Below are 72089 nucleotides of genomic sequence, written 5' to 3'. Positions count from 1 at the left end.
TTAAAAAATAGCTTGCTATAGCATACGAAAATCGTCGAAATGGGGGGTATGCGCGCTTCGGGGCTCGTTTGACCTTGTATATGGGTCGTATTGGCCATGAGGGACAATCGTCTGCATATACAAGATCTTCATGGATGTCCAAACAAAATTTGGAGTTTTGGACGTCAGAATCTGGATCACCCAAAAAATGGTTCTCTATAGCCTGAAAAAATCGTCGAAATAGTGGGGGTATGCGCGCTTCTAGGCTCGTCTGACCTTGAAAATGGGTCGTATTGGCCGTGAGGGACAACCGGATGCATATACAAGGTCTTAAGAACGTCCACAAACAATTTTGGCATTTTTGACGTTGGAATCTGGATCACCCAAAAAATGGCTTGCTATAGCACACGAAAATCATCGACATGGGGGGTATGCGCGCTTTAGGGCTCGTTTGACCTTAAAAATGTGTCATATTGGCCGTGAGGGCCAACCGGATGCGTAGACAAGGTCTTGAAAGATGTCCACAAAAAATATTGGCATTTTGACGTTGAAATCCTGATAACCAAAAAAATGACTTGCTATAGTACACGAAAATCGTCGAAATGGGAGGTATGCGCTCTTCGGGGCTCGATTGACCTTGAAATATGGTCAGACTGGCCGTGAGAGCCAACCGGCTGCATAGCCAAGGTCTTGACATACGTCCACAAAAACTTTTAGAATTTTTGACGTCGGAATTCGGATCACCCAAAAAATGGTTTGCTATATAGCACACGAAAATTGTCAAAATGGGGTATGCGCGCTTCGGGACTCGTTTGACTTTGAAAATGGGTCGTAGTGGCCATGAAATACAACGTCTGTATAGCTTAGGTCTTGACGGACGTCCACAAAATTTTTTGGCATTTTTGACGTCGGAATCCAGATAACCCAAAAAATGGTTTGCTTTAGCATACAAAAATCATCTAAATGGGGTATGCGCGTTTCGGAGCTCGTTTGACCTTGAAAATGTGTGGGACTGGCCGTGAGGGACAACCGGATGCATATCCAAGAACTTGAAGAACGTCACAAGTTTTTTTTGCTTTTTTGACGTCGAATTCCGAATCACCAAAAAAAAGTTTGCTATAGCACAAGAAAATTGTCTAAATATGGGGTATACGCGCTTCTGGACTCGCTTGACCTTGAAAATGGGTCAGACTGGCCCTGAGGGCCAACCAACTTCATAGAAAAGGTCTTGACGGACGTCAATAAATTTTTTTGACATTTTTGACATCAGAGTCCGAATCACCCGAAAAATGGTTGGCTATAGCACAAGAAAATATGTGCGCTTCAGGGCTCGTTTGACCTTGAAAACGGGTCGAACTGGCCTTGAGGGCAACAGATGCATAGATCTCTTAACATACGTCCACAAATAATTTTGGCCTTTTTTACATCAGAATTCTGATCACACAAAAAATGGTTTGCTATAAAACACAAAAATCGTCGAAATAGGGGGTATACATGCTTCGGGGTTCGTTTGACCATGAATATGGGTCGGACTGGCCGTGAGGGACAACTAGATGCATAACCAAGGTCTTGACCGAAGTCAACAAAAAGTTTTGGCATTTTTGACATCGGAATTCGGATCACCCAAAAAAGGTTTGCTATGCACACGAAAATCGTTGAAATGGAGGTATGCGCGCTTCAGGGCTCATTTGAACTTTAAAATGGGTCGTACCGGACATGAGGGACAATGGGATGCGTAAACAAGGTCTTCACGGATGTCCAAATTTTTTTTTGGGCATTTTTGACGTCGAAATACGGATCACCCAAAAAATGGTTTGCTATAGCAAACGAAAATTGTCGATAATAGAGGTATGCGCGCTTCAGGGCTCGTTTGACCTTGAAATTGGGATGGACTGGCCGTGAGAGAAAATAGGCTACATATCCAAGGTCTTGACAAATGTACACAAAAATTTTTGGAATTTTTGACATCGGAATCTGAATTACCCATAAAATGGTTTGTTATAGCACACGAAAATCGTCTAAATGGGGGTATGCTCACTTTGGGGCTTGTTTGACCTTTAAAATAGGTGGGACTGGCCATGAGGGCCACCCGGATGCATAGCCAAGTTCTTGACGGACGTCCACAAAAGTTTTTGGCATTTTTGACGTCGGAACTTGGATCACCCAAAATATGGTTTGCTATAGCACATGAAAATTGTCGAAAATAGAGGTATGCGTGCTTCAGGGCTCGTTTGACCTTGAAATCGGGTTGGACTGGCTGTGAGAGCCTACCGACTGCATTTCAAAGGTCTTGACGGACGTCCACATAAATTTTTGGAATTTTTGACTTCGGAATTTGGATTACCCAAAAAATGGTTTGCTATAGCCCACGAAGATCGTCTAAATGGGGGTATGCGCGCTTCGGGGCTTGTTTGACCTTTAAAATGGGTTGGACTGGCCGTGAAGGCCAATCGGATGCATAACCAAGATCTTGACGGACGTGCAGAATTTTTGTGGAATTTTTGACGTCAGAATCCGGATCTCCCTAAAAATGATTTGATATAGCACACGAAAATTATCTAAATGGGGGGTATGGGCACTTCGGGGATCGTTTGACCTTGAAAATGGGTCGGACTAGCCGTGAGGGCCAACTCGATGCATAACCAATGTCTTAAAGAACGTCCACAAATAATTTTTGCATTTTTGACATTGGAATACGGATCACCCAAAAAATGGTTTGCTATAGCACACAAAAATCGTCTAAATGGAGGGTATGCGCGATTAAGGGATCATTTGGCCTTGAAAATGGGTAGGACTATCCTTGAAAGACAACCGGCTACATAGACAAGGTCTTGATAAACGTCCACAAAAAATATTGGAATTTTTGACGTCGGAATCTGGATCACCCTTAAAAAGGTTTGCAATAGCACACGAAAATTGTCAAAATGTGGGGTATACTCACTTCGGGGCTCGTTTGACCTTGAAAGTGGGTCGGACTGGACGTAAGGGCCACCCGGATGCATAGCCAAGGTCTTGACACACGTCCACTAAAAACTTTGGCATTTTTGATGTCGTAATTTGGATCACGTAAAAATGGTTTGCTATAGCACATAGAAATTGTCGATAATAGAGGTATGCGCGCTTCAGGGCTCATTTGACCTTGAAATTGGGAGAGACTGGCCGTGAGAGAAAACCAACTGCATATCCAAGGTCTTGACGGATGTCCACAAATTTTTTTGGCATTTTTGACATCGGAATCCGGACTATCCATAAAATGGTGTGCTATAGCACACGAAAATCATTTAAATGGAGGTATGCTCGCTTTGGGGCTCGTTTGACCTTTAAAATGGGTCAGACTGACCGTGAGGGCCACCTGGATGCATAGCCTAGTTCTTGACGGACGTCCACAAAAATTTTTGGCATTTTTTACGTCGGAATCTGGATCACATAAAAAATTGTTTGGTATAGCACACAAAAATTGTCGAAAATAGAGGTATGCACGCTTCAGGACTCGTTTGACCTTGAAATTGGGTTGGACTATCCAAGAGAGCCTACCAGCTGCATTTCCAAGGTCTTGATAGACGTCCACATAAATTTTTGGAATTTTTGACGTCAGAATCCGGATCACCCAAAAAATTGTTTGCTATATAGCACACGAAAATCGTCTAAATGGGGTATGCGCGCTTTGGGGCTCGTTTGACCTTTAAAATGGCTCGGACTAGCTGTGAGGGCCAACTCGATGCATAACCAATGTCTTAAAGAACGTCGACAAATAATTTTTGCATTTTTGACATCGGAATACGGATCACCCAAAAAATAGTTTGCTATAGCAGATAAAAATCGTCTAAATGGGGGGGGGGGGTATGCGCGATTAAGGGATCATTTGGCCTTGAAAATGGGTAGGACTGTCCTTGAAAGACAACCGGCTGCATAGACAAGGTCTTGAAAAACGTCCACAAAAAATATTGGAATTTTTGACGTCGGAATCCGGATCACCCCAAAAAAGGTTTGCAATAGCACACGAAAATTATCAAAATGTGGGGTATACTCACTTCGGGGCTCGTTTGACCTTGAAAGTGAATCGGACTGGACGTGAGGGCCACCCGGATGCATAGCCAAGGTCTTGACACACGTCCACTAAAAATTTTGGCATTTTTTATGTCGTAATTTGGATCACCTAAAAATGGTTTGCTATAGCACACAGAAATTGTCGATAATAGAGGTATGCGCGCTTCAGGGCTCATTTGACCTTGAAATTGGGATAGACTGGCCGTGAGAGAATACCGACTGCATATCCAAGGTCTTGATGGATGTCCACAAATTTATTTGGCATTTTTGACATCCGAATCCGGACTATCCATAAAATGGTGTGCTATTGCACACGAAAATCATTTAAATGGAGGTATGCTCGCTTTGGGGCTCGTTTGACCTTTAAAATGGGTCGGACTGACCGTGAGGGCCACCTGGATGCATAGCCTAGTTCTTGACGGACGTCCACAAAATTTTTTGGCATTTTTTACGTCGGAATCCGGATCACATAAAAAATTGTTTGGTATAGCACACAAAAATTGTCGAAAATAGAGGTATGCACGCTTCAGGGCTCGTTTGACCTTGAAATTGGGTTGGACTAGACAAGAGAGCCTACCAGCTGCATTTCCAAGGTCTTGACAGACGTCCACATAATTTTTTGGAATTTTTGACGTCAGAATCCGGATCACCCAAAAAATTGTTTGCTATAGCACACGAAAATCGTCTAAATGGGGTATGCGCGCTTTGGGGCTCGTTTGACCTTTAAAATGGGTTGGACTGGCCGTGAGGGCCAACCGGATGCATAGCGAAGATCTTGATGGACGTGCAAATTTTTGTTGGCATTTTTGACATTGGAATCCGGATCACCCAAAAAATGGTTTGCTATAGCACACGAAAATCATCTAAATGGGGGGTATGCACGCTTCAGAGCTCGTTTGACCTTTAAATTGGGTTGGACTGGACTTGAGAGTCAACCGGCTAATGATCCAAGGCCTTGCATACGTCCACAAAATGTTTTGGCATTTTTTACGTCGAAATCTGGATCACCTGAAAAATGGTTTAGTATAGCATACGAAGATCATCTAAATAGGGGGTATGCTCTTCGGGGCTTGTTTGACCTTAAAAAAAGTTCGTACAGCCTGTGAGGGCCAACCGGATGCATTGCCAATCTCTTGACGGGCGTCCACAAAAAACATTGGCATTTTTTACATCAAAATCCAGATCACCCAAAAAATGGTTTGCTATAGCTCACGAAAATCGTCTAAATTGGGGGTATGCGCGCTTAAGGGATTATTTGACATTCAAAATTGGTCGAAATGGCCGTGCGAGCCAACCAGATGCATATCCAAGGTCTTGACGGACGTCCACAAAAAATATTGGAACTTTTGACGTCGGAATCCGAATCACCAAAAAAATGGTGTGCTATATCACACGAAAATCATCGAAATGGGAGGTATGCGCTCTTTAGGGCTTGTTTGAGCTTGAAATTGGGTTGGACTGGCCGTGAGAGAAAATCGGATGCATATCCAAGGTCTTGACAGACGTCCACAAATTTTTTTGGAACTTTTGACGTCGGAATCCGGATCACCCAAGCTATAGCACACGAAAATCGTCTAAATGGGGTATGTGCGCTTCAGGGCTCTTTTGACCTTTAAAATGGGTTGGACTGGCCGTGAGGGCCAACTGGATTCATAGAAAAGATCTTGAAGAATATGCAAAAAAATTTTTGGCATTTTTAACGTCGGAATCTGGATAACCCAAAAAATGGTTTGCTTAGTAGGTAAAACCGACCGAAACCCCTGCTTTTGCCAGCATGACAGCAAGCACGGACTGGCAGCAAGGAGTCAATTGAATGATCAAGGCATCGGTTGCTTCCACCTGTGGCCTTCTTCGACCGCCTTGACACCTTAATATCAAGGAACCCCCCCTATTCCACAAGTAGGTGGAGACCTGGAGGGTCGGAAACCTCAACGGGAAACCTTTCACCGCGCCACACGATTTAAAGCACACAAAAATCATCTAAAAGGGGGGTATGCGTGCTTCAGGGCTCATTTGACCTTGAAATTGGGATGGATTGTCCGTGAGAGCAAACTGGCTTCAAATCCAGGGTCTTGATGGACGTCCACAAAATTTTTTGAAATTTTTGGCATTGGAATCCGGATTATCCATAAAATAGTTTGCTATAACACACAAAAATCGTTTAAATGGGGGTATGCTCGCCTTGGGGCTCGTTTGACCTTGAAAATGGGTCGGACTGTCCGTGAGGGCCACCCGGATGCATAACCAAGTTCTTTACGGACGTCCACAAAATTTTTTGACATTTTTAACGTCAGAATCCGGATCACCCAAAAAAATTTATGCTATAACACATGAAAATTGTCTCAAATAGAGGTACGCGCGCTTCATGGCTCGTTTGACCTTGACATTGGGTTGGACTGACCGTGAGAGCCTACCGGCTGCATATACAAGGTCTTGACGGACGTCCACAAATTTTTTGGAATTTTTTACGTCGTAATCCGGATCACCCAAAAAATGGTTTCCTATAAGACACTAAAAAATCGTCGAAATGGGGGGTATGCACGTTTTGGGGTTCATTTGACCTTTAAAATGGGTTGAGCCAACCGGATGCATAGACAAGATCTTGAAGGACGTGCAGATATTTTTTTGGCATTTTTATGTTGAAATTTGAATCACCCAAAAAATGGTTTGCTAAAGCACACGAATATTATCTAAATGGGGGGTATGCTTGCTTCAAGGCTCGTTTGACCTTGAAATTTGGATGGAATGGCCGTGAGAGCAAAGTGGCTTCATATCCAAGGTCTTGACGGACGTACACAAAAATTATTGAAATTTTTGACATCGGAATCCGGATTATCCATAAAATGGTTTCCTATAGTACACGAAAATTGTTTAAATGGGCGGTATGCTCGCCTTGGGGCTCGTTTGACCTTGAAAATGGATCGGACTGGCCATGAGGGCCACCCGGATGCGTAGCCAAGTTCTTGACAGACGTCCAAAATTTTTTTGGCATTTTTGACGTTGTATTCGGATCACCCAAAAAATGGTTTGCTATAGCACATGAAAAATTGTCTCAGATTGAGGTTTGCGCGCTTCAGGGCTCGTTTGAACTTGAAATTGGGTTGGACTGGCCGTGAGATCCTACCGGCTGCATATCCAAGGTCTTCACAGACGTCTAGAAAATTTTTTGGAATTTTCGCCGTCGGAATCCGGATCACCCAAAAAATAGTTTGCTATAGAACACGAAAATCGTCTAAATGGGGGATGCGCGCTTTAGGGCTTGTTTGACCTTGAAAATGGGTCGGACTGGCCGTGTGGTTCTCCCGGATGCATAGCCAAATTCTTGACTGACGTACACTAAAAATTTTGGCATTTTTGATGTCGGAATCTGGATCACCCAAAAAATGGTTAGCTATAGCACATTAAACAATCGTCGAAATGGGGGGTATGCACCCTTCGGGGCTCATTTGACCATGAATATGGTTTGTACTTGCCGTGACGGCCAACCATCTGCATAGACAAGATCATGACAGACTTCCACAAAAATTTTTGGCATTTTTGACGTCAAAATCCGAATCAACCAAAAAATGGTTTGCTATAGCGCAAGAAAATCATCGAAATGGGGGTATGCGCGCTTCAGGGATCGTTTGACCTGAAATTGGGATGGACTAGCCGTAAGAGCAAACCGGCTGCATATCCAAGGTCTTGACGGACATCCACAAAATTTTTTGAAATTTTTGACGTCAGAATACGGATCACCCATAAAATGATTTGCTATATCACACGAAAATCATCTAAATGGGGGGTATGCTTGCTTCGGGGCTCGTTTGACCTTGAAAATGGGTCGGACTGGCCGTGAGGGCCACCCATTTTCATTGCCAAGTTCTTGAAGGACGTCCAAAAAAAAGTTTGGCATTTTTGACGTCATAATCCAGATCACCCAAAAAATGATTTGCTATAGCACACGAAAATCATCGAAATAGGAGGTATGCGCGCTGTAGGGCTCGTTTGACCTTGAAATTGGGTTGGATTGGCCGTGAGAGCAAACCGGATGCATATCCAAGGTCTTGATAGATGTCCACAGAATTTTTTTGAATTTTTGACGTCGGAATCTGGATCACCCATAAAATGATTTGCTATATCACACGAAAATCATCTAAATGGGGGGTACACTTGCTTCGGGGCTAGTTAGACCTTGTTAATGGGTCGGATTGTTGGTGAGGGACACCCGTATACATAGCCAAGTTCTTGACGGATGTCCATAAAAAATGTTGGTATTTTTAACATCGGAATCCGGATAACCCAAAAAATGGTTTGCTATAGCGCACAAAAATCGTCAAAATGGGGGGTATGCACGCTTCGGGGTTCATTTGACCTTGAATATGGGTCGGACTGGCCGTGAGGGACAACCGGATGCATATCCAAGGTCATGAAGTATGTCCACAAAAAGTTTTGGCATTTTTGACATCGATATTTTGATCACCCAAAAAATGGTTTGCTATAGCACACTAAAATTGTCTCAAATTAAGGTATGCGCGCTTCAGGGCTCGTTTGACCTTGAAATTGGGTTGGACTGGCCGTGAGAGCCTACCGGCTGCATATCAAAGGTCTTGACAGACGTCCACAAAAAATACTGGAATTTTTAACGTCGGAATCTTGATCACTCAAAAAAATGGTTTGCTATAGCATACAAAAATCATCTAAATGGGGGGTATGCGCGCTTCGGGGCTCGTTTGACCTTGAAAATGGGTCGCACTGGCCGTGAGGTCCAAACAGATTCATAGCCATGTTCTTGATGGTCTTACACAAAAAAAATTGGCATTTTTGAATTCGTAATCCGGATCATCCAAAAAATTGTTTGCTATAGCACACGAAAACTATCGAAAATGGAGGTATGCACGCATCAGGGCTCGTTTGACCTTGAAATTGGGTCGGACTGGCCGTGAGATCCAACGAGCTGCATATCCAAGGCCTTGATAGATGTCCACAAAAATTTTTGGAATTTTTTACGTCTAAGTCCGGATCACCCAAAAAATGTTCTGCTATAGCACACGAAAATTGTCTAAATAGGGGGTATGCGCGCTTTGGGGCTAGTTTGACCTTGAAAATGGGTCTAAATGGCCATTAGGTCCAAGATCTTGATGGACGTCAACAAAAATTTAGGCATTTTTGACATTGGAATTCGGATCACCCAAAAAATGGTTTGCTATAGCACACGAAAATCATTGAAATGGGGGGTATGCGTGCTTTAGGACTCGTTTAACCTTGAAAATAGGTTGGATTGGCCATGAGGGACAACCGGATGCATAGACAAGGTCTTAAGGGACGTCCACAAAAACTTTGGCATTTTTGACGTCGGAATCTGGATCACCCAAAAATGGCTTGCTATAGGAGACGAAAATCGTTGAAATGGGGGGTATGCGCGCTTCGAGGATCCTTTGACCTTGAAAATGGGTCGTACTGCCCGTGAGGGTCAACCGTCTGTATAGCCAAGGTCTAGTCAGATGTCTAAATATTTTTTTGCATTTTTGACATTGGAATCCGGATCATCAAAAAAATGGTTTGATATAGCACACGAAAATCGTTTAAGTGGGTGGTATGCGCACTTCGAGGTTGTTGACTTTGAAATGAGGTTGGACTGGACGTGGGGGACAACCGGATGCATAGACAAGCTCTTAAATAACTTCCACAATTTTTTTGGCATTTTTAACGTCGGAATGTGGATCACCCAAAAAATGGTTCGCTATAGCATACGAAAATCGTTAAAATGGGGGGTATGAGCACTGTAGGGATTCTTTGACCTTGAAAATGGGTCTGATTAGCCGTGAGGTCCAACCGTATGCGTAGAAAAGGTCTTGAAGGACATCCACAAAAAATATTTGCATTTTTGACGTCGAATCCGGATTATCCAAAAAAAATTTGCTATAGCACATGAAAATCGTCTAAATGGGGGAGATGCGCGCTTCGGGGCTCGTTTGACCTTGAAAATAGGTCAGACTATCCGTGCGGACCAACCGGCTACATAGCCAAGGTCATGACGGACTTCCACAAAAAGTTTTGGTATTTTTGACGTCAAAATCTGGATCACCCAAGAAATGGTTTTCTATAGCACACGAAAATCATCGAAATGGGGGTATGCGCGCTTTAGGGCTTGTTTGACCTCTTAAATGGGTCGGACTGGCTATGAGGATCAATCGGATACATACACAAGGTCTTGACGGACGTCCATAATTTTTTTGGCATTTTTGATGCTGGAATTTGGATAACCCAAATAATGGTTTGCTATAGCACACGAAAATTATTTAAATGTGGGGTATACTCACTTCGGGGCTCATTTGACCTTGAAAATGGGTCGAACTGGCCATGTGGGCCATCCGGATGCATAGCCAAGTTCTTGAATGACGTCCACTAAAAATTTTGGAATTTTTGACGTCGTAATAAAGATCACCCATAAAATGATTTGCTATAGCACACGAAAATCATCGAAATAGGAGGTATGCGCGCTTCAGGGCTCGTTTGACCTTGAAATTGGGATGGACTGGCCGTAAGAGAAAACCGGCTGCATATCCAATGTCTTGATGGAAGTCCACAACAATTTTGGAATTTTTGACGTCAAATCCGGATCACCCATAAAATTATTTGCTATATAACACGAAAATTATCTAAATGGGGGGTATGCTTGCTTTGGGGCTTGTTCGACCTTGTTAATGGGTCGGATTGGCCGTGAGGGATACCCGTATGCATAACGAAGTTCTTGACGGACGTCCATAAAAAATGTTGGTATTTTTAACATCAGAATCCGGATCACCCAAAAAATGGTTTGCTATAGCGCACAAAAATCGTCAAAATGGGGGGTATGCACGCTTCGGGGTTCATTTGACCTTGAATATGGGTCGGACTGGCCGTGAGGGACAACCGGATGCATATCCAAGGTCATGAAGTATGTCCACAAAAAGTTTTGGCATTTTTGACATCGATATTTTGATCACCCAAAAAATGGTTTGCTATAGCACACTAAAATTGTCTCAAATTAAGGTATGCGCGCTTCAGGGCTCGTTTGACCTTGAAATTGGGTTGGACTGGCCGTGAGAGCCTACCGGCTGCATATCAAAGGTCTTGACAGACGTCCACAAAAAATACTGGAATTTTTAACGTCGGAATCTTGATCACTCAAAAAAATGGTTTGCTATAGCATACAAAAATCATCTAAATGGGGGGTATGCGCGCTTCGGGGCTCGTTTGACCTTGAAAATGGGTCGCACTGGCCGTGAGGTCCAAACAGATTCATAGCCATGTTCTTGATGGTCTTACACAAAAAAAATTGGCATTTTTGAATTCGTAATCCGGATCATCCAAAAAATTGTTTGCTATAGCACACGAAAACTATCGAAAATGGAGGTATGCACGCATCAGGGCTCGTTTGACCTTGAAATTGGGTCGGACTGGCCGTGAGAGCCAACCAGCTGCATATCCAAGGTCTTGATAGACGTCCACAAAATTTTCTGTAATTTTCTACCTCGAAGTCTGGATCACCCAAAAAATGTTCTGCTATAGCACACGAAAATTGTCTAAATAGGGGGTATGCGCGCTTCGGGGTAGTTTGACCTTGAAAATGGGTCTAAATGGCCATTAGGGCCAAGATCTTGACGGACGTCAACAAAAATTTAGGCATTTTTGACATTGGAATTTGGATCACCCAAAAAATAGTTTGTTATAGCACACGAAAATCATTGAATTGGGGGGTATGCGTGCTTTAGGGCTCGTTTGACCTTGAAAATAGGTTGGATTGGCCATGAGGGACAACCGAATGCATAGAAAAGGTCTTAAGGAACGTCCACAAAAATTTTTGCATTTTTGACGTCGGAATCCGGATCACCCAAAAATGGCTTGCTATAGGAGACGAAAATCATTGAAATGGGGGGTATGCGCTCTTCGAGGCTCGTTTGACCTTGAAAATGGGTCTTACTGCCCGTGAGGGTCAACCGTCTGTATATCCAAGGTATAGTCGGATGTCTAAATATTTTTTTGTCATTTTTGGCATTGGAATCCAGATCACCAAAAAAATGATTTCATATAGCACATGAAAATCGTTTAAGTGGGTGGTATGCGCGCTTTGAGGTTTTTTTTACTTTGAAAATAGGTAGGACTGGACATGGGGGACAACCGGATGCATAGCCAAGCTCTTAAATAACGTCCACAATGTTTTTTGGCATTTTTAACGTCGGAATGTGGATCACCCAAAAAATGGTTCGCTATAGCACATGAAAATCGTCGAAATGGGGGGTATGCGCACTTTAGCGATTCTTTGACCTTGAAAATGGGTCCGATTGGTCGTGAGGGCCAACCGTATGCGTAGAAAAGGTCTTGAAGGACATCCACAAAAAATATTTGCATTTTTGACGTCGAATTCGGATTATCCAAAAAAAATTTTAATATAGCACATGAAAATCATCTAAATGGGGGAGATGCGCGCTTCGGGGCTCGTTTGACCTTTAAAATAGGTCAGACTGTCCGTGCGGATGAACCGGATTCATAGCCAAGGTCATGACGGACTTCCACAAAAAGTTTTGACATTTTTGACGTCAAAATCTGGATCACCCAAGAAATGGTTTGATATAGCACACGAAAATCATTGAAATGGGGGTATGCGCGCTTCAGGGCTTGTTTGACATTTAAAATGGGTCGGACTAGATATGAGGGCCAATCAGATGCGTACACAAGGTCTTGAGGGACGTCCACAAATTTTTTTGGCATTTTTGATGTTGGAATCTGGATAACCCAAATAATGGTTTGCTATAGCACACGAAAATTGTCTAAATGTTGGGTATACTCACTTCGGGGCTCGTTTGACCTTGAAAATGGGTCGGACTGGCCGTGAGGGACACACGGATACATAGCCATGTTCTTGATGGACTTACACAAAAAAATTTGGCATTTTTGAATTCGAAATCCGGAACATCCAAAAAATTGTTGTTATAGCACACGAAAATTATCGAAATAAGAGGTATGCGCGCTTCAGGCCTCGTTTGACCTTGAAATTGGGATGGACTGGCCGTAAGAGCAAACCGGCTGCATATCCAAGGTCTTGACGGACGTCCACAATAATTTTTTGAATTTTTGAAGTCGGAATCCGGATCACCCATAAAATGATTTGCTATATCACACGAAAATCATCCAAATGGGGGGTATGCTTGCTTCGGGGCTCGTTTGACCTTGAAAATGGGTCGGACTGGCCATGAGGGCCACCCAGATACATAGCCAAGTTGTTGAAGGACGTCCACAAAAAAGTTTGGCATTTTTCTGTCGGAATCTGAATCACCAAAAAAATGGTTTGCTGTATCACACGAAAATTGTCGAAATGGGAGGTATGCGCGCTTTAGGGCTCGTTTGAGCTTGAAATCGGGTTGGACTGGATGTGAGAGCAAACCGGATGCATATCGAACGTGTTGAAGGACGTCCACAAATTTTTTTGGAACTTTTGACGTCGGAATGCGGATCAACCATAAAATGATATGTTATATCACATGAAAATCATCTAAATGGGGGGTATGCTTGCTTTGGGGCTTGTTTGACCTTGAAAATGGATCGGATTAGCCATGAGGGCCACCTGTATGTATAGACAAGTTCTTTAAGGATGTCCAAATTTTTTTTTGGTATTTTTGACATCGGAATCCGGATCACCAAAAAATGGTTTGCTATAGAACAAAAAAATCGTCGAAATGGGTGGTATGCACGCTTCGGGGATCGTTTGACCTTGAATATGGGTCGGACTGACCGTGAGGGACAACCGGATGCATATCCAAGGTCTTGAATTATGTCCACAAAAAGTTTTGGCATTTTTTACATCGATATTTGGATCACCCAAAAAATGATTTGCTATAGCATACTAAAATTGTCTCAAATTGAGGTATGCGCGCTTCAGGGCTCGTTTGACCTTGAAATTGGGTTGGACTGGCCGTGAGAGCCTACCGACTGCATATCCAAGGTCTTGACGGACTTCAACAAAAATTTTTGGAATTTTTGACGTCGGAATCCGGATCACCCAAAAAATTGTTTGCAATAGCACACGAAAATCGTCTAAATGGGGGTATGCGTGCTTCGGGGCTCGTTTGACCTTGAAATTGGGTCGGACTAGCCATGAGGGACAACCGGCTAAATATCCAATGTCTAGAGGGACAATCACAAAAAATATTGGAATATTTTAGTTGGAATCTTGATCACTCAACAAAATGGTTTGCTATAGCATACGAAAATCATCTAAATGGGGGGGTATGCGCGCTTGGGGCTCGTTTGACCTTGAAAATGGGTCGGACTGGCCGTGAGGGACACACGGATACATAGCCATGTTCTTGATGGACTTACACAAAAAAATTTGGCATTTTTGAATTCGAAATCCGGAACATCCAAAAAATTGTTGTTATAGCACACGAAAACTATCGAAAATGGAGGTATGCGCGCTTCAGGGCTTGTTTGACCTTGAAATTGGGTCGGACTGGCCATAAGAGCCAACCAGCTGCATACCCAAGGTCTTTATAGACGTCCACAAAAATTTTTAGAATTTTTTACGTCGAAATCCGGATCACCCAAAAAATGTTCTGCTATAGCACATGAAAATTGTCTAAATGGGGGGGGGGGGATATGCGCGCTTCAGGGCTAGTTTGACCTTGAAAATGGGTCGAAATGGACATTAGGGACAACTGAATGCATAGCCAAGATCTTGACGGACGTCAAAAATTTTTTTGGCATTTTTGACATTGGAATTCGGAGCACCCAAAAAATGGTTTGCTATAGCACACGAAAATCATTGAAATGGGGGGTATGCATGATTTAGGGCTCGCTTGACCTTGAAAAAGGTTGGATTGGCCATGAGGGACAACCGGATGCATAGAAAAGGTCTTAAGAGATGTCCACAAAAACTTTAGCATTTTTGACGTCGGAATCCGGATCACCCAAAAATGGCTTGCTATAGTAGACGAAAATCGTTGAAAGGGGGGAATGCGCGCTTCGAGGATCGTTTGACCTTGAAAATGGGTCGTACTTCCCGTGAGAGTCAACCGTCTGTATAGCCAAGGTCTAGTAGGATGTCTAAGAATTTTTTTGGCATTTTTGACATTGGAATCTTGATCACCAAAAAGATGGTTTGATATAGCACACGAAAATCATCTAAGTGGGTGGTATGCGCGCTTCGAGGCTCGTTTGACTTTGAAAATAGGTTGGAATGGACGTGGGGGGACAACCAGATGCATAGACAAGCTCTTAAATAATGTCCACAAAAATTATTGGCATTTTTGACATCGGAATGTGGATCACCCAAAAAATGGTTAACAATAGCACACGAAAATCATCGAAATGGGGGGTATGCGCGCTTTAGGGATCGTTTAACCTTGAAAATGGGTCCGATTGGCCGTGAGGGCCAACCGTATGCGTAGAAAAGGTCTTCACGGACATCCACAAAAAATATTGGCATATTTGGCGTCGAATCCGGATTACCCAAAAAATTGTTTGCTATAGCATATGAAAATCGTCTAAATGGGGGAGATGCGCGCTTCAGGGCTCGTTTGACCTTGAAAATAGGTCAGACTGACCGTGCGGACCAACCGACTGCATAGCCAAGGTCATGACGAACGTCAATAAAAAATTTTGGAATTTTAGATGTCGGAGTCTAGATCACCCAAAAAATGGTTTGCTATGGCACACGAAAATCGTCTAGTATGCGCGCATTGGGGCTCGTTTGACCTCAAAAATGGGTCGGACTGGCTGTGAGGGTCAACCGGATGCATATGCAAAGTCTTAAAAGATTTCCAAAAATATTTTTGCATTTTTGACATCGGAATTCGGATCACCCAAAAAAAAGTTTGCTATAGGACATGAAAATCATCAAAATTGAGGGTATGCGCGCTTCGGGGCTCGTTTAACCTTGAAAATGGGCCGGACAGCCCATGAGGGCCAATCATTTGCATAGCCAAGGTCTTTAAGGACATCCACAAAAAGAATTGGCATTTTTGAAGTTGGAATTTGGATCACCCAAAAAATGGTTTACTATAGCCCAAGAAAATCATCAAAATGGGAGGTATGCACGCTTTAAGCTCGTTTGACCTTAAAAATGGGTTGGATTGGCTGTGAGGTCCAACCAGCTGCGTAGACAAGGTCTCTACGGACGTCCTCAAAAAATTTGGCATTTTTGACGTTGAAATCCGGATCACCCAAAAAAGGCTTGCTATAGCACACGAAAATCATCGAAATGGGGAGTATGCGCTTCAATTATATTATAAAATTTTCAAATTATACAAATGTGTGATTATACAAAATGAAAATATTGAATCACGTAATTATAGCTAAAAATAAATCGCAAATTATAATTAAGACAAACCGTAATATTCCCTTCTTTTTCACTATTAATAAATGGCCCAACTCTTTTGGGCGCTTTAATTTTTAATTTTTATTTTTTTTTAAAAAAAAGGACACTAGCCATTAATAAAAATGAGACATTATAGGGAGTAGCAAAAGAAAAGTATAACTCAAAAAGCCTTTTGCTTGCCCAAGATCAATAATTAAGATCAGAAGACTCAACTAGGGAAAAGGAAGCTAGAAGAGATAAAGAATATTTTGAATAAAAGAACTTTGTTATAGAAGAAGGCTTATTCGGTTTGGATTGATTACAAATGACTGTGGTCACCCCTATTTATACTAGTATAGGAAGCTTCTAGAAATTATTCTAGAAAGATCTACAAGAAAATTTAGATGATCTTATCTTCTAAATATATACCAAAATCTAGATTATTATATATTTTACTCTAAGTATCTAATTATCTAGATTTTTCTTTAAGTATAAATATCAAAAATATTTATTCTATCAAATCTAGAAAGTTCTAATAAATATCTAAGATATTTTTATACCTCCAAAAAATCATCTTTATTTTTTACAGACATAACGTACAATAAGGTGATAATAAGAGTTATGTGTTATATATCTTCTGATCTTTTACCTTTAATGATTTTAGTTGACAATTTGAATGACTTGAATGATCATTCAAATAATTAACGGGAAAATAGTTAAATGACTCCCATTTCGTGATCGAACTTTAAACTGTACATTTCAACTTTACAGAGTTCTACTATCTTTTTGAATAATTTAAAATTGAAATTATTAATTCATAATTACTTACATGGTAAAGTGAGTATATTTTATTGTCTTTAAATGAGTGAGCGCTAAAACAAATAGTAAGATTTTATTTTTAATTTTATATATATATATATATATGCTTTTTTCTTATTTATTTTCTTTCTTCTTCCATAGCAATATAAATCAAATCTCGCTACACACTATTTCAAATTTTTTCTTGATTCTTGAATTTTAATTCTTCAATTTGTGCATGAAAATGGGAAATTTTGATAGTAAACTCTTTATTAGTAGTATTAGAGTTGATAATAATTATTTTACATGCCAAACCACAAGATCTATTAAATTGGCAAATTCTTATCTTGAATTTTCGATGCTCCAATTGGACAATTTTAATCCAAACCTAGAAAGAAGTTTGGATCGTCAATGAAATTCATATGTAGTTTTGGAAATGAAAATTACTCAAATATCATTCAAATTATGGATGAATGAAACATAACTTATCAAAATCCAATCACACTTTTCCTCTTCAAAATTGTTGGTGTTATAGTCGATGGTGAAGACTTGAAACGCATCAACTCTTTCTAAACTCATTTTTTTTTTTGGTATGTCAAATATGTGGAACTAAAGGAAAAGAGTTTGATATACCCCTCAATTTTTTCATTTAGAATTAGGGGTGTATAGAATCGAACCTAAAATTGAACCAAACCGCAAATTGAAAAAAAATTCGACTAGTGGTTTGATTTGACTTGATTTTTGCTGAAAAAAATACCCGACTATATTTGGGTTGGTTTGGTTTGGTTTCAACTAATAAAAATCAAACTGAGGCCAAACCAACCTGACATTATATATGTTATTTTAAAATTATTTTATGCATAAAAATATTTACTTTGATATAATTTTAAAATATTTCTTATATTATTTCATAGTTTTATCTTTTAATCTAATAAATAACAAATTTTATTAGATTGGTTTGGTTTATAAATTTATTAAAAGATAAAACTATGAAATAGTATAAGAAATATTTTAAAATTATATCAAAGTAAATATTATTATGCATAAAATAATTTTAAAGAAACATATATAATGTCAGGTTGGTTTGGTCTCGGGTTGATTTCTTTTAGTTAAAATCAAACCAACCCAAATATAGTTGGGTTTTTTTTTCCAATACCAAACCAAGTCAAATCAAATCACTAGTCGAGTTTTTTTTCCGGATTGACTCAATTTTATATTCGATTTTGTACGCCCTAGTCTATATTGTAAAGAACCTAATATGGCCAGTACTTGGAATAAACTAATTGTGAAAATTTTACATTGCCTTGGTTAAGACTGAAGTAGAGCGGTCTATTCAGGTGGAGATTTTATGGTATACGTTGTTTGCGGATGATATAATATTTGACTAATGAGATATGAACAAAGTTAATGTCAAATTGGAGGTATGGAGACATACTCAAGAATCCAAAAGATTCAAGTTGAACAAGACCAAATTAAAATGGATATTAGGAGTGCAAATTTAATATTGTGTTGGATGAAGCAGATGGAGGCTTGACACACATGCTATTCTCAAGAGAGAAAGAGAGAAAGTTTTAAGTATATTGGGCCCATATTAATTTAGGAAAGTGGTGAGATCGATGATGATGTCACACGTCGCATTGGGGATGACATAGATGAAATGGAGACTTGTCTCTGACGTCTTGTGTTACAATATAGAACTACCTAAATTTAAAGGTAAGTTCTACAGAGTGATTGTTAGAATACAGAGTGATTGTTAGAATGCCCTTCATGTTGTTAGGATCGAAAATAAGCAGGTGTAAATGCGGAAGCTAGCAAAGCAAACCTCGAAAGACCACGAGAGACAACGAGAAATATACCAAAAGACACAAAGATTTAACGTGGTTCGGTCAATCGACCTACGTCCACAAAGGAGATGAGCAATCCACTATAAATATGAGAGTACAAAACACAGAGGGAAACAACCTCAACCAATTCACTCGAAATACATGGGTGGTTCACACAAGTGATAACGTATCAAGCTTGTGATCCACAAATTCTCCCCCTAACCAAAACTCTCAAAGCCCTTAGAACTACATTGTGAATGCTGATTAAGTTAGAAGGAACATTCCTCTATTTATAGAGTCCTAAACCTTTTCCTACAAAAAAAGGATTAGTCAATCCAAAACCTTTTCCTAAAAGGAAAACCAATTTATGGTAAGAAATTTAGGTCAAATAAAACTTAACACTTGTTGTATGGGGTGGAGTGCTCACCAATCAAAAACTCACATGTTTAGATAATATGTTACAAAGATGAGAATGTTGAGATGTATGTGTGGGCATAATAGGAACAACAAGATTAGGAATGAAGTTATCTGGGAGAAAGTGGGAGTGGCCTAGTATGTGGCAGTCAAGATGAAGGAAGCAAGATTGAGATGGTTACGTTTGACATGTGAGGAGGAGGTGCACAGATGCCCTAGAAAGGAGGTGTAAGAGACTAGTTGTAGAAGGCATGCAGAGGGGGAGAGGTATGTCAAAAAATTATTAAGAGGTGATTAGAGAGGACATGACGCAACTTCATATTATCAAGGACATGACTCTGATAGGAAGTCATCGCGTATTATCGTAGAAAGTTAGTAGGGATAGATTGTTCTCTTGTCATGCTTTTGTTATCTATCCCCATATAATGTTGTGTATTGTGATTTGATTATATTATTCTATCTTCTTGTTGGTATTGTTTCTTTTTTTATAGGTCCTGCTTTTCGTACTAACTGCTTGACTTTCTTTATTGTTTTCTTGTTTACTTGGTTTGATTCATTTCAGTTAAGGATTTTTAGAGACAATTTATCTATCTCCACGAAGTTTGAAGTGATAAAGTTTGTGTATAATCTATTATTTTAAATCTTATTAAATTGGATTTCACCGAATATATATTGTTGTCGTTATTATTGTCGTCGTCGTTGTTTATAGAAATTTTAAAAAATTAGCTTGCACACTGGATTGAACGCATTAAGTAAAATGCCAACTTTCCAACCAATGGTCCCTTGAATTCATGATTTTATATGTATTATCATTCATCCAGCTATTGATGATTGGCTAGTACAATAATTTAATTTTGGTTAACCAATTACATTTTTGAAAAAGTATTGTAGCTCAAGATTGAAAAGTTGTACTTTTTGTATTATAGGTTCAATAATGGACCAAACTTCCCCTTTGGGCTATAATTTTTTTTTTCTTCTCTTCCATTTTCATGGACAAAATCAGTATCAATTCTTTTTCAGCCTAATCATAAGACAGGACATATCATATGAGCCATTTGTTTATTTATTCCATGATTTATGGTGTGCTGGATACAATAGAAATTGTTTAATTTTTTTCGCTAAAAATACTTTTAATTTTTCAAGCTTTAGTAAATAAGAATATCATACGAAAAATATTTATATATAATCTAACATAAAAATACTATAAGGGTGGAATAAAGTGGGAGTGGGGTTCTAGGGTTGGATGGTCATGAGAGTTAAATGGATTGGGAGAAACTAATAAACTTAAAATATTACTCGTGAAACTTTTTTTTAAAAATTTTATCCAGAAAATTATTTTTCTTATTTTGTAGGGAACTTTTAACCAACTATATATATAAGAAAATTGGAGTATAATTTCAAAAATATTATCCTCTACACGAGACATTCTTAACTTAATCTCATTCTCATATATATATATATATATATGTATGTATGTATATATATATATATGTATGTATATATATATTCAACAATTTGTCATTTGAATTCAAAAGCATAACTAGTTTATATTCGTGTTGCCTATAACTCAAAGAAAAAGAAATGGATTTTATTATAAGAGGTTATCTTCGTAATGGAAAAAAGCAATGAAGAAGATATGGAGGTGTAAGATTACAACAATATTAGCCATAAAGGTGAAGGTTATTTTTATAATGGAGGAAGTAATGAAGATATTTAGTGAGCGTAGATTCTTAGAGTAGTAGATATTTACACTATAATATTTTATAATACTCCCCATTGGATGTTCATAGATAATGTTTCTCGTCAAAAATTTTAAAGAAAAATTCAATAAAAGAAATTTCAGTGAAGGAAAAAGAGGACACATATTTTTAATACTCATTATTTTTTGCCTCATTAAACTTTGTCAGGAAATTCAGTTGGACAAAATTCAAAAAAAATAATAATAGTACAATGTGTATAATACTCAATTTCTTGTGATGATGTCAAATCTTATATTTCAGCTTCTATTTGATATTAGTAGTGATTTCGTGAGATGTTGCATCGTTGAACTCATTCGAATATATCATTTTCTGATTATATAAATGTGATGATGCTTTGAGTTTAACCAAATACACTTTAAAATCATTCTATTTATGCCCTTGTTGTAAGTATATTACTCATTGAACTTGTTCATAGAAATGATTATTTCGTGGACATTAATTTGTAAAACAAGTTTTTTTGGATAATAACATGAAAATAATAATTATAACTTAATATTCTTTAGAGCAAGTTGATATTACATTAGTGAATTATGACTTTATGTAGATCAAATAATTTTTTCTTACTCTGCATAACCAAGTATTCTTTGATTATTTTGGTTAGAGATAATAACTTCATATCAAAATTTGATCTCATTCAAAACATTTTCAAATAAAAGCAACCATATTTCTTTTCTGTAAAAAGAAATTTCTTCATGAATAGAAACAACAAGATACATCAATGCACTATTTGCTCTAAGACATGGTACTTAAAATTATTTTCATGAGATCAAAATTGAAATTTTTTTTTATGTTGAGTGATTTCACAAACATTGGAAATACTTTATATTCTATGGAACCACTTTAATCTTTTAAATTCTTCAAAGAGTATTTTATAATTATTTTAATTGTCTAACTAAACATCATAATCATTTCTATACGTATTTAAAAAAAATTATCTAGATTGAAATAAACCTTATTGCATTTAGTATATGAGAATGCATCTATAAAATAATGTCTATTTTTGGTGGAAAATATTTGTGCGCCAAAGCACGGTTTGTATTTTATATTTTACAATATTTTTGCACGGTAATATAGTTGCAAGGTTTTACAAACGAATTATCTCTTGAACTTTAAATTAAGTTCACAGTTTATTCCAAAAATAATGTTCAACTTCTAATCATATCTCCCCCTATTGCTAGAAAAATATAACATTTACGCCCAACTTCATTTAGGATCCATTTTTATGCATGGTGGAGCAATTGGATCATATACTACATATTTTTTTAAAAAAAATAGATAGAAATTATTTAATCTTGATTCCGAATCAATTGTGATGGGAAAACCTTATTAGTTTGATGTGTACATATAATGTTTTATGTCAAATAAATTTATTTTATACTAAATTTTATTTGAAAGTATTTTTCTCATAACAAATAATTTAACTATATTGGAGACATGAAAATTCTACAAAACCAACTTGCATTATCAACATAATTTTATAGTTTGAAATTGTGCTCTTAATTAAACAATTCAAGATAACAATCTGGTAAAATTAAAATTACAAGTTGATAACAAACATATACATATGTACATCTCATAGATGCATTCATTAAATCATATAATAGTAAATGCTTCACAATAGAAGGGTCTATATTCATTTTTTTTTTATGTGTCAAACAATTTTGAGGAATTCAATTTCATCTTTAACTGGTACAATAATCATTTTATCATGAAAATAAGCAGCTCAAGAGAATTTTTGAAGAATCTTTTATTTCTTTAACATTTAACCACATGAATTTTTAATTTTTTTTTGCAATACATTTAAACCGAAATGGTCAAACGATCAACCAACTGATCTTTATTCTAATAAACTTCTAGTTTACATTTGCATGTGAGTGCATCATCATTATCATATTTGTACACAACAAACAAGAAAAAAATATAAACAATATTTTATTTAAATATTTATATTCCACTTTGACTGTAGATATTAAATCTTGTCATCATTTATAGTCTCAATATTATAATTTTTTTATTTTTTCAAAATTCAAAAGTTTACAATTATTTTTTTGAACTATAATATTATCCAAGATGAACATCTCAAGAAGAAAATTATTAATATTGTTATGGTTAAAATTTTACATACAATACTTGTTTTTTGCTTTACTTTTATCTTACCGTAGATACACAATCGACGATAACTTAGTGATCACACAATAATAATTATTTTGTTCATGACACAATATTTATAAGAAATACTTATTTCTTTCTTTTATCCTTCAGTAGTTCATAATAAAAACATACCATAATATTTGTGATGCATTCATAGTACGTAATGAAATGACAATTTATGTCAAATTATTTTCTTTTATACTCTCAAACCTCCCGTAAAGGTGAGATGAGTCATTTATCCAATTATACATAAATATGTCTTTATTCATGCTCTTTATCACATTCTGACACATTCACTTAATTTCAAGAGTAAGCAAGCATGATAACTGAAACTATTTATGCGTATCTTACCTTGATATTTGACACATTACATGACACACCTCAACATCACTTTCAAAGATTAAGCGCACCACCATATTATCTTTCTTTTTTTTTTTATGAAGGTTTTATAAAATTATTAAATTAGGTCCAAAAAATTGTTTGTCAAATAACCTTTTATACTAGATTGATGACAAAAATTACCTTTACGTTTTGAAAGACCATTTTAAGACCTAATCTATCAGTGACTCCTTAAAGTTGGCACAATATTTCACTTAGACACCCTAATTGAATGATGTTCATTTTAAACACCCAATGTAGGGTTCCGCTATATCATTTTGACACATTTCTTAACATCAACAAAAATATATAATGAGTATGTGATATACTCGCGAATGACGTGAAAAATGAAGACATTTGTTATTTGTATCAAAGTAGTTACTAAATAATTAATTTTGAATAAAAATAAAAGCTGACCAGTAAATCAATAACACATAATATTTTCCACCTAATAATTAAAATATAAAATAAAAAAGAGCCATCTCAGGGTCATCTGCCCACCATTGCTATTTCAAAGAAATTTGTACGTTAGTTTATAGAAATTGATGTTAAAATTCTTTCAAGAAAAATTTATGAATGAATTTATTCTCTAATTTAAAAATATTTTCTGTTATTTTTGTTGAAAGAAATTTAACTTGGATAAAATGGTGGTTAAAACTGGAAAGAAGAAAAGAGAAAAAATAATTAAAAATCATTTCACGCTCTAATCAATGAGCGTATCACATTCATTATGTTATATAAGCAAAAGTGACAAAACGAAAATAATATATTACATGAAATGTCTAAAATAAATATCGTCTAATTAAAATATCTAAGTAACATATTGTGCCTAACTTTAGAGGGATCATCAATAAGTTAAACCCCATTTTAATAACTCATAATTGTCCTTTTTATTTAATATTGTCACAAATCACAATGATAATTAACATTAATTTGTCCTTTGTGACGTCCATATTCATGCATTTAACCAATCATCTTCATTTGGACTTATTATCACAATTATCCCACTTTCCTCACAAAATGGAGCATTCAAGTGGAATAGACTACACGATTTTTAATTTCATCAAAAACATCTTTTTGCTTTATTCATTATTATATTGTCGCTATTGTTGAATTTTATTTGCCCTAAATTTCTTACCATAAATAGATTTTTCTTTTAGAAAAAGGAGATTGACTAATTCTTTTCTTGTAGGAAAAGGTTTAGGACTCTATAAATAGAGACATATTCCTTCTAACTTAATCAACATTTACAATGTAGTCTTAAAGACTTTGAAAGTTTTTGGTTAGGGGGAGAAATTGTGGGTCACAAGCTTGATACGTTATCAATTGTGTAAACCTCCCATGTATTCTGAGTGAATTTGGTTGAGGTTGTTTCCCTCTGTATTTTGTACTCTCATATTTATAGTGGATTGTTCATCTCTTTCGTGGACGTAGGTCGATTGACCGTCGATTGACCGAACCACGTTAAATCTTTGTATTTTTTGATATATTTCTCATTATCTTCTTACTCGTGATCTTTCAAGGTTTGCATTGCTATCTTCCGCGTTACACCAACTTATTTACGATCCTAACAGCTATGGTGTGGAAACATAAATCAAACATTTTACTGATATAAACACATCTTTGATTATAACATGATAGAAATTTGAGCCCAACTTTTTATCATCATTATATACAAAAAGTTCTAAATTTTTTTTTTGATGTAGTAAAACTTAAATCCATAGTCTTGCCCCTAAACCAATGACATAATATATAACCCAAAATATACTAGTTTTCGCCCTCGAGCCCTTTAAAAAGTATAGTCAATATTTACGGTGACCGTGAATTTCTTAATTATGATATATAATTTAAAAGAAATCATGATCACATTCTACTGATGAGAACATGTGCTAATCAAGGGAAAACATGGATGTGAAAAATACTTTTTGTTAAAAGTAAAAAAAAATGTGAAATTTTGTTAGTTATTTACTACCTATACATTATTTGAGCATGTGCAAACTTTACAAATACCTAATAGAAGATTTTCACCTGCCTGTATATATGTAAATTAATTATAATGAACACTCTCACATAAAATAATTATCAGTATATACATTAATACTTGCCCTCCACAATGAATTAAATAAAATGTAGAACATGATCTACACTTCAATAAAACTAAGACCATAAAGAATAATTTCAAAATATACACATGTCAACAATAAATTATTTGCATATTATATTAACTTACTAAACAATCTTTACTTTTGAAATATAAAAATAATCAAGTTATAAGTCTGCTCAAAGTAAAGCACTTGTTAGACTCATCTGATTTTGAGAAGGTAAGCAAATTGATGGTGCATAATAGTCACAAGTAAAATATAAAATAGATTTCATTAGTAAAATTGTTTTTTACTTTCTTTATATATAATTATCAATATCCTTCAATGGTAGGTTAATTATATTGTTAACTTCTTGTTGAATTAAAGCAATAAGACAAGAATATTAAAGATAAAAGAACAATAAAAATAGAAAGACTAAGAGATAAGAGTTTTCTTATTCTTCTTTCAATAAGTATCATCAAGTGTATACAATATAAATTTTTGTATTTTTGATCTATCTATTTATAATGTTATATATAAGCATACAAAAGATCAGTCATAAATATGACTTTAATCATGAAAATAATGAAAGAGATTATGAAGGCGTAAGGTTACTAGAATAATAGTCATTAAAAAAAGGGGTTATCTTTATAATTGAATAATTGATGAAGTAATGGAGATAATTAGTGAGCATAAATTTTTTTAAAAAAATGGACATTTACACTATAATATTTTATAACACTTTCCCTTAAACATCTAGGTATAAATAATGAGTCTTGTCAAAATCTTAGTAGGAAAAATTCTGTGAAATTTTTTTAGTGAAAACAAATGATATAAATATCTTGAATACTCATTATTTGTTGTCTCATTAAAAATCTTATCTGACCTATAAAATAAATTATTTGCTCAACTCAAAATAGTTTTTCATTCTAAAATTAGTATAATTATTAGTGAATATTTAATTAACATAATTGTATACTAAGGGGCCTATAAATTGGATTCTTCTCAAAGAAAAATAAAATCACCACACAACTTTCTTCTTCTGCTCATCAATTAGCAATTAATCCAAAACCATTATGGCTGCCAAAAATTCAGAGATGAAGTTTGCTATCTTCTTCGTTGTTCTTTTGACGACCACTTTAGGTTCACAACACTTCTCCCTTATTTTGTTTTCTTAATTTCTTGGAAGTCATATGCATGTGTTTGGTATCATGGTATATATATAAAGGAAAATATTTTTCTTAATTACTGGTTTTCTAATGTTTGGTAGGTAATCGGAAATTATTATGAGATAATGAACTTGCAAAGTCATTATTATATAACTTTTTTTTTATACTTTGATTTAAGAATTCATTTTTCTCATTTTATATAAACTTATTTTTCAACAGAAAATATTTTTCGAACTATTCAAACACACCCTAAGACATTACATATATATATATATACACCCTCCGTTTTATATTACTTAATGCCTATTGAGTTGGCCCACCCTTTAAGAATGATTCAATTAGAGATATGTTTTACTAAATTAACCTATGCTTTAAGACTCTAAATTTGGCTATTACTATTTTACGTTGTAATTTAATGACAAACATTTCATAATGACTATAGTCTGAACTTAATTAGACAGACGTATCTATAGTTTGCTTACTAATGATTCATAGCTATATATTTGGAGAGGAGAGAGACAAACGATATTAAGAAAGGGAGGAGAGAGGCGAGGTAAATCTGAAATAGAGAAGAGAAAGGCAACCAATTTTGATCATCTATCATACTTTTGATTATTATTTTTATTATATGTACGTTTACATTACAGTTTTCGAATTCTTACATTAATCTTAATCATAATATATACAGTTGATATGTCTGGAATTTCGAAAATGCAAGTGATGGCTCTTCGAGACATACCCCCACAAGAAACATTGCTGAAAATGAAGCTACTTCCCACAAATATTTTGGGACTTTGTAACGAACCTTGCAGCTCAAACTCTGATTGCATCGGAATTACCCTTTGCCAATTTTGTAAGGAGAAGACGGACCAGTATGGTTTAACATACCGTACATGCAACCTGTTGCCTTGAACAATATCAATGATCTATCGATCGATCTATCTATCTATTTATCTGTCTCTGCGCGTATAGTGTTGTCTGTACCTTTGGTGTGAAGAATATGAATAAAGGGATACATATATCTAGATATATTCTAGGTAATGTCCTATTGTATTTAAAATTTGTAGCAATGATTGTTTGAATAAAAACATACCATGAGTGAAATAATTATTCCACATTAATTCACGTATTTATTTCACTTATGATACGTATTTTTGTTCCTTTCGCGTAGATTTTTGATCCTTTTCCCTTTTGAATATTAAACATTAAACACAAATAATGTTTATTAAATTAAGTTAATATTTTTATTTAGCTATTTATATTTTTATTTGAAATCAAACTTGATAAATATTTATAAAGATAATTAACAAGTAATGTGACACTAACACCATGTAATATTATCTTGTCGTTATTTATGATAATATTTTAAAATTATAATTTCAGTTAAAAAATTATTAAAAAAACATACTTTTAAAAAGTGAGTTAGCCTCCGCTACCCACATACTTATGAATTGGACTAGTTGTTTTTTGACCCACAAAAAGAATGGGCTAATTAAACCTGACCTATCAAATTTCAGAATCTGCATAGATTAGTCCGAACGAAATGAGTCAGCCCGTATTGAACAAAATATCAACAAGGACGTTATGTAAAGATGTTTAAGAAGGAAAAAAGATTTCTAATACATATGGACTTTCAATATCCCAACTTTGTCTGGCGATCTGAACCCTGCTTAGTTTGTTGATCATTAACTTGTCTTGCTATGTATTTAAGATTTAAACTTTATATGTTTAAACTTACAGAAAATACATATAAATCTCTCAAGACTTGGCAACATAATTTACTTTAGTACTTAAACTACATGAAAATTTAAATATCCTTTTAACATCTTTGAAGTGAATTAAATTATCACAATCCGAGCCTACACCTTGGACGTGGCCGGCACTCAAGAACCAGTGCTGGTCCCCAAGCTAACCCTCATCCTGACTGACTACAAGCGGAAGGCTAACTTAAGTATACAAAAGCTTAAAACTGAATAAAATAAACTTTACAAGGTTTTAACACAAATGAACAACTTTGAAGAAAATAATATATTCAACTAGCCATAAAATAGACAACTTTAGTCTTTAAAACATTTAATAAAATAAATGCAAAATATAGACTCCTTAACTAAACTGACTATCTATGGAGCCTCTAATTGATAAAGATGGAAGTCGGGACAAGACCACGACATCCTGACTAAACTGAGAAGTAAATAAAATCCCCCGGAAAAAAAGGAGCCTCACCATGGCTAACTCGAACTCGGGGATATATCAATGAAGCTCCTGTTGATGATCTTGAAGACATGTCTCTGCATCATCAAAAGATGCAGGCCAAATGGCTCAGTACGTAAAATGTACGAGTATGTAAGGGAAATTCTAAAGTATAACATAAGCTTGATACTTGAATAAAAGGAAACATACTTACCTCTTTTCAACTCAACTCAAATTAAGAATAAGATACTCAACTCAAAGATTAGGTATTCAACGCAAATATGGCACTCTACTCAATGAAGTACAAATTAACTCAGGATACTCGACTTAAGATACTCAACTCCCGACACTCAACTGAACTCATTTCAATATAAAGCAGCTTAAAACAAGTTCAGTATAAAGTAAAGTTGTTTAAAAACATGATGTCAACTCTGTGTGTATAATAAGGATACAACATAACTTTGAAATGTATATAAAAATACAATTAACTGATGTATATAAAAATACATTAATCTATGGGAGATTCTCTAACCGACAACCATCACTTAAGGGCTAAGATGATGATATAGCGATCTACCGCACGCTGCCATCGCATCTTATACCCGGCCAAAGGTATAAGACCTGAACTGCCTAATGAATCCACTAATAAACTGTTAAAAGGAATCATCTAAAAAGTATGACCCTTTTCTACCCATAGTGGCTAACATGGTTTATGGGGGCTGTGAGTTATCTGAACTCTCCCCCATATCGGTGCTCAATACTACTCCAAAAAATATACTGCTCTTATGTTTAAAAACATACTGATTCTGTGGTTTGAAATTATTGCTTAAAGCTTAGATTTTTGAAAAGCTCTCTTTTGAAAATCGTAGTTTCCTTTTTCTTCTATTAAAGCTAGACATAGGCTATGTAGAACTCTAGCTTACCTTCCTTCTCAAAAGTTTGAAAACATTTGCTTAGATTCTTAGGGACTACTTAGTTCCCTTGTTGGAATTCTACCCTCCTGAATTCTTCAAGGGAACACGTACAAACTACTTGTTTCTGTTCGCTTGAAAACTTAACAATAATTGTTTTGAACAACACTTTGTATTATTCGTAAATTTCAAACAATACAACGATTACAAAGCTTTGTTATCTAAGAAATTATAAACTCTAATTCCTTCTACCCAAGACAAAAACTAATCCCTAGTTTTATATCTTTTAATGTTTTTCAAGTTTTTCAACTTGTCAAGCAACTCCTTACTCACGCTACTCGGATTGTAAACAAGACTCTTGAATACAACATTACAATTTTCCACTCAACTTGCAGCACTCAAAAGTATTTATAAAAACTCTCTCAAGTCTCTTGATCGTGTTTTGAATTCCTCTCTTTGTAAGTGCGCAATTTTTTCTGATGCAAATAGCTCCCTATTTATAGATCAGAACTTCAACAAATCCTTGTACAATTCAACTTGTATTTGTCTTCTACAAATTCTTGTTTACTTCTACTTGGACTTTGATCAAAACCTTATTGAACTCAAATTTGTTTCCAGCAGTTTTCCTTAACCAAGTAAACTACTTTAAACAAAATGTACATATAAGTTTCCTTAAATAAGTAAGTGAATTTTCTTATATAAATAAGCGAAACTCGTACGCCGCACCAACACCCTTTTTAAAGTATTTCGTATTTCATTGGAACATGTTGCGTTACCTGTTCGATACAATTTTTGCCATTTTCAAAATCTCAAGATTAACATCCCTTATAACTCTTGAGAAGTGAACTTAGCTTGATACTCGTTGCTTACTTGAAAACTTAACTCTTAGGAAATACTTAGTTCCCCTATAGCTTTTGAGAAATGAACTCAACTCTTTACTCTGCTTGACTTGAATTTTAAGTCTTTTAAAACGAAGTGAAAACGTTTGTGAAAGACTTTAGAAAACTTTATAAACTTTACTTTGACTTGCTTCTTAACTTTTAGACTTGACACTTAACTTTTCTTGAATTGAAGTATGGATTCAAGGTTCATGATCTCATGTTTATGATTTCATGACTTTCAACTTGGAGGGTTCATGAGGAATTATGAGCATGAACTACTCAAATCGAGAACTGAAAGATACTTCTTAACTCAAGATAGGAATAAGGAACTCAATACTTAAGACTTAGAACTTGGAGATACTCCTCCTCCCAATGATTCTCAATTAATGAAATTCATGCGAAAGTTATGGACATGAACAACTCGACTCTAAGGTCTAAGTAACTAGATGAAACTCTTTTATGAATCTCTCATTATATTATTTACTTTCTCAAAACTTAGTTCATATCAATGATGGATCTCAAAGAACTCACAATGCAACTTAAAGACTTGAACTCTACTCTTAACTCTCTCTCTCTTGAATGTGAACTATGAATTTAAGAGTTATGGTTCATGATACGATGGATCTAGGTGATATTTTTGCCTCATGAATACATACTCTTCACTCTTATACTCACTTGTTTGAGTCTTGAAAACAAGTTACTAGAAGTTGTAGAAGACTCCTCAAAAGAACTCGAAGGTACTTTCTAAAAAAGGCTTGAAAGAAATCTCAAAACTTAATCTTGACTTTACCTTGAATTTGAATTATTGTTTCAAGGTTATGATTCATGTTATGAATGATTTATAAGTGTTTAGAAGTATTTTAAAGTGTTAAGAATCAAAAGGACTGAAGATACACTTTAAATAAGCTCAAACGGGACTATCGGTGCAAAAGGAATGGGGACAGGCGACCCTAGCACGTTCTGGGCTCGGGGCACTAGACCCTAACTTCAGCTACTGACTTTGGGCGCACTGCAGGCGCGTCGCCCCAGCACTTTGGGCACATCTGGGGCGCGCCACGCCAGCCCCTTTTCAGGCAACATTTCGACGAATTTCGCCTCTCGTTTTTTGACCCTAAATCATTTATCGATTTGTTTTCTCAAGTTTAGTCCAAAACTAAGAGTTATTATTTAAAAATAACAAATATATGAACAAATAAAAGAATTACGCTACAGTGAAATATGAATTATTTTTGTATATTTACCCTTTAATTGTTGTAGTAGCTTTTTGCAGAGTGCTTATAGTGGTGAGTGGGCAAGTATTGATTCTTACATTTTGAAATTAAAATATTTAGTTTTGTGATAAATGTGACCTATTTTGTAGTTATGTGTATGTAGCACATTATATAACATAACAAACTAGTTGCTATTTACATTTACATTAATCAAATCAATTGAAGGTTAAACTGCTTTTTCTAAAAGACATGCAGCATGTTGATGAATTATTTATTCACCTTCCTAATCACTATTTAATTATTTTTTATCCCTCACACCAAACGTTCTACTAAATTGGAAATCATGTCATACTATGTTCATCTTAATCTCCCTATCTAGATTAGCTTAACATCTAATATTGGGTAAAAGAGCTTCTGTCGTTATCTCTCGTAAGAGTTAATATTTGAAGAATTTAAATAAGTGGTGAATTTTGAACCAAAAGGTGGATGACTAGGGTATTTTGGACCCAATAGGTGGGTGAAAAGGGAATTTTGGAGGCAATAGGTGGATCAAGGATAATTTTATACCATTTCTAATACTTTGAGGATATTTTAGGCCATTTTTTCTGTAAGTATTAAATGCGTTAGTATGATTATTCATTTTTCTAATAAATTTTTCTAACTGATTGTTAATTTGTTGCTAACATATTATTCAAGTTTAATGTTAGGTTACTAATTGATTGACACTATATTCAATAGGGATAATGCCCAAGTACCCCCTCAACCTATCCCCGAAATCTCAGAGACACACTTATACTATACTAAGGTCCTATTACCTCCCTGAACTTATTTTATTAATAATTTTTTATCCCTTTTTAGCTTACGTGGCACTATCTTGTGGGCCCAACGATAGTTGACTTTTTTTTTTGAACTAGTGCCACGTAGGCTAAAAAGGGGTAGAAAATTACATATAAAATAAGTTCAGGGGGGTAATAGGACCTTAGTATAGTATAAGTGTGTCTCTGAGATTTCGGGCATAGGTTGAGGGGGTACTTGGATATTTTCCCTATTCAATATATTAAATGAATGATTATTCAATAATAAAATATTTATTAGTTTACTGCATTTAAAAATCTAAGAGCACAAATATAAATCCAAAAATACTAATATCAATTTTAGAAATCATATTAGAATGAAACAATGCAAAATCTATGATAACAAGTTAATTTAATTTCAATATGACACATATCAGTACATCAAAAATTTAATTTGAGCACATTTATCAAGAATATTGACCAAATTTAATTGTTGGTCAAATTTTAAAAGTTAATACGCGTAACAACACAAACGTAAAATGAAAGTCTCAAAACCTGAACTAACCATCATATTAGATATAAAAATGACCTTCCGAAAGCTTATCGCGCTGACAAAATTCTCATCAGAGCACGTTCACAAAAAATGTTAAGCAAAGTTAAATTTTGACTTAAAGATAAAAGTTAAAACACCTAAGGTATAAACTGAATATGAAAACCTCAAAATTCAAATCAACCTTCCTATAAGACGAAAAAATGCATTTCACAGCTAACTGCGCTTATGAAATTCAAATTTGAGCATGTTTCTCAAAAAAATGATCAAATTCAAACTTTAATAAAAAGTTAAAAGTGAAAAAGCTTAACGATACAAACTGAGTCTCAAAACCCGAACCAACTATCCTATGAGATCAAAACTGAACTTTATGGCTAAACGCAATGACAAAATTTCAATTCGAGCACGATTACCAAAATATTGACGAAAGTAAAATTTTGGCTAAAACTTAAAAGTTAAAATATCTAACGACACAAACTAAAAACGGAAGCCTCAAAACTCGAACCCCTTGTCTTATTAAATAAAAAATGACCTTCCGAATCTAACTGCACTGACAAAATTTTAATATGAACACGTTTATCAAGTATATTGATTGAAATTAAATTTTGGCCAAAATTTATAAGTTAAAACACCTAAGTGCACACACTAATAATGAAAGCCTCAATATCAGAACCAACAATTGTATTTGATATAAAATGACCTTTGAAGTTAATGAGGCTGACGAGATTCTCATCGGAGCACGTTCACAAAAATATTGACCAAAACTTAAGATTTAAAACACTTAACGGCACAAACAAAAAATAAAAGCCTCAAAACTTAAACTAACCTTCCTGTCAGATTTATAATTACCTTTCAAAACTAATAACACTGACATAGTTTTAGTTTGAACACGTTTACAAAAAATATTGACCAAAAGCAAGTTTTGACTAAAATTTAAAAGTTAGAACGTCTAACGACACAAACTAAATATGAAAGCCTCAACAATAGATATTAATTTACCAAAAAATTTTACTTCAATCAATAAATTATCAAATATTCAAATATAAGTTAGTAATTAATAATTTACCAATATATTTTATCACATTTGGTAATAGTTACTATTCAACTAAACATTCATACGTAATATTATCAACTATTAATTAGTATGTTGATAAATTTTACCAATGAATTAATAATCGGTTGTTATATTACCAACTATTCTAATGATGTAAGTAATTTATAAACTACAATCTTTATTCTTCGACAAAATTTCCAACTAATTAGATATTGGTTGGCAAGTTTACCAACAGATTATATTTCATTACTATTTTACCAATGTATTTATATTTGGTTGGTAAATTTAGCAACAGAATCCAATTGTTGATAAATATATGGTTAGTAATTCATTGGTAATATGTTATTAAATTATATAATTTTTTGGTCATATTTGCCAAACGATATATATTTCGTTGGTAATATTATCAACAAAAGTTGTACATCAGTAAAATTTCAGTTGGTAATCCATTGATAGAATGTTGCTAAATTTGGCACCATTTTTTCCCGTCATATTTACCAAATAAAATACTTAGTTAGTAAGATTTTGCTTGGTAATCTGTTAGAATTTTGTTATTAAATTTTAAAATTTAATTTAGATAGAAATATATTGATAATTTGTTAGTAGAATACAAACCAACTCAAGTTGTTAGTAAAATTTGTTGACAATTTGGGTTTTTTTTTCTAGTGAGATCTTTCCAACACCGCCAAGTTTGCGCATTTTCGATATCGTATGAGGGAGATATGCCTATCGAAAGTTTGGCTGTTGAAGAAAGGAAAGCCCCATCCGGATTTAAGGAAGGGCAAACTAGTCTTTTCACCAATTAATTTCCAATTTCATTTTAAGGGATTTATTGGGGTAAAAACTAAGTTTAGTTCAGTTTTAGAAAATAAAAAATCACGCTTAGGGCTTGGAGAAGAGAGAAAACAAGAAGGAAAGTGAGAAAAGCCAAGAATTCGCCAAAAACGTCAAGGCTTGCGAGTGGATTTCGTCGAAGGTGATCCATATCAAGGTATGTGAGATCTTTTCGTGTTGGGTTAGTTCACCCACACACCAACTTGTTTAAATTCAGCGATTTTGAGTAGGTTGAATGATAAAAAGTGAATTCTTGAAGAAAATTGTTGAATTCTTATTGGTTGAGTGTTGATTTGATTCACGTTTACGGCTTGTTTTCTAGTCAAATCTACTCGGTATTGAGGATACTAATGACTCTGAGTGTTTGGGAAAAGAACCATGGAAGTTTAGAGGGTTTAGAGATGAAAAACGAAGGAGAAAAGGAGCATTAATCTCAAATCACAGAAGAAGTATGTTTTAAAAACATAAGAGTCATTATATTTGGGGAGTAGTATTGAGCCCTGAATTGGGGACGAGCATGAGTTCATATAACTCACATCTCCATAAAACCATGTAGTCACCATGGATTGAAAAGAGTCATACTTTTTAGATGAATTCTTTTCACAGTAGACTAGTGAATCCATTAGGCAGTTCAAGTCTTGTACCTTTGGCCGGGTATAGGATGCGCAGGCAGCGTGAGGTAGATTATTATATTATCACTATAGCTCAGAAGTGATAGTTGTCGATTAGATAAACTCCCAGAGAAGTTAAATGCATTTGTTTATATACATTAGTTTATTTGTATTTTTACATACATCTCAAATTTAATTGTATCCTTGTATACATTCAGAGTTTACAACATGTTTATTAAACAACTTTTCTTTATATTGCACTTGCTTTTAAATTGCATTATATTGAAATGAGTTTGTTATTCATGAGTTGAGTAGAGTCAAGGTAAGTGTTCCTTTTTACTCTTTTTCAAGCTTAAGTTGTTTAGCATTCCAACTCGCATACTCGTACATTCAATGTATAGATGTCATTTGGCTTGCGTCATATCATGATGCAAATGCAGGTAACTAGGATCGGCATTCGGCGCACCGTTGATCCAGTGAGAAGCTCAGAGATAGTTGGTAAGTCTCCCTTCATTCCGGAGGACATCTTTATCGTTCAGTTATTTGTTTTAGTTTTCAGTTGTTAGGATGATTGGGGGTCTTGTCCCAATATCCCTCTTTATTTTAGAGGTTTCATAGACAGATAGTATTACTTTTATTTAGTTTTTTCCTTTCACTTGTAATCGACTAAGACTGGGTTGCCATTTTGGCTAATTATTACTTTTAAGTTATTTATTGTGTTTAAGTCTTCTGCTGAGTAAGTAAGCTAGGCCAAGGGTCCGCTTGAGGTCAACAATGATCTCCGTATACCAATCTCCCCCAGGGTATAGGCTCAGGGCGTGACATATAAAGAGAAAATCAATGATTTACCTCTTCCTTTTATTATCATTCCGTTTTTAGTAAAAATAAAAAATTAAAACACAAAATTAATAATTTGCCTTCATTTCAATTTTACTAAATCTAATTACCTCATACATGGATAAATCCTAAATATGTGTGCAAATGCCTTACTTGGAGAAATTTTAAAGTGAGAAAGCTTGACTTTACCTATAGGATTGTTTTGGAAAAAAACTTTAAATGGAGGACTTGAATAGAAAAGGGAAAAAATTTCATAGAGTTTCAAAATCTTTCTATGTTCACACTATTTCACAAGCAAAATGAAATGAAAGTATTGTCCATTACATACATATAATTTGACCTCAAAATTTTTGGTTTTACCAACTCAAAAATCTGTCTTGGATTCATCGCTTCTCATCGTAGGGTATAATTGGAAGAAATGTTCCATACTTTCTCATCGAACATATCTCCGTTGTCTCTTGTAATATAACGGACAGTTAGAGAACCGAGGGTCCATTTGTCATTATGTTCCTCTAAAAAAATATTTGACTAAAACAATTGTCTTTATTACTTCTTGACAATTTAGTACACTTTGAGGGAACATATACTAGCAATATAAAATCCTACTAGTAGTTTTATGTGGCTTCTTCAAATACCATTTTCAGAAAAATGAAACGCTCTAGAGAGGAAAAAATTGGGGGGAAAATGAATAGCTCTGATTCGTTATCTTTTGGAACAAAGGAACAGGTATATACGTTATACATACATGTACCATTATTGATTTTCAATTGTATAACTTTTTTGTTAGTTTTAGTATTCAAGATGCAAGTATCTTATAATTGGAATTTTGATTTACTCAAAATTGATTGTTTATTTCTATGCTATGTGTTAGATTTAATTTTTACTATTTTATTCATTCTTTTCCATTTCAAAAAGGAAGTAGAAAATTAATTTTCACTTTGATTGTTGATGAAATTTCATGGGATTGGCCCGTGTTTTCAAAGATGTTTTTGGGGCGAGTTTCGGGACGGCGCATATCGAAAATTTGCCGGGCCATAAATTAAAGACCTAGATTCATAAGATGTAAGTTTTAAAATTTGAGGCGTAAGCCTCGAGCATAACCACGCAAGTCCTGGGCGTAAAAACCTAGGACAAACCTTTAGTTAATTTTTTTGCTTCAAAAATCATATATTTTTATTATGATGTAACGATTTCTCAAACAATAATTATTATACTTTTTTTCTTCATTATTGATTACTAATACTTATCTCAAACTAAAATCAGAATATAATTTCTATATATTATAGATTATTATAAAAAATCATTTGTAAAATCATTGAAAAGTTTACTTCTGCTTATTTTATTAGTTATAAAACTATAGAACTGAATACACATGAGACTATGCCCGGTAGATCTATGAGACTTACGCCTCGTATATCGAGGCTTACGCTTCGCCACGTACTATATAAAATGTCTCGCCTCACGCCCCGCCTTTTAAAACACTAGACTGACTATGTGTGTTAGCCTCATAAGTGATTTGTATAAAATGTAACGATTGTTGAAGAAATTGAATTTGGATCTACTTTGTAAAAGCTGTGTTATGTCTTATTATTATAAAAATTAATTAAATAATTTTTTTGGGACTTAATTAATTACATCATCTTGTTTTATACAATTTATCTTTGTGGACATCTAGAAAATGATAACATATTAGAAAGTTTTCCGGACGTGATTTTACGAGAGACTTTATGTTTTCTAATTATAGGCTATACTTGATTTATTTAACAGTTAAATATTTTAATCTTGATAACTCTTTCTTGTTAGATATATATTTAAGGGAGAGGGGAGTCGTCTTATGCTTTAGTGGCTTGTCTGTATCGTAAAATCAAACATGTACTGATTTTGTAGTTTTTAACTATATTCTATTTTGCGTCGTGTACATTTTTTTTTCCTCTAATGGAGTCTAGAATATGCAAACTTCTTACGGTTTTGTATTCTAGTTCAGGTTCATTCTACTTCTTTTCACATTAGAAGGCGAGCATATTTTGCCCTAAATCATCATGTAAAACCATATTTTCATTCTATGTCTTTGTTGAGTTCTTTCTTTCAACTCGGTTCATGGACTTGATGTGAGTTTCTATTGGACGATGTATTGATAGTTATACTTCAACAACACTCCTAACCATGTCAAACAAACTTCCTATTTGCTACAACCCAACTTCCAAGTATGTTAGAGACTATCTTTTTGCTTCAAACCCTCCTATCAACATATAAGGTATCATTTTCTTGACAAGTCAATATAAAAAGATGAAGTAAAATAAATTTTTGATTCACATGTATACTCTAGACTCTATTATGTATTGTGTTGACAATATAGATCTCCACACTGAACCCTAAATATTTCACCTTCCTATCAAATTTGAAATTATTTTATCCCGCCTCAAGATAAGTTAGTTCAAGAATTTACATTCTCGAGATAATATAGTTTGCATATCAAACAACCCCTTAAGTCTCAATCTATACAACATAGCAGGGAGAAAGTGGACAAAAAAAATATACATGATTCGTTTCATGTTTTTTTGTTCATTTCTAATTATGGAGATGCATATTTTCATTAACTCAAAAATTTGTGGAAATGTTTCTCTTTTGTGTTCCACTAAAAGTTTCTCATCATGTAATATTGTCAAGAAAATCATAACATACATTTCTGATTATTGTTATATATAAAATGTATGTAGATGTTCTTAGAACACAGTCAACTACAAAGAAGTGAAGTATTAGTTTCTCCTAAAAATTAAACTTTCAACTAGCTAGAAATTGAATGGATTTGATTCATTCCTAAACGAGCCTTGATATAATTACTTTAAATCTTTAAAGTTCATTAAAGTTCCTGATCAAACAATTGTTGGATGAGAGTACACTTAATTGATAATTAGTTTGATAAGTATTTTCTTTTCTTCATAACTTTTTTTTGATGTATGTATATTTGATGATATAATATAAAATTTACTGTTCAAATAATAAGAAAGCATTCTTGAATAGATAATTAGGTTGATAAGTGCTTTTTATTTACTTGTAAAAATATGTATATTTAATGATAATATTACTTCAGGTGAGTTTACTGTTTTGAAAAGTGACAAACTTTTTGTAATTCAATTAAATCAATGAAATATCATAATCTATTAATATAATGACTATATTTGTAGGGAAAATTGGAAACTCCTAGCAGGGATATGCCAGCATGGCTAAGGCCATTTTTGAAGAAGACATTCTTTGGGACATGTTTGGTACATGATGAACTTCAAAAGAATGAGCTGAACAAGTATTGTATCACGTGTGATTCAGATTTATGCAAGAATTGCATTGCTACAGACAAACACAATGGGCATGACCTACTTCAGATTTATCGACATGTTTACAAAGATGTTGTTCCTCTTGATGAGATGGAGAAATATATTGACTGCACTAGAATTCAGGTAAATTTAAATTAATATAGTACCAGTTCATAAAATGTAGTCATTTGTTTATACTATTATTATTTTGGATATTATTATAAAAAATATTATTTATTAATATAACAATTGAGATTTTTACATATACACAATTTGTACTTATTATTGTAATATTTTGTTCTAAGCAACGATAAATTCATAAAATCAGTATTAAGTTTTTGGGGTCTGTACCCTAAAAACAAGCATTTTACTAGTCTCATCCTTGCCTCATCTATGTTTTGACCCACTAATTAAGTCATTTTGTGGATAAAAATTTACAACTCTACCCATTTAGTTGAAGAACAAAATGGCTGAAGTTCAATTTTATTTTATTTTTGTTAAAACTTAAGAAACATATGGTTGATTTTGTTTTGTTTTCCTAAATTCATTCTCTAATGCACATACATTAAAGTTTAGCTATTTTTATTTGGATTCCATATAAAAAGCATCTGAACTTTAACCATATATAAATTTTATAGTGGGTAGATCTGTGTACACTATTTTCTATCGGTTGCACAATGATTGATTATTTTGCTCATACAACAATTTGCAATTCTTGTTGTTTTCACATAATTAGTATTTGTATATTAGTTCGGAAATAATTTCTCTATCTCCAGGAGATAATAGTAAAGTATGTGTAAATTATTACCCTTTTCATACCTCACCTAATTAGGATTTGACTGAATATGTTATTATAGTGTGTATGTGTTAGTGATGAGATATATATAATTTGCTATGTGCAGCCATACAAATGCAACAAGAAATGGGTAGTTGCTTTGAATCCGCTGCCACATAGTGGATCTGGCTCTCTAATTGTTGGAGACCCTACTTGCTACACTTGCAAAAGGAGATTGAATGACCCTGAACAATTCCGCTTTTGTTGCATTGCTTGTCAGGTATATATCATTTTCTCCGTTTCAAACTAAGTGGTTGTTTCGCGATGATTTTTATATTATTTTTAAATATGTCTTTGAAATTGAATTTTGGAAATTATGTTTGATCGGGCACATAGTTTAAGAAACAGAGAGGGATTTTATTAGGTATGTTGTTGTTGTACAATCCTAAATAGAATGTTGAAATCGAAAAAACGTACTCCCGCCATCTCAATTTATGTTATATTGTCTAACTTTACATAGATTCTAAGAAAGGAAGACTTAAAATTTATGGTTAAAATAAATCATAGATATTTGTGTTACTAAAAATCACTCATTAAAAGTGAAATGATTATTTTAAAGCTAAATTGTTGGTAGATATATCGCAATGTATCATTAATTTTGGAATTGACAAAAAATGAAAGTGTATCATATAAAGCTAAATTGTTGTGTGAAAAGTCTAGTTTCCCTCATCTCCCTTGAAGTATCTGTATTTTCTCATCTCCCTTCTTCCACAACCAATCCCTAGTCTTACTTTCAATATATCCCTAGTCTTACTTTCAATATTTCTGCATGTTTGGAGTTTTACCATTTCAGTTATGTTTATTTTTGGGAATTGTATTTGAACTTTAATCTTTATTAATATAATTGAGAAGTGGTTATTCTTGTATTGGATTTGAGTTTTTTAGCCTAAATATAGGGGGGAAACACTTTAAAAAGACATTTATATTGAAACAACAGAAATATTATATCTCTATAATGTAAGTATTATATAAAGATTTTGCGAATAACACATGGTATGATGGAATTTGTAGGTGGAAGCCAAGCGGGAAAAGCCTGTTGAGACGAAGAGGAAGCGCAAGAGGAAGGGAATTCCTCACAGAGCTCCTTTGAAATAAACATGCTTTGCTTCAATTTCATCATTTTGAAGTACTTTGCTTGAATAATTTTCAACTTTGTGACTTATGCTGCTACTTGAAAAACTTATGTGCTTTCAACTCTTTTTATTTTTAATTAAGACTTTTGGGACCTAATTTTCTTGCATGCATTGTCATTGTGTGGTTAAAATATATGTGGATGCATGATCACTTTTTTAATGGGCTATTGTTATTTGAACTTTTCAAAAATATCAATCGGTACGTGTTGGATTTTTCGAAAGTAAAGTATTTTTTGGAGAATTCAACATTGATGCGGCATCAAAAGTGATGAGTTCACTCAACTTAGCTTTGTTTAAGGTGACTAGTACTTTCTTTGGTATACGTGTATGTTGAGTCCATTTTATATTTGTTTCATAACTATGTTGACGTTTCTTCATATATTTTGTGAGTAGTTTTTGAAAAATTTGTCTTCATATATTTGTTAGATTTTCAAAAATTGATTTGAAAATAGTTTTGTTGTTTTTTTTTTTGGAACTTGACTCTACTTAGAAAACTTAAATTTTTTCAAGCAAAACGTATATCCAAACGCAATTTCATATTCTAAAAATCACAATTTAGAGAACTCATATTTTCAGGTTTCCATTTCAAAACTAAGATTAACTAGGAGCTTAGTTAGTATTAATTAGAGTGACACATGTATTTATTCATGGGCTAATTAACCGATATATATATAATTCATGGTACATATATACACCAACATTTTTTTTATGTGTTAAGGGGTATATATATACTACATTTTTTCTATATCTGAAGACAAGATGATTAATTCATACTATATATATTTATATTTATTGGAAAAAATGTGAATCAAACTAAACCAAGGTTCAATATAATATGGTTTGTCTACAAGGGCTTGATGAACACAATTGTAGGGCACTGCACCCAGAATTGTATGATGCAGGTGATGTAAGACTCAAGGATCCATAAAGGAAACCGAGAAAATGGGCACGGCAGCTGAACATATCTAATTATCCAAATTTCTTGATTTTTCATAAATGTTACCTGGTGCCCCGGAGCACAAATATTTTTTTCTCAAAGAACAGTCTAATGAGTTAGGGAATCACCATGTATACTCACACAATTTTTTAACGCCTATTTTTCGTATTTACATGCCTTTTTTAGGAATTATCCAAAATTTTTGATTTTTTCTTGTCTTATAGCCCCCATGGATTTGGCGCCTCGGAACACCCAATTTTTTTAAAACTTTGTGTGATGATTTGGGAAACCACCACATATATTCATATCATTTTAACGCCTAAGTGCACACACTAATAATGAAAGCCTCAATATCCGAACCAACAATCGTATTAGATAAAAAATGACGTTTGAAGTTAATGATGCTGACGAGATTCTCATCTGAGCATGTTCACAAAAATATTGACCAAAGCATAAGATTTAAAACACCTAACGGCACAAACAAAAAATGAAAGCCTCAAAACTTAAATCAGCCTTCCTATTAGATTTAAAATTACCTTTCGAAACTGATAACACTGACATAGTTTTAATTTGAGCACGTTTACAAAAAATGTTGACCAAAGGCAAGTTTTAACTAAAAGTTAAAAGTTAAAACGTTTAACGACACAAACTAAATATGAAAGCCTCAACACTAGATGTTAATTTACCAAAAAATATAACTTCAATTGATAAATTATCAAATATTTAAATATAAGTTAGTAATTAATCATTTACCAATATATTTTTATCACATTTGGTAATAGTTACTATCAACTAAACATTCATATGTAATATTACCAACTAATAATTAGTATGTTGGTAAATTTTACCAATGAATTAATAATTGGTTGTTATATTACCAACTATTCTAATGATGTTAGTAATTTACAAATTACAATCTTTATTCTTCGGCAAATATTTCAACTAATTGGATATTGATTGTCAAGTTTACCAACAAATTACATTTCATTACTATTTTACCAATATATTTATATTTGGTTGGTAAATTTAGCAACATAATTCAGTCGTTGGTAAATGTATGGTTAGTAATTCCTTGGTAATAAGTTATTAAATTATATAATTTTTTGGTCATATTTGCCAAACGATATATATTTCGTTGGTAATATTATCAACAAAAGTTGTACGTCAGTAAAATTTCAGTTGGTAACCCATCGATAGAATGTTGCTAAATTTGGCACCATTTTTTCCAGTCATATTTACCAAATAAAATACTTAGTAAGATTTTGGTTGGCAATCTGTTAGAATTTTGTTATTAAATTTTAAAATTTAATTTAGATAGAAATATATTGATAATTTGTTATTATAATACAAACCAACTTAAGTTGTTGGTAAAATTTGTTGGCAATTTGGGGGTTTTTTGTAGTGAGATCTTTCGAACACCGCCAAGTTTGCGCATTTTCGATATCGTATGAGGGAGATATGCCTATCGAAAGTTGGGCTATTGAAGTAAGGAAAGTCCCAATCCGGATTTAAGGAAGGGCAAACTAGTCTTTTCACCAATTAATTTCCAATTTCATTTTAAGGGGTTTATTGGGGTAAAAACTAAGTTTAGTTCAGTTTTAGAAAATCATAAATCACGCTTAGGGCTTGGAGAAGAGAGAAAAGAAAAAGGAAAGTGAGAAAAGCCTAGAATTCGCCAAGAACGCCAAGGTTTGCGAGTGGATTTCGTCGGAGGTGATCCATATCAAGGTATGTGAGATCTTTTCGTGTTGGGTTAGTTCACCCATACACCAGCTTGTTTAAATTCAGCGGTTTTGAGTAGGTTGAATGATAAAAAGTGAATTCTTGAAGAACATTGTTGAATTCTTGTTGGTTGAGTGTTGATTTGATTCATGTTTACGGGTTGTTTCGAGTCAATTCTACTCGGTATTGAGGATACTAATGACTCTAAGTATTTGGGAAAAGAACCACGGAAGTTTAGAGGGTTCAGAGATGAAGAACGAAGGAGAAAAGGAGCATTAATCTCAAATCACAGAAGAAGTGTGTCTTAAAAACATAAGAGTCATTATATTTGGGGAGTAGTATTGAGCCCTGAATTGGGGACGAGCATGAGTTCACATAACTCACATCTCCATAAAACCATGTAGTCACCATGGATTGAAAAGAGTCATACTTTTTAGGTGAATCCTTTTCACAGTAGACTAGTGGATCCATTAGGCAGTTCAAGTCTTGTACTTTTGGCCAGGTATAGGATGTGCTGGCAGCGTGAGGTAGATTATTATATTATCACTATAGCTATTAAGTGATATTTGTCGATTAGAGAAACTCCAAGAGAAGTTAAATGCATTTGTTTATATACATTAGTTTATTTGTATTTTTACATACATCTCAAATTTAATTGTATCCTTGTATATATTCAGAGTTTACAACATGTTTATTAAAAAACTTTTCTTTTTATTGCACTTGCTTTTAAATTGCAGTATATTGAAATGAGTTTGTTATTCATGAGTTGAACAGAGCCAAGGTAAGTGTTCCTTCTTACTCTTTTTCAAGCTTAAGTTGTTTAGCATTCCAACTCGCATACTCGTACATTCAATGTACTGATGCCATTTGGCCTGCATCATATCATGATGCAAACTCAGGTAACTAGGATCGGCATTCGGCGCACCGTTGATCCAGTGAGAAGCTCAGAGATAGTTGGTGAGTCTCCCTTCATTCCGAAGGACATCTTTATCGTTCAGTTATTTGTTTTAGTTTTCTGTTATTAGGATGATTGGGGATCTTGTCCCAATATCCCTCTATATTTTAGAGGTTTCATAGATAGATAGTATTAGTTTTATTTAGTTTTTTCCTTTCACTTGTAATCGACTAAGATTGGGTTGCCATTTTGGCTAATTATTACTTTTAAGTTATTTATTGTGTTTAAGTCTTCTGCTGAGTACGTAAGCTAGGCCAAGGGTCCGTTTGAGGTCAACAATGATCTTCGGATACCAATCTCCCCAAGGGTGTAGGCTCAGGGCGTGACATATAAAGAGAAAATCAATGATTTACCTCTTCCTTTTATTATCATTCCGTTTTTAGTAAAAATAAAAAATTAAAACACAAAATTAATAATTTGCCTTCATTTCAATTTTACTAAATCTAGTTACCTCATACATGGATAAATCCTAAATATGTGTGCAAATGCCTTACTTGGAGAAATTTTAAAGTGAGAAAGCTTGACTTTACCTATAGGATTGTTTTGGAAAAAAACTTTAAATGGAGGACTTGAATAGAAAAGGGAAAAAATTTCATAGAGTTTCAAAATCTTTCTATGTTCACACTATTTCACAAGCAAAATGAAATGAAAGTATTGTCCATTACATACATATAATTTGACCTCAAAATTTTTGGTTTTACCAACTCAAAAATCTGTCTTGGATTCATCGCTTCTCATCGTAGGGTATAATTGGAAGAAATGTTCCATACTTTCTCATCGAACATATCTCCGTTGTCTCTTTTAATATAACGGACAGTTAGAGAACCGAGGGTCCATTTGTCATTATGTTCCTCTAAAAAAATATTTGACTAAAACAATTGTCTTTATTACTTCTTGACAATTTAGTACACTTTGAGGGAACATATACTAGCAATATAAAATCCTACTAGTAGTTTTATGTGGCTTCTTCAAATACCATTTTCAGAAAAATGAAACGCTCTAGAGAGGAAAAAATGGGGGGGGGGGGGGGGAAATGAATAGCTCTGATTCGTTATCTTTTGGAACAAAGGAACAGGTATATACGTTATACATACATGTACCATTATTGATTTTCAATTGTATAACTTTTTTGTTAGTTTTAGTATTCAAGATGCAAGTATCTTATAATTGGAATTTTGATTTACTCAAAATTGATTGTTTATTTCTATGCTATGTGTTAGATTTAATTTTTACTATTTTATTCATTCTTTTCCATTTCAAAAAGGAAGTAGAAAATTAATTTTCACTTTGATTGTTGATGAAATTTCATGGGATTGGCCCGTGTTTTCAAAGATGTTTTTGGGGCGAGTTTCGGGACGGCGCATATCGAAAATTTGCCGGGCCATAAATTAAAGACCTAGATTCATAAGATGTAAGTTTTAAAATTTGAGGCGTAAGCCTCGAGCATAACCACGCAAGTCCTGGGCGTAAAAACCTAGGACAAACCTTTAGTTAATTTTTTTGCTTAAAAAATCATATATTTTTATTATGATGTAACGATTTCTCAAACAGTAATTTCTTCATTATTGATTACTAATACTTATATCAAATTAAAATCACAATATAATTTTTATATATTATAGGTTATTTATAGAAATTCATTTGTAAAATCATTAAAAAGTGTAGTTTTGCTTATTTTATTAGTAATAAAACTATAAAACTGAATACACATGGACTATGCCTGATAGAACTATGAGACTTACGTCTTGTGTCTCGAGGCTTATGTTTCACCACGTACTATATAAAATGTCTCGCCTCACGCCCCGCCTTTTAAAACACTCGACTGACTATGTGTGATAGCCTCTTAAGTGATTTGTATAAAATGTAACGATTGTTGAAGAAATTGAATTTGGATCTACTTTGTAAAAGCTGTGTTATGTCTTATTATTATAAAAATTAATTAATTAAATTTTTTGGGACTTAATTAATTACATCATCTTGTTTTAAACAATTCATCTTTGTGGACATCTAGAAAATGATAACATATTAGAAAGTTTTCCGGACTTAATTTTCCGAGAGACTTTATGTTTTCTAATTATAGGCTATACATGATTTATTTAACAGTTAAATATTTTAATCTTGATAACTCTTTCTTGTTAGATATATATTTAAGGGAGAGGGGAGTCGTCTTATGCTTTAGTGGCTTGTCTGTATCGTAAAATCAAACATGTACTGATTTTGTAGTTTTTAACTATATTCTATTTTGCGTCATGTACATTTTTTTTTCCTCTAATGAGTCTAGATTATGAAAACTTCTAACGGTTTTGTATCTAGTTCATGTTCATTCTACTTCTTTTCACATTAGAAGGCGGGCATATTTTGCCCTAAATCATCCTGTAAAACCATATTTTCATTCTATGTCTTTGTTGAGTTCTTTCTTTCAACTCAGTTCATAGACTTGATGTGAGCTTCTATTTGGACGATGTATTGATAGTTGCACTTCAACAACACTCCTAACCATGTCAAACAAATTTCCTATTTGCTACAAACCAACTTCCAAGTATGTTAGAGACTATCTTTTTGCTTCAAACCCTCCTTTCAACATATAAGGTATCATTTTCTTGACAAGTCAATATAAAAAGATGAAGTAAAATAAATTTTTGATTCACATGTAAACTCTAGACTCTATTATGTATTGTGTTGACAATATAGATCTCCACACTGAACCCTAAATATTTCACCTTCCTATCAAATTTGAAATTATTTTATCCCGCCTCAAGATAAGTTAGTTCAAGAATTTACATTCTCGAGATAATATAGTTTGCATATCAAACAACCCCTTAAGTCTCATCTATACAACATAGCAGGGAGAAAGTGGACAAAAAAAATATACATGATTTGTTTCATGTTTTTTTGTTCATTTCTAATTATGGAGATGCATATTTTCATTAACTCAAAAATTTGTGGAAATGTTTCTCTTTTGTGTTCCACTAAAAGTTTCTCATCATGTAATATTGTCAAGAAAATCATAACATACATTTCTGATTATTGTTATATATAAAATGTATGTAGATGTTCTTAGAACACAGTCAACTACAAAGAAGTGAAGTATTAGTTTCTCCTAAAAATTAAACTTTCAACTAGCTAGAAATTGAATGGATTTGATTCATTCCTAAACGAGCCTTGATATAATTACTTTAAATCTTTAAAGTTCCTGATCAAACAATTGTTGGATGAGAGTACACTTAATTGATAATTAGTTTGATAAGTATTTTCTTTTCTTCATAACTTTTTTTTGATGTATGTATATTTGATGATATAATATAAAATTTACTGTTCAAATAATAAGAAAGCCTTCTTGAATAGATAATTAGGTTGATAAGTTCTTTTTATTTACTTGTAAAAATATATATATTTGATGATAATATTACTTCAGGTGAGTTTATTGTTTTGAAAAGTGACAAACTTTTTGTAATTTAATTAGATCAATGAAATATCATAATCTATCAATATAATGATTACATTTGTAGGGAAAATTGGAAACTCCTAGCAGGGATATGCCAGCATGGCTAGGGCCATTTTTGAAGAAGATATTCTTTGGGACATGTTTGGTACATGATGAACTTCAAAAGAATGAGCTGAACAAGTATTGTATCACATGTGATTCAGATTTATGCAGAAATTGCGTTGCTACAGACGAACACAATGAGCATGACCTACTTCAGATTTATCGACATGTTTACAAAGATGTTGTTCCTCTTGATGAGATGGAGAAATATATTGACTGTACCAAAATTCAGGTAAATTTAAATTGATATAGTACCAGTTCATAAAATGTAGTCATTTGTTTATACTATTATTATTTTGGATGTTGTTATAAAAATATTATTTATTAATATAACAATTGAGATTTTTACATATACAAAATTTGTACTTATTATTGTAATATTTTGTTCTAAGCAACGATAAATTCATAAAATCAGTATTAAGTTTTTGGGGTTCTACCCTAAAAACAAGCATTTTACTAGTCTCATCCTTGCCTCATCTATGTTTTGACCCACTAATTAAGTCATTTTGTGGATAAAAATTTACAACTCTACCCATTTAGTTGAAGAACAAAATGGCTGAAGTTCAATTTTATTTTATTTTTGTTAAAACTTAAGAAACATATGGTTAATTTTGTTATGTTTGCCTAAATTCATTCACTAGTGCACATACATTAAAGTTAAGCTATTTTTATTTGGACTCCATATAAAAAGCATCTGAACGTTAATCATATATAAACTTTATAGTGGGTAGATCTGTGTACACTATTTTCTATCGGTTGCACAATGATTGATTATTTTTCTCATACAACAGTTTGAAATTCTTGTTGTTTTCATAAAATTAGTATTTGTATATTAGTTTGGAAATAATTTCTCTATCTCCAGGAGATAATAATAAAGTATGTGTAAATTATTACCCTTTTCATACCTCACCTAATTAGGATTTGACTGAATATGTTATTATAGTGTGTATGTGTTAGTGATGAGATATATATAATTTGCTATGTGCAGCCATACAAATGCAACAAGAAATGGGTAGTTGCTTTGAATCCGCTGCCACATAATGGATCTGGCTCTCTAATTGTTGGAGACCCTACTTGCTACACTTGCAAAAGGAGATTGAATGACCCTGAACAGTTCCGCTTCTGTTGCATTGCTTGCCAGGTATATATTATTTTCTCCGTTTCAAATTAAGTGGTTGTTTCGCGATGGTTATTATTTAATTTTTAAATATGTTTTTGAAATTAAATTTTGAAAATTATGTTTGATCGGGCACATAGTTTAGGAAACAGAGAGGAATTTTACTAGGTATGTTGTTGTTGTATAACCCTAAATAGAATGTTGAAATCGAAAAAAATGTACTCCCTCCATCTCAATTCATGTTATATTGTCTAACTTTACATAGATTTTAAGAAAGAAAGACTTAAAATTTATGATCAAAATAAATCATAGATATTTGTGGTGCTAAAATCACTTATTAAAAGTGAAATGAGTATTTTAAAGCTAAATTGTTAGTAAATATATCGCAATATATCATTAATTTTGGACTTGACAAAAAATGAAAGTGTATCATGTAAAGCTAAATTATTGTGTGAAAAGTCTAGTTTCCCTCGTCTCCCATCTGAAGTATCTATATTTTCTCATCTTCCTTCTTCCACAACCAATCCTAGTCTTACTTTCAATATTTCTATATGTTTGGAGTTTTACCATTTCAGTTATGTTTATTTTTGGGAATTTGAACTTTAATCTTTATTAATATAATTGAGAAGTAGTTATTGTTGTATTGGATTTGAGTTTTTTAGCCTAAATATAGGGGGGGAACACTTTAAAAAGACATTTAAATTGAAACAACAGAAATATTATACCTCTATAATGTCAGTATATATAAATACTTTGCGAATAAGATATGGTATGATGGAATTTGTAGGTGGAAGCCAAGCGGGAAAAGCCTGTTGAGACGAAGAGGAAGCGCAAGAGGAAGGGAATTCCTCACAGAGCTCCTTTGAAATAAACATGCTTTGCTTCAATTTCATCATTTTGAAGTACTCTGCTTGAATAATTTTCAACTTTGTGACTTATGCTGCTATTTGAAAAACTTATGTGCTTTCAACTCTTTTTATTTTTAATTTAAGACTTTTGAGACCTAATTTCCTTGCATGCATTGTCATTGTGTGGTTAAAATATATGTGGATGCATGATCACTTTTTTAATGGGCTATTGTTATTTGAACTTTTCAAAAATATCAATCGGTACGTGTTGGATTCTTCGAAAGTAAAGTATTTTTTGGAGAATTCAACATTGATGCGGCATCAAAAGTGATGAGTTCACTCAACTTAGCTTTGTTTAAGGTGACTAGTACTTTCTTTGGTATACGTGTATGTTGAGTCCATTTTATATTTGTTTCATAACTATGTTGACGTTTCTTCATATATTTTGTGAGTAGTTTTTGAAAAATTTATCTTCATATATTTGTTAGATTTTCAAAAATTGATTTGAAAATAGTTTTGTTGTTTTTTTTTGGAACTTGACTCCACTTAGAAAACTTAAATTTTTTCAAGCAAAACGTATGTCCAAACGTAATTTCATATTCTAAAAATCACAATTTAGAGAACTCATATTTTCAGGTTTCCATTTCAAAACTAAGATTAACTAGGAGCTTAGTTAGTATTAATTAGATGACACATGTATTTATTCATGGGCTAATGACCGATATATATATAATTCATGGTACATATATACACCAACATTTTTTTTTATGTGTTAAGGGGTATATATATACTACAATTTTCTATATCTGAAGACAGGATGATTCATTCATACTATATATATTTATATTTATTGGAAAAAATGTGAATCAAACTAAACCAAGGTTCAATATAATATGGTTTGTCTACAAGGGCTTGATGAACACAATTGTAGGGCACTGCACCCAGAATTGTATGATGCAGGTGATGTAAGACTCAAGGATCCGTAAAGGAAACCGAGAAAATGGGCACGGCAGCTGAACAAATCTAATTATCCAAATTTCTCGATTTTTCATAAACGTTAGCTGGCGCCCCGGAGCACAAATATTTTTTTCTCAAAGAACAGTCTAATGAGTTGGGAAACCACCATGTATACGCACACAATTTTTTAACGCCTACTTTCGTATTTACATGCCTTTTTTACGAATTATCTAAAATTCTTGATTTTTTTCTTGTCTTATAGCCCCATGAATTTGGCCTCAGAACACCCATTTTTTTAAAACTTTGTGTGATGATTTGGGAAAGTACCACATATATTCATACCATTTTAACGTCTATTTCTCTATTTATAGACCCTTTTTTAGAGAATACCCAAATCCTCGATTCTTTATGTGTTATAGCCAATGGATTAAGAATCAATTTTTTCCCTCAAACCTGCGTAATGAGTTGGGGAACCACCACGTATACTAACACCATTTGTTTAACGCGTATTTCCGTATTTTACTAGCCTTTTTGAGGAATTACACTCATAATTCTCAATTTTTTGTGTGTGATAGCCCATGGATCTAGCGCCTCGGAGCACCTAAAACTTTTTTTCTCATAAAACTTACTTAGAAACTTTGTAATGAGTTAGGAAACCACCACTTTGTTAGGATCGAATTCAAGCACGCACACTAGATGAATGAAGAACACAAGAACTTTCAAGAGAAATAGATGAGAGATCTAGAGAGAGAAAGAGAAAACCCAATATTTCGTGGTAACACCTCGTGAGTAAACTTCCATGGCGGTGAGGTATATTTATATTAATAAATCAGAGTATTTTTGGTTACAGAGAATAAATAGAGAATAAATAGGAAAGCCTAAAATAGAGAATAAATAGGAAAGACTAAATAGAGAATAAATAGGAAAGCCTAAAATTAATCAGGCTCCACTACCTAACAATTCTCCCACTTGGAGACTGACTCAGTCATCCAAAAAAATACATTCTCCAAAAAATCCCTTCATCATCAACATCTTTACCGCACCGCAACATCTATAGCAACAACTACAGAAGACCAACCGAGGTTTTACATAACCTCAGTTTCCCAACATCAACACATTTTGTCAACATGTCTGCCGGATTCTTTGCACCCTCTATCTTCTCCAAGCACATATCACCATCTTCCACTGCCCTGCGAGTGAAATGGTATCGCCTTCTGATGTGCTTTGTCTTCGAATGATAGACAGGATGTTTCACCAACTATATGTCACTCTAGCTATCTAAGTAAAGAATCTTCTCGCTCTGCTTTTTACCCAATTCCTCAAGATAATCTGCCAGCCATATCATCTCTTTCCCAGCTTCAGCTATTGCCACATACTCAGCTTCAGTAGATGAAAGAGAAACACACTTCTGAAGCCTGGACATCCAACTCACTACTGTTCCACCTATGGTGTAAATGTACCCGGATGTACTCTTGCTCGAGTCAACATCCCCACCAAGATCAGCATCCACAAAACCCTGTAGAGTCACCTTGCCTTTGCCAAAACAAAGTGAGGTACTGGATGTACCTCTCAGATATCTCAGAAGCCACTTCACAGCTTCCCAATGCTCTTTCCCAGGGTTCGCCATGTACCTGCTAACAACTCCCACTGCATGTGCTATATCAGGTCTAGTACAGACCATAGCATACATCAAACTACCAACTACTAAAGCATATGGAACAAGTGCCATGTGATCACGCTCCTCGGCAGTCTTGGGTGAATGCTTCTTTGACAATTTAAAGTGATTTGCCAATGGAGTAGTCCTGGGCTTAGCATCATTAACCCTGAATCTGCTCAGCACCTTCTCAATGTACAACTCCTGAGATAGATTTAAAGTGCCAGCAGATCTATCCTGAGAAATCTTCATCCCCAAAATCTGTTTTGCTGGACCCAAATCTTTCATCTCAAATGTTGCAGACAACCTTGTCTTCATATTGTTAATCTCCCTCATACTAGATCCTGCAATCAACATATCATCCACATACAAGAGCAGAAAGACATATGAATCAGTGTATTTCTTGAAGTAACAACAAAGGATCCTTTTCAACTTTGTAGAATCCACTCTTAGTCATGAAGGAGTCAAACTTCTTGTACCATTGCCTTGGTGCTTGTTTTAGTCCATACAAGCTCCTGGTGAGCTTGCACACCATGTGTTCCTTTCCTAGAACCACAAATCCTTCCGATTGCTGCATATAGATCTCTTTGTCCAGATCTCCATGTAAAAACGCTATTTTTACATCCATTTGCTCTAGATGCAAATTTTCCGATGCAACAACACTCAACGGAATTCGAATAGAGGTTAACTTCACAACAGGAGAGAATATTTCAGCATAATCAATACCTTTCCTTTGTGAATATCCTTTAACCACTAAATGAGCGTTGAACCTTCTTTTGCCATCTGGTTCAGTCTTGATTCTGAACACCCACTTGTTCAGCAAAGCTCTCTTCCCAGCAGGTAGCTCAGTCAACACCCATGTGTCGTTCTTCTCAAGTGACCTCATCTCATCATGCATGGCTTGCTCCCACTTGATCGAATCCTCCACCTGTGAGGCCTCATTAAAAGACTCTGGTTCCCCCTCATCAGTCAGCAATAGATAGTGTAATGAAGGTGAATACCTATCTGGTGCCCTGATGGATCTGGATGATCTCCTTAACCACTTGCTCAGGTGTAACTTGCTCCACTACAGATTCTTTAGTAGGTTTTGGTTGAGTATCTGCTTCGACATCTCTGGGGTTACTCTTCTCCAACTCAACCTCAACTCCCACTTGCTTTGTAATCTCTAGAACCTTCTGCAGACTCATCAAATGTCACGTCACAATGTCTCAAGATCTTTCTGTTCTTGTCATCCCAAAACTTGTAACCAAACAAATCAGAACCATAGCCTATGAAGTAACACTTCACAGCCTTGGCATCAAGCTTGTCTCTCTTTTCTGGATCAACATGAGCATAAGCAGTGCAACCAAAAGTCCTCAAGTGTGAGTACTTGAGTTTTTTTCCTGTCCACACCTCCTCTGGAATCTTGAACCCTAAAGGAACTGATGGTTCCCTGTTGATCAAGTATGCAGTTGTGCTCACAGAATCCTCCCAAAGTGTCTTGGGCAGCCCACAGCGTATCCTCATACTCCTTGCACGCTCATTCAATGTTCTGTTCATCCTCTCAGCAATTGCATTCTGCCTTTGCCTTACCAGGAACTATTCTCATCAAGTTGATTCCCTCAGCGTCACAGAATGCCTTGAACTCTGATTTGTCATACTCTCCTCCATTGTCAGACCTTAGGCATTTGACTTTCAAACCGGTCTGATTCTCAACTTCAGCTTTCCACTTCTTGAAAGTTGCTAAAACATCTGACTTATGCTTCAAGAAGTAAACCCATACCTTCCTGCTGAAATCATCAATGAAGGTAACATATAATCTGGATCCTCCAAGTGATGATACTGGAGATAGTCCCCAAACATCTGTATAGACCATTTCCAACTGCACTTTCTTTGGCTCTCTAGGAATCTTTGTGAAGCATACTCTTTTCTGTTTGCCCATAACACAGCTCTCGCAAAGACCCATATCAATAGACTTCAGACCCTCTAATGGTCCTTTTGCAACCAACATCTTGATTCCTTTAGCACTCATGTGTCCAAGTCTGTTGTGCCACAGACATGAACCGGAAGCAACTTCAGCAACAGAGGCCATGTTTATACACCCTGCAGTGGTGTACAAGGTTCCAGATTTGGTGTCACGAGCTACTACCATAGCACCTTTCATGATCTTCCACGAACCTTTCCCAAACTCTGCTGCATATCCTGTGCTATCCAACTGACCAACAGAGATCAGATTTTTCTTGATCCCAGGAATATATCTGACATCCTCCAATATCCACTAGTTTCCAAAGTGGTCTTTATGCAAACATCCCTCTTTCCTTCAATCTCTAAGGCTTTATTGTCAGCAAGATATACTTTTCCAAAATTTCCAGATTTGAAATTTTGAAACAACTCCTCGCTTGGAGACGAATGGAAAGATGCACCAGAATCTAAAATCCATGATTCAACCGGGATGTTCACACTAAGGATTAGAGCATCCCCAATGTCCTCTGCTGAATTTACAGAATAATTGTCATCTCTAAATTTCTGATTCTGTTTCTTCTTTGGCTTTGTACAGTTCGTCCGAAAGTGCCCTTTTTCTCCACAGTTCCAACAAGTCACATGTGATCTGTTTAGGGATTTTTCTCGATTCTTTGATTTTGATCGACCATGTTGATTTTGGCCTTTCGTCTTACTTCTCCCCCTTCGATCAACGCTGAGAGCACAGCCCGATGAATCTCCCACTTCTCGTTTACGAATACTTTCGCTAAGAACAACATCACGGATTTCATCAAACTTCAGTTTCTCAGATCCACGGGAACTACTAATCACAGCAACAATAGTATCCCAAGACTTGAGCAGAAATGACATAAAAATCAACGTCTTAATTTCATCTTCGAAATTAATATCCACAGAATTGAGTTGACTCACAATCATATTGAACTCGTTTATATGATTAGAAACGGATCCATTCTCAGACATCTATAAATTGAACAATCTACGCATCAAATATACCTTGTTCATAGCCAATGGTTATTCGTACATGTTTGACAGTGCCTTCAACAGACCGGACGTAGTCTTATCCTTCATGATGTTGAACGCCACGTTTCTTGACAAAGTCAACCGGATCAACCCTAGAGCCTGGTGATCTTTGAGTTTCCACTTCTCCTCCGTCATGGATTCCGGCTTCACCCTGGTCAACGGTTCGTGAAGATCTTTCTGGTACAGATATTCTTCAATCTGCATCTTCCAGAAACTGAAATCGGATCCATCAAACTTCTCGATTCCAAGCTTAGAACTATCCATCTTCAGTGATCATGTTGAATCTCCTTAACTCTGATACCAGTTGTTAGGATCGAATTCACGCACACACACTAGATGAATGAAGAACACAAGAAGTTTCAAGAGAAAGAGATGAGAGATCTAGAGAGACAAAGAGAAAACCCAATATTTCGTGGTAACACCCCTTGAGTAAACTTCCACGGCGGTGAGGTATATTTATATTAATAAATCAGAGTATTTTTTGTTACAGAGAATAAATAGGAAAGCCTAAAATAGACAATAAATAGGAAAGCCTAAAATTAATCAGGCTCCACTACCTAACACACTTATCCTCACACCATTCTCTTAACGCCTATTTCCGCATTTACACTCCCTTTTTTAGGAAATACCCAAACATCCTAAATTTTTTGCATGTATAGCTCATGGATCCGGCGCACCAAAGCACCCAAAAACTATTTCTCAAGAAAATTTATAAGGACCTCCGTGAAAAGTTGGAGAAACACCATGTAAACTCACACCATTTTTAATGTCTATTTTCACATTTACAAGCATATTTTTAGAAATTACTCAAAATCACCGATTTTTTGTATGATAGCCTATTGAGCTAGCACCCGGAGCACCTAAATTTTTTTCTCAAAAAAACTTTATTACGGGCCTCAGAAATAAGTCGATAAACCACCGTGTATACTCACACCGTTTTTTGAACGCCTATTGCAGCATTTACAAGTCCTTTTTTAGGATTTACTCAAAATCCTTAATTTTTTGTACATTATATAGCTCATGAATCAGGTGCCTCGGAGCACCCAAAAAATTATCAGGACCTCCGTAATGAATTGGGGAACCACCACATATACTCACACAATTTTTTTATCGCCTAATTCCGCATTTACAAGCCGTTTTTTGTAGAAATTATCCAAAATCCTTGATTTTTTTAATGTGTTATAGCCCCATTGATTTGGCGCTATCACGTGTACTCACACCATCTTTAACGCTTTTTTTTGCATTTAAAGACCCTTTTTAAGAAATTACCCAAAATTTTCAATTTTTCATGTGTTATGGCCTATGGAATTGCGCTTCAAAGCACCCGAAAACATATTCTCAAAAAAATTATGAGGACCTCCGTAATGAGTTAGAGGACCATCACGTATATTCACAGCATTTTTAAAGCCTATTTCTGCATTTAAAAGCTCTTTATCAGGAATTACCCAAAATCCTCAATTTTTTCTGTCTTATAGCCCGTGGAACTAGCGCCCGAAGCACCCAAAAAAAAATTTAAAAAAACATTATGAGGACTTTTATAATGAGTTGACGAACCACCACGTATACTCATACCAAATTTAGTATCTATTTATGCATCTACAGACATCTTTTTAGGAACTACCCAAAACTTTTGATTTTCTTGTGTATAATAACCTATTAATGTAGCGCCCTGGAGCACCAAAAAGATTCTCAAATAAATTTATGAGGACCTCCGTAATGAGTTAAGGAACCACCACGTATGCTCAACCTATTTTAACGCTTATTTCTGCATTTACAAACCCTTTTTTAGGAGTAACATAAAATCCTCAATTTTTTATGTGTTATAGCCCATTGATCTAGCACCCGAAGAACCCAAAAATATTTTCTCAAAAAGTTATTTGAGGACCTCCGTCAAAGGCGTAGCCAAAAATTTTACGTAGGGTGTCCAAAAATTTCATAACTCGTAAAAAAAAATTAAAGAGCGGTGTACTTAAAATTTTTGTAAATCAAACTACATAACATTAATGATTAATCTTTTTAATCAAAATATACCAAAAATTTTAAAATTAAATTAATTAATATTTAGCTTTATTGTTAACGTTTATCTGATAGGAAGTGAACCAACAAAGAAAAAAAGAGATATTTCAGTTAAGAGTGAAATTACGTTTATACTTCAAGATTTCACAATCCTCTAATGAAGAACAAAGAGAAATGAAAAATAAAAAATAGAATCAAACGAGTTATATTAAAAGAAATTTATATAAAGTATTTCACTTTTAATAGCTTTTGTGGAATAAATAAATAGGACTTGTTTATTAACTTTAAATTAAATAATTATTTTTAAATTTTATTTAAATTTTTAATGAAAAGAATAGGATTTGCTCATTAACTTTAAATTAAATAATTATTTTTAATTTTTTATTAAATTTTTAATGAAAAGAAAAAAAATCAAAGTCAAATAACGGAAATAGAACCCACGCACTGCAAGTTGCAAAGAACTTAATAAGAGTTGAACAACTGAAACCACTAAGCTAGAAAAATTTTATTGTTTTTCAAGGGTGTCCAAAGTGTGTTATTTAATCATTTAAATTATTATTTTGCTTATAAATACATCATAATTTTCTGACTAAAGGTGTATATGGACACCTTAGCCAAACGATAGCTACGACCCTGACCTCCGTAATGAGTTGGGGAATCACCACATATACTCACACCATTTATAATGCCTATTTCTGCATTTACATGCCTTTTTTAGGAATTATTCAAAATTCTAAATTTTCGTGTGTCAAAATTCATGGTTCTGCCGCCCCAAATACCCATAAAATATTTCTCAAAAAAGATTACAGGACTTCCGTAATAAGTTGGGAAACCACCAAGTATATTCACCCCATTACTACAAAAAATATGATGTATAGCTACGAAATTATTAGTTACGATATCAAATTCGTCATTAATTGTTCGTTTTTAGAGACAAAATTTATTTTTTGTGCTTAAATATATAAGACACATACTTTTAGTGACGAAACATAAAAATTTGTGGCAAAGTGTCTGTCACGACCCAAATTTTTGCAAGTCGTGATGGCACCTATGTTCCCAACCAATAGGTAAGCCAACCCAACATATTAACCCAACTAAACCAACAAATGAGTAAAAAAGACCAACGCTTAGCAAGAATCTCCAACATTGAGTTCCTTATAAGTACAAAATGCGGAAGATAAAATATATCACCCCAAGAATTGGTGTCTTAAGTACAAGAGCTTCTAAAATTCGATGCAAGTCTCAAACTAAATGACAAATCTAACATAAGGGATATCCTGTTTGAATACTAATAACAGAATAAATAAAAGATAGAGGGAGGTGTGGGCCACGGAACAGCCAAGCAGCTCACCACAACTCCAAGCTCGGACTCAAATTGCTCCACGAGATATGCTTCTACTCGGAATCGAATCTGCACCACAAAGAGTGCAACAAGCGTAGTATGAGTAAGAAACCACGTGTACCCAGTATGTCTCATTGACCGACAACGAAGAAGTAGTGACGGGAGTTATATAAGAAAATAAATTCTTAGATTGTACAAGTATATATATATATATATATTACACTTACTATTTAAGTTTCATCAATAAAGGAAATAAACATTTAATATTTTCCAAACACCAAACGAAACATATAGTCATCAAGAATGAATGATGGAATGAAATGCAATGCAATATGATGTCATGTAATGATATGTCTCAGAATACCAGTACTCACTCAACCGTATATACATGATACTCCTCGGAAATACATCGAGAGTTCATGACCCAAGGGGGACTCGCGAGGTCCATATACCGACACGAACGATCTCCACGTATCTGTGCGGACGATCTCAATGCACTATCATAATATCAAACAATTTTCGCACGAACGGTCTCCACGTGCCCAAATTACAATCTTAACATCTCACCATCCCCAGCACGGACGATCTCAACGTGCCCAACTTATACTCAGTCTCATCTCTATGCATGTGCACAATATTGTTTCAATAGAGGGGATGATGATGCATCTCAATCAATCAATATGAATATAATACATAACCACCTCAATTATCTCAACTATACGGGTGAAATAAATAAAACACAATCACACAAGGAATTCAAGTCAATAATATATCAGCTAATGCCCATATGCTTTGGCATTCTCAAATTTTAATCCACATTCTATAATAGAAATTTTCCGTTTTTTAACACCGGTACTCGTACCAATGCCCTTCACACCATTGATACGAGACCACCATATTTTCTCCTTACCCCTTTGTCTATTTTTATTTTTAATCTTTAATTAGGAAAACGTCCTTCAACAAGTCTAACAAGTCTTAACATACCATAGATGCCGAGCTTGTGCCACGAATCTTTTAAGATTTTTCCTTCCTTTTCGCAAGGTTTCGGAACGTTCCCAATCTACCAATTTTGCAATATTCGTAAGTAAGCAATTTTTGTAGACATTTAAATTATTATATGTCTATCATAGACGCTAACACTCACTCATTTTTTTTCAACAAACTCCAAATCTTGATATATATTGGCATGCCAAATTTTTCATACTTGCTAAATTTCAAGCCAAGAACTTAACTCTAACCTCTTCAAATGGACTAAAATTCAATGTTAGATCATATAAAATAACACCTAATAATTAATTACCAATCCCAATATATTAAAAACTAGCATTTTAATATATGAATAAAATATGAACCAAATTTCCACCCATTGGCAGAAGTGGAACGCCCATCCCCTTTTCCCATTTGTAAACAAGTGCCAATTTCCTAAATATTTATCCAATTCCAATCATTGGCAATCATTGACAATGATTGTCCAATGATTGGCTCAATCTTATTCCTACCATTCTGAAACTAACAATATATATGATAAATTCTTTTGACAAAATTCCAGAAAACATTAACCTGCAGCCATTGAACTATTCGACTTCGATCGATTTTTATATATATATATATATATTTTTGAATACTAACCCAATTGCTAACAATATAATATAATTTAGTAATCATCACCAACTTACCCATTATTTATTATCACCCATTATCAATATAGCATAAAATAATAACACAATCCCAAGCACTCCTACAATATATTACTATATATAGAATTGAAAAGAACGAATATCTCATATCTTTACCTGAACAATGGCTATGATTTTTCTCCCTCTTGCTGGTCGCCTGTGGTAAGGTTTCGCCTCCCCACTTTTCGTTTTCCTTTTCTTCTAAATAAGAAATTATTAACCGTGAAACTCCACTAACCTATTTTCTAATTATTTATTTAATAAAAGTTTCATCAATTGGGTACTTATAGTTATCTAATAGTTTAAAAATACCCCTTTAAATTTTCAAAATGAGTCAAACTAGTCCTAGTTCTCAAAACGACCTAGCGGGTCGTTACATCACCTACTACTTAAACAAATGTTCGTCCTCAAACGGAAAAAGAAAAGAGTTAACCTGGACGCTCAAAAAGATAAGGATATTTACTCCTCATGTCTGCCTCTGTCTCCCATGTAGCCTCCTCCACTGGACAATGCTTCCACTGAACCTTTACTGAAGCAATCTCTTTGGACCTTAGCTTCCGAATTTGCCTATCCAAAATGGTGATCGGCTGTTCCTCAAAAGTCAAATTCTGATCAAGTAACACTGAATCCCATTGAATCACGTGATCACCACCCTGATGATACTTCTTAAGCATTGAAATATGAAATACAGGATGGACACCTGACAACCCAGGTGGCAAAGCCAACTGATATGCCACCTCACCAATACGCTCCACAACCTCTAAAGGACCAATGTACCTTGGACTCAACTTGCCCTTCTTTCCAAATCTCATCACACCCTTCATGGGTGAAACCTTAAGTAGAACCCTCTCTCCCACCATAAACTCCAAATCACGAACCTTCCTATCTGCGTAACTCTTTTGCCTGCTCTGAGCCATGAGAAGTCTATCTTGGATCAACTTGACCTTGTCCAAGGACTCCCTCAACAAATCTATACCCCATGGTCTAACCTCAAATGCATCAAACCAGCCAATTGGAGATCGACATCTCCTACCATACAAAGCCTCAAATGGTGCCATCCCAATGCTCGAGTGATAACTATTATTGGAAGCAAACTCCGCTAGAGGCAAGAACTGGTCCCACTGACCACCAAAGTCAATCACGCATGCCGGCAACATATCCTCTAGAACCTGAATAGTCCGCTCAGATTGACCATCAGTCTGAGGGTGAAAGGTTGTACTAAGATCCACCCGAGTGCCCAACTCCTTCTGCATAGACTGCCAGAAATGAGATGTAAATTGAGTTCCATGATCTAAAATAATAGAAATAGGAACCCCATGCAAACGAACTATCTCTCGAATATAGATTTTGGATAACTTCTCTGAATTATAGGTCGTCTGAACTGGTACAAAGTGTGCAGACTTAGTCAGTCGATCCACAATGTCCCATATAGCATCAAACTTACCCAAAGTACACAGCAATCCTACCACAAAGTCCATAGAAATACGCTCCCACTTCCACTCAGGTATAGGCATCCTCTGTGTCACACCTCCAGGCTTTTGGTGTTCATACTTCACTTGCTGACAATTCAGACACTGGGATACAAAATCTACTATGTCCCTCTTCATACGACACCACCAATAGTGTTGCTTCAAGTCACGATACATCTTAGTAGCCCCCGGATGAATAGAGTACCTCGAACTATGAGCCTCCTCCATGATCAATCTAGTCAAATCACCTGTACGAGGAACACATATACGACCCTTAATCTTCAAAACTCCCTCACTATCAAGAATTGCAGCCCTGACTTCTCCTTTTAAAACCTTGTCCCTAATCTTACATAAATCACCATCATCAAACAGTTGAGCTCGGATTCGCTCCAACAAGGATGACCTAGCCTCCATATAAGCCAATACCTTACCAGATTCTGAAATATCAAGTCTCACAAAGCTATTGGCCAGGGATTGGACATCCCTAGCTAGGGGACGCTTGCCAATCGGTAACATGGCTAGGCTACCCATACTTACCGCCTTCCGACTCAAGGCATCTGCTACAACATTTGCTTTGCCTGGGTGATAAAGAATAGTCATATCGTAGTCTTTGAGCAACTCCAACCATCTCCTCTGCCTCAAATTTAGATCCCTCTGATTGAATATATACTGGAGACTACGATGATCCGTGAACACCTCACAATGCACACCATAAAGATAATGCCTCCAAATCTTTAATGCAAACACCACAGCCGCCAATTCTAAATCATGAATAGGGTAGTTCTTCTCATGAACTTTTAACTGCCTCGAAGCATAAGCTATCACCCTTCCCTTCTGCATCAACACACAACCAAGACCAACCCGAGAAGCATCACAATATACGACAAAACCCTTTCCCCCCACGGGTAGGGTCAAAATCGGAGCAGTAGTCAATAAAGTCTTGAGCTTTTGGAAACTAACCTCACATTCGTCAGACCACTGAAAATTCACCTCCTTCTGTGTCAATCTAATTAATGGAGATGCAATGGATGAGAAACCCTCAACAAATCATCGATAATAACCTGAAAGGCCCAAGAAACTCCGAATCTCAGTAACTGAAGTAGGTTTGACCCAATCTCTAACCGCCTCAATCTTCTTAGGATCCACCATGATACCCTCCTTGGACACTACATGTCCAAGAATGCTACCGAACTAAGCCAAAACTCACACTTTGAAAACTTTGCATAAAGCTTTTTCTCCTTCAGAATCCCAAGAACAATCCTCAAATGATGCTCATGCTCCTCCTTAGTGCGTGAGTATATCAATACATCATCTATGAAGACAATAACAAAGGAATCTAAATACGGTCTGAACACTCCATTCATCAAGTCCATAAAAGCTGCTGGGGCATTAGTCAGTCCGAAAGACATCACCAAAAACTCGTAATGACCATAACGTGTTTGAAAAGCCGTCTTAGGGATATCCTCCGCCCTAACCTTCAGCTGATGATAGTCAGATCTCAAGTCAATTTTGGAGAAAACTGAATCACCTTGCAACTGATCAAATAAATCATCAATACGATGTATCGGATACTTATTTCTGATGGTTACCTTGTTCAACTGCCGATAGTCAATACACATACGCATAGATCCATCTTTCTTCTTCACAAATAACACTGGAGCACCCCAAGGAGATACACTTGGTCTAATAAAACCTTTGCTCAACAAATCCTGCAGTTGCTCCTTCAACTCTTTCAATTCAGCTGGTGCCATACGATAAGGAGGAATGGAAATAGGCCGAGTGCCTGGCTCCACATCAATACAAAAATAAATATCTCGATCTGGTGGAAGACCTGGCAAATCAGTCGGAAATACTTCTGAAAATTCACTCACTACTGGAATAGACTCAAGCATAGGAGTCTCAATACTAGTATCTCGAATGTGGGCCAAGTACGCCAAACATCCTCTCTGTACCAACTGACGAGCCTTAAGGAATGATATCACACCCTTAGAAGGATGACTAAGAGTACCTCTCCATTCTACTATAGGAATTCCAGGCATAGCTAAAGTGATGGTCTTGGCATGACAATTTAAAATTGCGTGGTAAGAAGATAACCAATCCATACCAAGAATCACATCAAAATCTATCATATCTAAGACCTTTAAATCTGCATGAGTGTCATACCCCATCAAAGTAACAGTACATAAATGATACACTTGATCTACAACTACAGAATCCCCGACAGGAGTAGAAACACGTATCGGCAAATCAAGAGAGTCACACAATATATCAAGACTAGGAGCAAAATACGTGGACACATAAGAATAAGTAGAGCCTGGATCAAATAATACAGTAGCTGGTCGATGACAAACCGGAATAATACCTGTGATAACAGCATCTGAGGTTTCAGCCTCTGACCTACCTGGAAAAGCATAACAGTGAGAACGACCTCCATCAGATTGTGAACCTCCACGACCACCACCTCGATCAAAAGGAGAACCACCTCTACATGAATGAGAACCACCTCTACCATTCTGTGCACCACCCCTAGCTGGAGGTTGTGCAGCCCTGGAAGTCGAAACCTGAGAACCCTGATGTAAGCCACCACGTCTGATCCTAGGGCAGTCTCTCACAAAGTGTCCCATATCACCACACTCAAAGCAACCCCTACGAGACGCCGGCTGATGAGAGGAACCGGAATGACCAGAATGCCCTCCACGAACTACAGGTCTAGAAGATGAACCCTGCGAAGTATGTACCAAGCTCGAAGAGTTATGCCCAGTGTAACCAGCCCCAGACGCTGGTATAGCAGCATGAATGGGTCTGCTGGACTAAGGGTGATAACCTCTGCCCAAGTAACCCCGACTCCTAGGCAGAGCACCACCATAATCACTTGAATAACGAGTCCTCTTGCCCTCTCTCTGCTCAAATCCCTCACGTCGAATCATCTCCAACACCTTAGCAGCATCTACCACTTTCTGGAATGGAACACCAGAAGCAGCAACCTGAGAAACTCCTAGACGGATCGAAATATTCAGCCCCATAACAAACCTTCTCACTCTCTCAGCTTCTGTGGGAAGTATCATCGAAGCATGCCTAGCCAAGGCATGAAATTTACCCTCATACTCTGCAACTGACATACCATTTTGCTGCAAACCCTCAAACTCGGCCCTCTTGCGCTCCCTCTCACTGCGTGGAACAAATTTGGATAGAAATACCTGAGTAAACTCAGTCTAGGATAATGGATGGGATCCAGCTGGCCTACTACTAATATAATCCCTCCACCACTGCTTAGCAGAGCCAGTCATCTGAAACGTTGTGTAGTCAACTCCATGAGACTCCACTAATCCAAGATTATGAACCTCTCATTGTTTTATCGAAAAAAGGGGGTGATTTTCGAAAAGAGTTTGCTTTATTTTCGACTTTATGGAGTCGCCACTTAATTTTTTAAGAAAAATCAAGAAAACTTTGTTTCTAAACAACTTAAACAGAAAAATTATTTTGAAACATTTTAAGGGTTCGGGATTCCTATTAATATCTTAGGAAGGTGTTTAAGGCACCTAAGATACTCCGTTAATACGGTTTTCCGGCGATTAACTTATTTGACTATTTTATAAAGGCTAGCGAATTTTTAAAGATAGATTTCTCAAATCTTAATCAAACTTAATAAAACATTATTGCTTCAAAATTCCATTTAAAGTTAACTTTTTAAACTTTTAATTCTAAGCAAACTCGTGAGTTTGAAACGTCTATCGCTTTAAAGTTTCAATTTTTAGTTTTGATTTTGATAAACCAAAAGGCGTTCGACGGGGTTTGGAGTTTCTAATCCTAAACTAACGACATTTAAAACAAAACGTCAACAAATAGCAAAGAGAGATAGAGAGAGGGGGAGAGAGAGATTTGGGTCCAAGTTTTCGGGTTCTGTTCGCCTTGACCGAAACTTGGACCCACCTGCTTTTGGGTTTTTAACCCATTTCTTTCTTTCGTACCTGTCCTAATCTAAACATACAAGAATAAATACAAGGAAAGTAAAAATGACAAGGGCTTATGCCCAAAATAAATACAACTTAATAAATAAATAAAAAAATCTTCTAATACGCCTTCCTCGAGCTCCTTCGATCTTCATGGAGTTCGAATTTTTGCACGCCTGCTGCCATTCATATTTTTACACCTATTTAAGATATAGCGCTTCTGTATATCACTGTATACAGGATGTATATCAGCCTGATTTTCGATTTTTGAAAGTTGAAAGTTCCTTTCCAGAAGCATATTTTCACTTCCATCAACCCAGATTTTGGATTAGGCCTCCTGTGCACATTTTTACCTGTATATCAGCGTATAACAGACGTATATAGCTGGTATACAGCTTCTTCAACACTTGCAGATTATTTTTTACAGCCACTGTTTTGATTTTTCTTTGCTCCATAACAGCAAATCGATTGACTCAAAGACGGGAGAAACTCGGAGGAATGCGGGAGGAAAATGGAGTCCCAAAATGGACTCGAGAGGAGTTTCACATGCAATCAAAACAAGACAAAAGAAGGGAATTAGGAGGGTAGAAATCAATATCACATCATAATATTAATGTCACCCATAAACAAAATAACCATGATAATCCATACGATTTACATCAATCAAACCCGACTAGAAAAGCAAATCGGAGGCGAAGCGAGATATAATTCAAACAAAATCCTACAAACTTCGGCTATGCATGCTGGAATGTATGAAAGCGACAGCCTATAGCTTCCAAAATTTCAAAAGTAATACTTCAAACTCAAATATGCAGAAATACAGCCATTAAGTATGAAGGAAGTGAGCTGCTAAAAATTGAAAGGAAACAGGTACACAACACACATACGAACTTAATCACGCACAATCCAACTGTTTATCAAACTAGGCAAGAAAACAATTCATTTAACTCGCTACAAGACCTCGTATTAATGCAGTCAACCACAAGTGACCTTGCAAGAGGAAAAACAGCCTCTTAAACTACAGATTTCCCGAAAATTTTGGATAACTGACGTTGGTTCATAACCGGTTTAAACACAAGAACAATGGCTTAACGTCAAATGCAAAACACACACATTCATTCCTGCTGACTATAGGCAGACTATATGAGAAGCATAGCAATTCAAATATATATATATATATATATATATATATATATATATATATATATATATATATATATATATAATGTAGACAAGCTAAGAAACCTTCATGTTCTCTTGAACCGTGTACTTGAACAAAGCTTAGAGATGGTTCAAATGAAGAGAGGCTTCAGCTACAACTCCAGCGAGATAAACAGCATGAACAAACTTAGAACGAGATAATCAAAACAAGAGAAGACTACACTCTAAACACACAAAACACACAAACAGTTCAATAGCATTCGAACGAACAGACTCGATAAGAGAATTAGCGAGCCAGCTGCAACATACATCCGTATTCAAATTTCATAACCGTCATCACCATACGAATCGTCAAAACATCAGAAGAAGCCATTTCGAAACGAAAGAAACGAGAAAGTTATGCGAAGCAGGGGATTACCTGTCGACGAGCAGCGAATTGAGACGATACGAGCAGGTGCGAACTACTTCTGCCACGAATGACAACTCGAACACCCAAGCGAGGGAAGGAAGCCGATGGATCGATCAACTCTTCCGAAGTGCGTAAGGAAAGCTGAAGAACTGGACTGTTCTTATGCTAAAATGTTAACAAAGTTTCAACCAACGATTCAACTTAAACTTTCGACCAAATTTCCAAAAAATATCCAACCCAAGTTCTGCTTTTTCCGAATTTTTTCGATGAAAATCTCTCTTCTTATCTATTCTTAGTTTCACGATAAAAAAAACTTCGTATCTTCGACTTGATCGAGACAGTGCCAAACTTAAAGGAGATTTTTCGATAATCCTTCCAACCAAAATTCTAGCCAAAAAAAAATCTCAGTCCAAAAAATAATCCAACCTCTAATCGCCCCCCCTCGATGACTGAAAAAATGGAGGGTATTTAGAGAGGGACGCTAGGCCTCTATTTGAATTCGAAATTCGAAATTCCCTTGGGTCAAACCCACATGGTCGACATTGCGTGTTGCAGACCTGCTCGACAGCGACGACTTGCGTGTTGCAGACCTGCTCGACAGCGGCAGGGTATGGGTCTCTGTCGTTGCGTCTCGCTCACGCGGAATGGAGGGGGGAAGGGAGAAGATCGTGGGGTGGTTGACGCGATTTCTGGGGAGTTTGGTCTGTTTTTCTGGGTTCTGTCGAGAGGGGAGGGAGAGAGCGAGCGTGGGGGAGACGCGGGAGAGAGGGAAGGAGAGGAGAGAGGACGAGAGTGCGAGAGCGTGGGGAGAGACGCGAGGGGGTCGCGTGAGGGAGGATGGAGCGTGGGGGGTCGGGTCTTTTTCTCCTTTTCTTTTCTGGGTTTCTGGGGTCGTGTAGGGGTGCTGGGGGAAGAAGAAGGGAAAGGGAAATGGGTCGGGTCGGGTAGGAATTGGGTTGGGTTTAATGTGTTGGGCTGGCATAGTTGAAAAAGGGGATTTGAGTTGAAGTGGGCTGGGATATTTAAGTTAGTGTTGGGTTGAGAGGTAATTGGGCCTGGGGAGAGTGAACGAAGTGGGCCTGGGGGTGTTGGGATTAAAGGAATTGGGTTGGGAATAAGAGTGGGCTGATGGTAACAAAAGGAAATGGGTTGGGATTAAAGGGTTTGGGCCATTAAGAATAAAAGGAAAGAGGCCCAAACATTTTAGATGTGTTTGAAGGGGCAATGAGTTGGATTAAATAAAAATGATAAACTCGGTTAAGCATTAAATAAACGAATTTGTATTAATTAATTAACGAGCCTATTTATTTAGCAACATAACTACTTAAATTATAAAATAAAGATTCAAAATATAGTTGTGATTTAAAGCAAACTAGTTTAATAGAATACTTTCCAAACTTAAGATATACATACATACATATACATATACATATATATGTATATATATATATACATATTTTTTTTTATTTTTTTTATATATTTTTTTTTATTTTTCGCAAGACTTATAAAACTAATTAACTTAAATAATTTGAAAACTCATGAAGCTCGATAATTAATTTATACCAACGCGGGTCAAAAATTGGGTGTCAACAACTGTCCCTCATTTTACTTGGGTTGATGCAAGCAACTCGAGGAAAATGAAGTTGACCGAACCAATTTTGACCAACTCCATTCGTTTTTAAACAGAAGGATTTGACAAAGAGTTTAGGAATTATGGCCGAACCCTTGCAACGGGTCTCCTACATATCTCAGGCTATATGAGAATTCAGGCCACTTGTAGTTCGATAAGCTTGATTTACCGCACGATTTCGAAGAATCCAAAGCCACCTCGACACCGAATTATGAAGGTATCGAAATGCTCGAGAATAGAATTCGAGAGCGAATGTTGGAATACAGCCGAGTTTTCAACATTGAATCCGCCTACATACCCTTAAACCTTCGGAATCAGGCTGTGTGTAGTTCGACTCGATCGTTGGAAAAGGAAAACTATTATGCTAGCTAACCTTCGGTTTTGGACGAGTGACACATTAAACGAGTATGAAAAAGAGGCTTGTAACCTCTTAGCCATGAATGTGGCGCGCTTCACACCCATAATTAAGAACTTACACAGACATAATTTCCCAATCTTTTGGCATATTGTCACTCAGATTGGAAATTTGCTTCCGATAAAACAAAACTTTCGGAAGCGGGACAGAAACTGACAGAACTAGAGAAAACCCGTAAGCCTCGAGAGGGTGGTTCGATTGTGGTGGAAGTCGCTCCTCTGCTCGCGTCCTAAGAGTTTGACATTCCTCTTTGGACTATGTCCCAGTTCGCTGCTAAGAAAAAGTTCCACGTTGTGCTGCATCCTTTTTGATGTCGTCCGCACCTGTGGTTTTTGGAGAATTCATCCTTTTGGATGCTCTCGACAAAGACTGAGATAAAACTCGTCAGCTTAAAAAATGCAATTAGGATGGGAGACAGTGTCTTTTACCATGTCGACACTTCATTGTTCTCCTCCATGTTCGACGTCGACTCGATCGGTCTGACGTCCAGCAAATAAAGCTTATGCCTTGTGTTTTGCAATATCATCTTCAATGTATTCCATACTTGATGTCGAAATAAATAAATAAATGCTGATGCGATATTGATGTTTCTTTTGTTGTCATCTTCAATGCTCTCCATGATGTTTATTTTTATAAGAAATAACATAATGCAGTCGAGGCCAATGGATAAGTATTGCTCTTTCTTTATCCAAGTACGTCTTCTTGCGGGTCATGAATATCTTCTCGCGATACGTAAATTCCTGCGAGATATGAATCTTCTCGCGATGCATAACTTTCAGCGAAGAATAAAATCTTCTTGCGATGTGCAAATTTTGACGAGGCACGAATTCTTCTCGTCGTGCATAAATTTTGACGAGGCATGAAATCTTCTCGTCGTGCATAATTATTGACCCGCGATGCATGATTTCCGCGATGCATGATTCCGCGATGCATGAATTCCAGCGAGGCATAAATTCTTCTCGCGATGTATAAATTTTGACGAGGCATGAAATCTTCTCGTCATGCATGATTATTAACTCGCGATGCATGATTTCCGCGATGCATGATTCCGCGATGCATGATTCCGCGATGCATGAATTCCAGCGAGGCATAAATTCTTCTCGCGATGTATAAATTTTGACGAGGCATGAAATCTTCTCGTCATGCATGATTATTAACTCGCGATGCATGATTTCCGCGATGCATGATTCCGCGATGCATGAATTCCAGCGAGGCA

The 72089-nt window shown here is 35.3% G+C and overlaps 2 protein-coding genes across 2 annotated transcripts; both read left to right on the top strand.

The window, feature by feature from the left end:
• Nucleotides 1-26769: 26769 nt before the first annotated feature.
• 2A11 (metallocarboxypeptidase inhibitor TCMP-2) lies at nucleotides 26770-28031 on the top strand. Its single transcript, NM_001247833.2, has 2 exons — nucleotides 26770-26890; nucleotides 27605-28031. The coding sequence occupies exons 1-2, from the start codon at nucleotides 26824-26826 to the stop codon at nucleotides 27826-27828; spliced, it is 291 nt and encodes a 96-aa protein (NP_001234762.1). The 5' UTR covers nucleotides 26770-26823; the 3' UTR covers nucleotides 27829-28031.
• A 9407-nt stretch (nucleotides 28032-37438) lies between these two features.
• LOC101259955 (protein RGF1 INDUCIBLE TRANSCRIPTION FACTOR 1-like) lies at nucleotides 37439-43221 on the top strand. Its single transcript, XM_069286718.1, has 4 exons — nucleotides 37439-37515; nucleotides 39975-40244; nucleotides 41003-41155; nucleotides 41947-43221. The coding sequence occupies exons 1-4, from the start codon at nucleotides 37474-37476 to the stop codon at nucleotides 42028-42030; spliced, it is 549 nt and encodes a 182-aa protein (XP_069142819.1). The 5' UTR covers nucleotides 37439-37473; the 3' UTR covers nucleotides 42031-43221.
• Nucleotides 43222-72089: the final 28868 nt, after the last annotated feature.

This window comes from Solanum lycopersicum, chromosome 7 (assembly GCF_036512215.1).
Source record: "Solanum lycopersicum chromosome 7, SLM_r2.1".
NCBI lineage: Eukaryota > Viridiplantae > Streptophyta > Magnoliopsida > Solanales > Solanaceae > Solanum > Solanum lycopersicum.
Note: the sequence above shows the minus strand (reverse complement) of the source record. Positions and strands in the feature narration are given on the sequence as shown.

What these genes read in the sequence shown, in the direction of transcription:
- 2A11 (NM_001247833.2), top strand. Translation starts at nt 26,824, where the DNA reads ATGGCTGCCAAAAATTCAGAGATGAAGTTTGCTATCTTCTTCGTTGTT. An exon ending in TCTTTTGACGACCACTTTAG is followed by an intron (nt 26,891 to 27,604) that starts GTTCACAACACT and finishes TAATATATACAG; the next exon opens with TTGATATGTCTGGAATTTCG.
- LOC101259955 (XM_069286718.1), top strand. Translation starts at nt 37,474, where the DNA reads ATGAATAGCTCTGATTCGTTATCTTTTGGAACAAAGGAACAG. An exon ending in CTTTTGGAACAAAGGAACAG is followed by an intron (nt 37,516 to 39,974) that starts GTATATACGTTA and finishes CTATATTTGTAG; the next exon opens with GGAAAATTGGAAACTCCTAG. An exon ending in TTTGTTGCATTGCTTGTCAG is followed by an intron (nt 41,156 to 41,946) that starts GTATATATCATT and finishes TGGAATTTGTAG; the next exon opens with GTGGAAGCCAAGCGGGAAAA.